Source organism: Acomys russatus, chromosome 22, assembly GCF_903995435.1.
Source record: "Acomys russatus chromosome 22, mAcoRus1.1, whole genome shotgun sequence".
Classification (NCBI taxonomy): Eukaryota; Metazoa; Chordata; class Mammalia; order Rodentia; family Muridae; genus Acomys; species Acomys russatus.
Window position 1 is genome coordinate 42771 of NC_067158.1, and position 72089 is coordinate 114859.

At 43.7% G+C, this 72089-nt stretch overlaps 2 protein-coding genes and 2 pseudogenes across 2 annotated transcripts; 3 read left to right on the forward strand and 1 right to left on the reverse strand.

The window, feature by feature from the left end:
- Positions 1–9819: 9819 nt before the first annotated feature.
- Positions 9820–11171, forward strand: LOC127205871 (uncharacterized protein C16orf46 homolog; annotated as a pseudogene).
- Positions 11172–37113: 25942 nt separating this feature from the next.
- LOC127205975 (DET1- and DDB1-associated protein 1-like) lies at positions 37114–37374 on the forward strand. The gene has a single exon (XM_051165317.1). The coding sequence runs from the start codon at positions 37114–37116 to the stop codon at positions 37372–37374; it is 261 nt and encodes an 86-aa protein (XP_051021274.1).
- A 22698-nt stretch (positions 37375–60072) lies between these two features.
- LOC127205488 (sperm motility kinase X-like) lies at positions 60073–60978 on the reverse strand. The gene is given in 1 exon segment (XM_051164691.1): positions 60073–60978. A coding segment is annotated over 1 exon segment (906 nt).
- An 8032-nt stretch (positions 60979–69010) lies between these two features.
- Positions 69011–72089, forward strand: part of LOC127205489 (zinc finger and BTB domain-containing protein 12-like) — a 7331-nt pseudogene continuing 4252 nt past the window's right edge.

Consider the following 72089-nt stretch of genomic DNA (forward strand, 5'->3'; position numbering starts at 1 on the left):
AAATTATATATTACTTTAATATTCTGTAATACTAATAAGGTCTGACCAGAGCAAAACACGACTTGCTATAGAATTTTCCTGAGAGATTAAAATAGAAACACAGAATTTTAAATGTGTTTTAAGGAGACCTAAGAATGGTTTGTTTCTAAGGGATCGTCTTTTCTGATGTGCCCTCCAGCTCAGGCCTTTATCTGGAATCCTGTTGGATAACAGCTGGTCTTAGTCTGTTAGTCTTCTGTAATGAGAAGATATGCAATCTGAAATAAATGTTGCAGTACAGCTCTATGGCAAAAATTAAAAAGAATTACGGGGATGAGAATTTTCCAGGTGATACTACTTAAACCAAAGAAATTCTCTTGGTGGCAATTAGGAAGGCCTACGCCAATGCTTGCCTAGTGTTCAGTGGAATACAGGCTCAGGAAACACAATGAAGTTTGAAAGTAGTCCAACTTCAGTCCTTGTGCATGTGTGTGTGAGAAATTGTAAAATTATAAAATGTAAGACGCTTACTTGCCCTGCCTACCCAGAGGCTTCTCCCAGTTCTCACTACTGCTAGCCTCAGGAGTTCCACCCTAGTTCCCAGAATAGCTACATGCGAGCTCCCAACTATCAAAGGTCCCATACGGTTTCCAGTAACTGCCCTAGGGACCGACACCCAAGTCCCCACAAAAGGTCTCCCAACGCCAATGCCCATATGGTCTAGCTTGATAAGCAACCCCACCTGCTTTGCGGTTTTAGCCTTTAAAAACTAGCCTGTAACAGTCACTGGGGGTCCTTAGCCTCTCGAGTGCTGTAGGACCCTGGCGAGTCAGCAATAAACCTTTGCTTTTGCATCAGTGCATTGTGCCTCTGTTGGACCCTAGAGTCCAATTCAGGAAAGGGGTCGCCGCGAGAGACCACTCAAGTCACACAGGCTGGATATATAGGTAATATTTATTACTGACACATCAGAAGTCCCAATTGTTGATATGTCAGGGTCCCTCAGCACTCGTGAGGTGAAGGACCTTGAGTAGCTGTTACAGGCTAGTTTTTAAAGGCTAAAACCACAAAGCAGGTGGGGTTGCTTATCAAGTTAGACCATATGGACATTGGCGTTGGGAGACCTTTTGTGGGGACTTGGGTGTGAGTCCCTAGGGCGGTTACTAGAAAGCGTATGAGATCTTTGATAGTGGGGAGCTCGCATGTAGCTATTCTGGGAACTAGGGTGGAACTCCTGAGGCTAGCAGTAACAAGAACTGGGAGAAGCCTCAGGTCTTACATTTTATAATTTTACAATTTTACAGTTTCTCACCTCGTGTGGTCTCTCACGGCGACCCCCTTCCCAAGTTGGGCGTGAGGCTCCAACATGTGCATGGGGGGGGGGGTGTTTCTCTGTGTAACAACCTTGGCTGTTTCGGAACTCCATATGCAGAACAGGATGACTTAAAACTCACAGAGATCAGCCTGTCTCTGCATCCCGAGTGCTGGGATCAGAGGCATGTGCCACCACACCCAGCCAGTCAACAGCTCTGGGGAAGCATCACTCATGTGTCATGATGTTGAACCTGTTTATTCTCACCATTTGGACGAGTAAGAAATGATGCTACTCTTGTCTTACCAGTGGTTCTGCCCAGTACTTCTATTCCTACATCTATGATCCAAATTATTCATCTGCCCCAATGTGGCCTTCCTACTTTTTTTTTTTTTTTTTTTTTTTGGTCTGTTGTCATTTAGAAATTGGTGTTGAAATTAGAAACTTTATGAATAACTAGGTAAGTTGTAAGAGTTAAAACATGTACATGAATGATGACAGTTTACATTTCACAATTATCAAGATATTTTATAATTTAAAAAATAGGAATAGCATGTGTTAGCATGCTGTGCCCAGTCTGCCTAGCAACCTATGATGTCATTACCTGCCTGCCAATAGATATACCCCTGCTCAGGATTATATAAAAGTACAAACCTCTTACCTCCCTCTTTTGTTCCTGTCTCCTCTCTTGCTGTCTCTATTTCTCTATCTCTCTTCCTGGCTCACTCTTTCTCTCTGGGGTACCTTTCCCCTATGATAAGCTTCTCCATGTCATATCTGTTGTGCAGCTTATAGTCCATATTTAAAACACTGAAGAAACATAACAGTTCTGAACTCTGATCTCTTCAGGGACTAATGTTGAGTGCACAATCAGGAAATCTGTGTGCTCACTGTTTTCTAAAGTCTCACTGCTTTTCTGACATACACCAGGTCAAAGGAAATCATGGGTTGGAAAAAAGGGGATCTTTTTTTCTGAGTCATTTTCTCCTCATGTGCAGCTGCCTGGAGGGATTTTCCCTCAATTCTGAGATGCCTGCAAAACAGCAAAGGGAAGAGGCTGCATAAGACAATGTGTTCTTCTGGAGTGTTCAGGTTGAAGAACAGTCCCTCAAACCCTCAAGGAGCACATAAAAGGCTTCAGAAGCCTTTGTCTGTTGTCTTTTGTCTTTGGAGAAAGCAAATACACACCTGCTGCAGACCTTGCCTCTGTCAACACTGCGTTTATTGTAAGCCAAAGTCCCTTTGTTTTGTTTAAGTAGAGGCAGCCTATTGCTCCAGCTCTTCAACAAAGGCAAAACAAAGCAGGATGGAGAAGCAAAGCCCCTGTGAAAACCTTGACCTGAGGTGAGGCCTTCACTCCCAGGACAGGAATGCTAACTGAAAAGTGTAGCTGGATAAAGGAGTAGAGGCCAGCAGGTGAGAAAGCCTGGAGGCGAGGCTCAATTACCACCTGCTGTGTTTGTATCATGTAATTCCTAGGCACCCAGCAGGTGTTGGAAGAGATGCTTTGACCTTCTCTGGTTCAAGATCTCAGGCTAATTTAGTGCTCAATGCCTGTATCTGGGGTATCTAGGCTAGAAAATCTTTAACCCTAGCTAGAAGGAGGACAGAGTCTCTCCCTTTAAATTGTTTAGTGTTTAGAGTAGAAGCGCCTTCCCATTGAAAAACTGTAAAATTGTAAAATACAAGATGCTTGTTCGCTTGTCCAGCCTTGCTCGCCTCTCCCAGTTCTCGTTAATGATAACTTCAAAAGTTCCACCCTACCTAGTTCCCAAAATAGTTACATGTAAGTTTCCATATATCAGATGTCCCCATACGGCTTTTAGTAACCGCTCTAGAGACCCACATCCAAGCCCCCACAAAGAGCTTCCCAATGCTAGATGTCCTAATATCCATATGGTCTAACTTGATAAGCAACCCCACCTGCTTTGCGGTTTTAGCCTTTAAAACTAGCCTGTAACAGGCAGATCTGGATCCTGGGGTCCTCCTCAAACTAAGGCACCAGCCAAGGAGAATATAAGCAGTAAGCTTTGAACCTGAAAGACCCCCAAAGGGAGACCTTCACTCAAGCCTCAGGACGGCAGGCACCCAAAGACACACAAACGACCATCTTGCTGTAAACGCAAGAGGTAGTTTATTGGCGGAGCTCCGGGTCAACACATATCTCACGCAGGAGACAGAGGGGTAGACCCCGAAGCCCAGGGATTTGGGGTTTATATGGTCAAAGGTCAGGGAGAGTGGGAAGTTTTGGTGCAGCCACACATGATTGGTTGTTTCAAACATTTGAACATCAGCAAATTGTGTAGTCATATCTGGGGTAAGGTTGGACTTAGTCACATGGGAGCAATCCTGAGTTCCTGTTTCCTCGGAACCCGAGGGTAGATGTTTATCTGAGCTAACAACACATCTGGTTAAACTCAAACATGGAACATTGTGTGCGGGCCTCAAAAGGGATTAAGCAAACACCATAAGATTGGATGAGGGGTCTTGGCCCATTACTCACTCGATCATGTCCGGTACCTGTTTCTCTCAGGAATTTGTCCTTGTGTACCCTCCCTATCTTTTATGGCCAGCAGGTCCCTGGAACACTCAATAGGTCTTTGTTTTCTAGCTCTGCATTCTTTGTGACTTATCATCTGGGGCCTTGGGCTAGCAAACCTGCTGACCTGCGTCTCAACTATTTGGGCTTATGAGTTAGAGAGTTAATTAAAAACTCTCTCTCTCAAACCCCTACCAAGACCTAGCCGACGAACAGGATATACTCCACCGTTGAGTGGAGAGTGAGATCTGACTCTCACACGAACTCTGGTGCCCCTTTTCTGACCACATCCCCTGGATGGGGAGACCTGGTGGCACTTAGAGGAAGGATAGCAAGTTACCAAGAAGAGACTTGATATTCTAAGAGCATATATAGGGGGAGGAGGTCTCCCTCAATCACAGACATAGGGGAGGGAATAAGGGGAGAAGTGTGAGGGAGGGAAGAATGGGAGGAAACAGGGGATGGGCTAACAATCGGGATGTAATATGAATAAATTAATTTTTAAAAAGTCAATTAAAAAAACTAGCCTGCAATAGCTATTTGGGTTCCTTCACCTCCCGAGTGCTGAGGGACTCTGACACATCAACAATTGAGACTTCTGAGGTGTCAGTGATAAATTTTACATATACTTCCAGCCTGTGTGACTGGAGTGGTCTCTTGCAGCGACCCCCTTCCTGAATTGGACTCCAGGGTCCAACACCATGATCCCCATGTCTTCAGGGATTGGCCATGCTGGTCTGTTATCAATTAGAAAGGTCAGTGAAAAGCCTGGTGTAGAGGACAAGTAAAACAAAGAGGAGAAAACGTAGTAAAACAAGCCAAAGAAACCAAAAACATGTATGTTGGTAGCGATAAGTGAAGCAGTGTACTTGTTGTGATAAGAAATGATGTAAGTTGTCCACCTGAGCATAACAATAAGCATAATGCAAAATGAGTGACATAACCCAATATCTCATTGGCTAAAAGAGGGCAGAATTCCTGTGAGGCCATCGACCAGGCTACAGCTATACTCAGCAGACCAGGAGAGGTATTGGGATGTCTGCGTGAAGTGTGATGAGTGAGTGACTAATAAAGCATCTGGAAAATCTCGATACTCATCTCCGTGACGTTCCTCCTTCCCTCAACTCACAACATCTCATTAAATAAGTCTAGCAACAGGCTTCAGTTTCTATTAGTTCAGAGCAGGCTTGGGGCTCCATTTTCTGGGGCAGCCAACCAGAGATGACGTAGCCTGGGCTCTCTAGCCTAATGATTACCTAACACCACCCCTCAGGAACTCCCCTAAAAGCCTTTAAAAACAGCCTACAAGTTCACCCAGGGGGTGCCATCCTGTATGAATGGTGACCCCAGCCTGTTGGATCCTACAGAATAAATGTTCTTTGTTGCTTGCATACTATTTTAGTCTGGGGTCTTTTCTTCAGCATGTTCAGACCCTGACATTTGGTTCCCTGACCAGGATGTGCTTAAGCCCCTTTCTCAACTAGTGGAATTGTTCAACTGAGATCTTCAGCATCAGGACGCAGTGTGACAGAGGGGCTTCTTCCCTCTACTCAGGAGACTGGAAGGAAGTATATGATTTTAGTACAATGAGAGACATTTTAAGCAAAAGGCAATCAAAGGAAATTTAAATTTTTGAGCTTAGAACTCAAAATGATAGATAGGATCATATAGTGGAATATTTTTTGCCACAGTTAGACTAATAAATTAGAGCTCCATTGATCAGTGTCAACACTCTCAACAGTTGCTAGAATAATAGCATAGCAACAGAAAGAAATAAAGCATCTTTTTAGAAGTATAAACCTTCACAACTTGCATTTACCAACTTAAAACACTTTCTTAGACCTTCTAACTTTTTTAATTTGCATGTATCAACCTTAAAACATCTTCTTGGACCCTCCAATATTCATAAAACACCTTAGGCCCCCTAACATTCATAAAACATCTTTATGGAAGCTTGAAGACATAGGTGAAATTGCTGTAAGTCGTCACTGTCCTTTGGCTAAAAGAATGGTAAAAAGAAGTCTGGTAACAAGGTAGACTGTAACTAGACCTGACAGTTAAAGCTTGGTCTCCTGCATATGAAGAGGGCTGGGAAGGTATCTGAAACATGTTTGTCTTCAAGCTGAGGTCTGTGAGTAAAGCAAATCTGTTTGCCCTTTTAAATAAGAGATCTAGTATCCAGTAGTTTTAACTAGCTAATAAATTGACCAATGAACTAACATGGTAGATTACTTTGGGCTAAGTAGCTAATTCTCTGTTTTTTAGCTATCAAGTTAATATCTTTGCTGTCAATTTGATCAGAGTCCTGAGAACTTTATTGTAATCTAAAGGAATCTGAGTATTAATAAAAATGACAGAGATGTCTAGTTAGTGATAGTCAACAGTAAATACACAGTTGTCCTCTCTGGCAACATAACAGCATGGGTAGAGACAGTCTGGTATCAGGCACAGAGTAGGAGAGGATGTTTCTGTGGAAGATGAACATATAAGAGACTGACCTCACCTTGTTTTCAGTAATATGAGACAATGACTCTCCAGGTATCCAGTTTGTCCACGGTCTAGGCTGAGCTCTAAGAAAGGGTGAGAGATTGGGAGCAGTTTTGCTCAGTGGTCAGTATCCAGGGTTGAAGTCACCTGCCATTGTGCCCAAATCTTCTGGAACTTTGGGGAAGTGCTGGTATAATCTGAGAATCTCTGTTTTTCATAATAAATTTACACATGTTAAATGCCATATTCAGCAGATCTATGACAAGTTTCAGGGTTAACATATTTGAATTAAGTGAGCTTTATATCTAGTTATCTGCTCTAAACTATACTTTGTAAACATAAAATAGAATTTTATGATCTCATTCTATGTTTGACCTTGAAAATAAAATTAATCACATTGGTTCTCAGCATGATTAAAAATGCATTTTGAATATGTTAAAGGACTTCATCATTTATAAGGCCTTAATAATTAAAGACTAGGACTTTAGGTTTTATTCATATTAAGTTGGAGCCTTAAAACATAAACACAGGAGGCTGGAGAGATGACTCAGTGGTTAAGAGGACTATTTGCTCTTCCAAAGGACCTGGGTTCAATTCTCAGCCATGACATGACAGCTCACAACTGTCTGTAATTCCAGTTCCAATGGCTCTGACACCCTCACACCAATGCACTTAAAATAAAATTAAATAAATTATTTTAAAAACTTAAACACGGTCCATAAAAAGAAAGTAGAACAGTTTCCTGTATGATTTATCACATCACATTATAAGGTTAAATATGCTTTTTTTCCTATTTACTTTTTATTCATAATCATAAACTTACCTCTGCAATCCAGCTAAACTTGGAGAGAAATGAAGACAATATGGAACCTAAAGAACTTCAGTGAGAGCAGAGATTATAGGGTACTGCAAGCAGATGAGATGGGGGCCTCTCCTGAGCTACAGAAGGAATGGTCCAGTGTTTGCCATGGACAAGATGCCAGGACCTGTGTGCTTCAGGATGAAGTTCTCATCCTCAAATTTCTTCCCATAGATGGACCTGCCACCAGAGCCATTATGGTGTGTGAAGTAACCACCCTGGCACATGAATCTTGGAATAAATCTGTGAAAGGAAGAACCTTTATGTCCACATTCTTTCTCTCCAGTGCTCAGAGCATGAAAGTTTTCTGCTGTTCTTGGAACTTTGTTTGCAAAAAGCTCAAAGGAGATGCAACCCAAGGGGTCGCCATCAACCTCGATATTGAAGAACACAGTGGGATTGACCACGGCTACAGCAAGCAGCGACAGGGGACAGTGGTGTCTGGAAAGCCAGCTAAACAAGTTTTAAGGTTTTGAGTATGAAGGTAGAGCATAACAATCAAGTTTTAGCATTGTAAACAAATGAATTTTATTTATTTATTTATTTAATGTTTTTTTCCAGACAGGATTTCTCTGTGTGGTCTTGGCTGTCCTGGACTCACTTTGTAGACCAGGCTGGCCTCGAACTCAGAGATCCACATGCCTCTGCCTCTTGAGTGCTGGGATTAAAGGCGTGCACCACCACGCCCAGCCAAACAAATGAATTTTAACACAACAGAACATTATAGAATAATTTAAAAACTGTAACAAACCCATTTGCCAGGAAGTTGAATCCTGGGTAGTGGTGATAGGAGGAACAACATTTATTTATTTGTTAACAATAGACTGTCTGTTCTGGTGATTTAATGGTGGGGCTTTCCGACCACAACCAGTGGCAGCCCACTGGTCCACACCGGGGTGCCAAGGAGAGCTAAGTGGTGTGTGGCCAACAGCCACACAGCAGAGCAAATCATCTGCGTGCCACGCTGGGTCACTGGAGAAAGCGGAGCAGGGCAGTGATGGGTTCAGACAGGAATGAATGGAGTTGTAGAGTGAAGTTTGGAACAGAAGGAAATTGTTGTGGGAAGTGTGTTACAGTGAGTTTGGTAGAAAGGATTCCACACTTAAGACAATTCTGGAAGAGTTCTCCCAGCATGAGCCAACAATTTTATGTTTAAAAATAAGAAAATAAGATAAGAAGAAATAAGACACCAGGCAAAAGATATCAGATAAGGAATTTATTAAATGAACATGGAGAGAGAAGGACTGGGGGGGGGGAGGGTACCCAGAGAGAGAGAGAGAGAGGGAGAGGGAGAGCGCTAAGAGAGAGAGGGTTGAGATGGATCTTTCCTTTTATATACTGGGCAGGACCACGCCCCCTTGGCAGCTAGACAATGACATCACAGGTAAGCAGACTGAGGTGGACTCCTAACATACACCACACCTAAGTGGGACTTAACAGTGAATAACAGATGATTAATAGAAGACAACAGATGGTTTAATTAAATGTTTTGCATATTCTGGATCAAAACTGGGTAGTATCAGCAAGCAAATCATTGCTGAGAGAGTTGCAAACAATTTAGGGCTCATGCTAGTCTGAGACACAGGGAATTATAACACCAAGAAAGTAAAACTGAAAAAGGCAGGAAGACCCATTTATATTTTTTGTGTCATTTACAGTCAACGCAGATTACTAGTGACTTAAAGGAAACTTCTGTAAATTATAAATTATACATGTCATATCACTGACAAATTCTATTTTAATAAATAACCTTTTTTAGAAACTGGGCCATACTGGAAAAATATTGTGTTCTATAATGATATGCAATGTGAGGTTCAGGAAAGTTCCCAGCACCTATATTTACAGATCTTGATGCTGAAAGAGCTTCAATTTAAAGGTTGGCATTTTATTATGGACTGTTAAAAATAATTGAGATGTGCAGATTGTCAGTTGCCTCATGAATGGTTGTTTTGGGGGGGGGTTGGTTTTTTTCGTTTTGTTTTTTTAGTTTTTCGAGACAGGGTTTCTCTGTGTAGCCTTGACTGTCCTGGACTCACTTTGTAGACCAGGCTGGCCTTAAACTTACAGTGATCTGCCTGCCTCTGCCTCCCGCGAGTGCTGTGATTAAAGATATGTGCCACCACGCCTGGCTTTTGAATGGTTGTATTCTTTTTTTTTTTTTTTTTTTTTTGAATGGTTGTATTTTTAAATGCCCTTGACTGTGCTTATGATCATGACTGATTGCCACATGGGCTTTATTTGGCCTCCTATGTTTGTTTCAAAATTAAATGAAAGATGAGAAGCAGAGTAAATAGAAAATAAAGAGGTTAGGGAAATGGCATATTTGAGATATAATGTTGGATTAAATTTATTTCAGTTCAATATCCAAGGTTACATAATTTACTATAGTTCATGAAATATGTTTGTCTGATGTGTATGTAATATTGGTACAATAGAGTATCTAGTCTATTATTATTGTGTTTTTAAGATTGATGCTATATTTTTAATTTTTAAAAATTAAACTATAGGGATGAGCCACTCCTTACCTTCTTTCCCTCAGGGCTCCATAGGACAAATTCGCCCCAGGGAAGACTTCCTAGGACACTTCGCGAGCAAAAGCGCCGCGGAAAAAGATGCTAAAAACTATAAGCAATCATCCCATTAATGGATCTCTGTCAGGAAAGTGAGACTGTTTTAGGAAATAATGAAAATAAGAAAACTGAAGACACAGAAGAAACTGCACTGACTTTAAGTTGTCCAGATGAGAAAACAGAAGGGATTATGTTTGCTGTCTTCTCAGCACCAGCGACCTCACATGGGAAGAGGACGAGCAGGCCTGCGAGTTTACCATCAGCACTGGGTGGGACTACGCTGTCCATGGCTGGGGAAGGACCTCACCAACTGCCTGCATCTGGTCAAGGAAGAAAGTGAAAAGGGGGAGGGTAGAAGAAGGCCCCAGTGGCGGCAGCAACTGCTTGTTCTGCATGAGTCTTTCTCAAGGGAGTCTGGAGGCCCGGGCCCCCTCAGAGGTTGAGAAATCGGAGGCTGGTGCTGTGGCTGAGGTGAAACCTGAGAGAAGAACTTGAGTAGCCTTCCCAGAGGCCCAGCGCTGCTTCCGGAAAGCCTGACAAACTATGCTTTCTGACATACTTGCAAGGAGGAAAAAAAAAAAAGCCTGCAAATCAAGGAGTTCATCTGGTGCATGGAAGAGTGGGCTCTTCCCGGAACAGTTATCAGCAGGGCCTGCAGGGACCTCGGTGGAGGCGCCAGCCGGGGGCTTCCTATCCCCGATCCCGCCATCCCCGACTCCGTCATGTCCAGCGCCCTTGTGGTTCTGTGCCCGCTGGAAAGCTCTCCCCACAACAGCTTGGATGTCCTGAGTAAGAAAAAAAGGGATGTTTTCTGGCAGCCAGAGGGTGCTGAGGGTGGAAAAAAATGAGGATGCGGCTTGTACAGATGGACTGACAACAGACAGGAAAGGTGAAAAGAGACACTTGGAGCTTGCCATCTGCCTGAAGGTCACCGATGCACTGACTTTCCCTCCCTTTATGGCCTGGACCCACCACCTGTCATCTGAGTCCCAAAGGTGCTGCCTGCACTGGTCCCTCCTGTCCCAGGAAAGCTCTACGCACACACCCAACCTCAGCAACCTCCACTATCTAGTTACCCTGCAGGTTTTGCATAAACGGGGAATACAAAGCTGCAGGACCAGGCTCAAAACCAAGGAGCCCAGACCACCTCGGGTTGCTCATAAGCACGTTCTCATAAAGGCCAAGCAGGAAAACAGGCCCCAAGCGTTAGTGAACAAAATGATCCCCAAACCTCTCCTGCCTTCCCTCACAGTAAGCAGGGTTATCATCCCAGTCTCTTCTCACAGAGTCCTCTGATTTACCACAATATAATTTCCTGGGAATAAGTGCTGCCTGAAACTCATTTGCCCCCACTTCCTATCTCCCCGCTGTCCTTTTCTTTCCATCCTTCAGCCATTCTTTCCTTTCTCCTCTCTTCCCTATTCTCTCTGCTCCTCACCACTCCCCTCCTCTTTGGATTCATTCTCAAAAACACCATATTGAGCTGGGCGTGGCTCATATACCTATAATCCTAGTGTTTGGGAGACTAAGGCAGGAGGATGCCAAGTTCAAGGCCAGCCTGGGCTATACAACAAGACCCTGTTTTGTTCTGTTTTCTTAAACTGAAAAAAAAAAAAAAAAAAAAAAAACCTCACTGTATTCATGTTACCTATTTCTGCTGCTAAGCCATTTACAAACTGTAAGTAGGGCCAACCTATATTGGCCTTCTTGCCCAGTGGCTCCCATAGTGAGAGATAGAGCATCAGAAAGGCACTGTTCTCTCTCATTCTGGCCCTAGAGTCTCCTGATGGAGCTTCTGCCCACAGCAGTGTCTAAGCTTAGTGCATGGTCAGCTTAGAGAGGCACCAGCTTGTCTTTTTAATTAGGCAGCTTTTCTCTTTCTCTCAACAAAGATCTTGATGGATGTAAAATCCCAGTTGTATCCAGATAGATCTACAAATGTCCTCGGTGCTGTATCTGTGTAGTACAACTAGAGACATATATTGTCCAGTACCTCCTGTGCCTTCGAGGATACACCCTCATATGGCAGCCTCAAGCATCTATGTCTGTGAGGCTTAGCCACAGATTAATATAATCTAGCCTGAGGAGCAGGTTAGGAATAATTGGTTGGTTTGGGAGAAGCACTCACTAATTACTGTGACCTAACCTGATCTCCCTTGTTCAGCCTTGCCTTGCCTCTAATATTTGGGAACCCTCAGCCTTTAGACACTTAGGAAGCAAAGTGAGGCTGTTACTTTCCCCCTTCTGTCTTTCTTCTGCCTTTATCTCATTTTTGCCAGTGCGTAGCTCCGTACATTGTACATTACATGTAAATGAATCATATTTTAATGCCAAATGGTATTGTCATGTGGAGAGATACTCTAACTATTTTGGGATATCTGATCATTAAAATGCTTTGTAATGACAAAAAAAAAATTTAAACTATAACTACATTGTTTTTTCATTACCTTTTCCTCCCTACAACTTCTACTTTGCCCACCTCCAAGGACCTCATTATCTTTAGATGTTTTTCCTTCGGCATCTGTATCTTGGCATTTTCTGTACCAAATATGAAGTGTGTGCAGTTTAATCAAAGACAATAGCTGTGAGAACTAGGCTACACAATGACAGTGGCCTATAATGTGTATAATTTCATTCCTAGCCTTATAGATTTAAGAAAATGATGGATAGTACACATTTACAGCCCAGTTGCAGAGGTCACATGTGGCTCTGGAGAGTCTCTAGGAAGAGAAGGACATGGACATCTCCAGCATGAGAGATAAATTATGTATCCTTAACATGACATTTTGTTCCTTCCTCAAGCAACAGGAATGTCCCTGCTTCTGAGCGGGACAGTGACTTTGCTCATTGCAAGAAGAGCTTAGCATTAGAGCTGAAAGAAAGCTCCACCTGAATATGAGGCAGGTGTCTGAAGAGCAGTTTTAGCTTAGAGGTCAGCAATGTGAAGAGCAGTAAAGAAAGGAGGCAGAAGGTTGCAAGGTGACTGAGTAGTGTCCTTACTTAAGCAGATTAATACATCTCCTTGGTACATTGTATGCAGTTACTGATCTAGCAATTGTCTCTTCCTCAGTACCTGTCCATGAGCACCACCAGAAGCTTTTAGTTGGCCAGAAGTATACATTTACAGTTTTACCTCAAGGATATATTATCTCTCCAACCCCGTGTCATAACTTAGAAGGAATCTTGATCATCTGTGTCTTCCATGAAATGTCATATTAGTGCATTGTATTGATGATATTATGCCAAATGGGCCAAATGAGCAGGAGGTAATGACCATTTTAGACTTATTGGCCACACATGGAATGGGCATCAGAGGATGGGAAATAAATCCAATCAAAATTCAAGGGCCTTCTAACTCATTGAAATTCTTAGGAGTCCAGTGGTGTGGGCTTCAGAGACATTACTTTCCAAAGGAAGGAAAAGTCAGTGCACTTGGCCCATCCAACCACCAAGAAAGAAGCACACTGTTCAGTGGGCCTATTTGGATTCTGGAGACAGCATTTTCCTCATCGGGTATGTTACTCTGGCCAATATGTCAGATGACTCAGAAAGCTCCTATTTTGTGGGCAAGTGATGTCTTCCAATAGGAGAAGACTGCTGTTCAAGCTGTTCTACCAGTTGGATCATATGATCCAGCAGATCTGATGGCACTAGAGGTGTCAGTGCCAGACAGGAATGCTGTTTGGAGCTTTGGCAGGCCCTTGTGGGGAACCACAGAAGGAACTTTTGGGATTTTTGAGCAAGGCTCTACCACCATCTTTGTCCAACTATTTTCCCTTTTAAAAATAGCTCTTGGTCTGGCTACTCTACCTCAGAGGAAACTCAACTTTTGACAGCGGGACAGCAAGTTACCATGTGGCCTGAGCTGCCCATCATGAGTTGAGTGCTATCTAACCCACCCAGTCATAAAGTAGGACACACACAGCAGCAACCTATTATCAAATGAAAGTGCTATAGATAAGATAGAGTCTGAGTATGTCCTGAGAGCACAAGAAAGTTACATGAAAAAGGTGACCAAAAGCCTATGGTTTCTACTCTAATGCCGAGTATGCACTTAGAGCCTCATGGAGTGTACCCTATCATCAGATGACAAAGGAAGAGAAGACTATGACATGGTTTACTGAAGGTTCTGGATGTTGTGCAGGCACCATCCATAAGTGCACAATTGCAGCATTACAATCCTTTCTGGGACAAGACTGAAAGACACCATCAAAGGGAAATCTTCACAGTGGGCAGAAGTTCATGTAATACACATGATCATATATTTTGTTTGGAAGAAGAAATGTCCAGATGTGTGATTATTCACTGATTCTCAAGCTGAAACCAATGCATTGGCTTGACTGTCAGAGGCCCGGAAAGAGAATGATTGGAAAATTGTTGAGAAAGACATACAGGGAAGAAATACATAGATACATTTTTCCAAATGCTTAAAGGGTGTAAAGATATTTATGTCTCATGTAAATGCTCATAAAAAGGTGACTTCAGCTGAGGAAGAATTGAATAATGAAATAGATAGAATGATTCATTCTGTGAGCAGTCAGCCTCTTTCCCCAGACATTCCTGTCATTTTCCAATGGCCCCATGAACAAAGCGGCCATAGTGGCAGATGTTTACATAGTACCTTTCATGTACATAATTGCTTCTGCCAAAACCACTATCCATGGACGTGCAGAGTGCCTTATGCACTGCAATATTATTCCACGCAGTATTGCTTCTGACCAAGGAACTCACTTCAAAACAGAGAAATGAGACAGTGGGACCGCTATCATGGAATCTACTGGTATTGCTATGTTCCTGGTCATCCTGAAGCAGCTGACCTGATAGAAAGATGGAATGTTCTTTTGAAGATATCATTGCAGAGCAAATTAGGTGACAGGCAGCTGGAGAGCTGGAGCAGGGTCCTCCAAAAGGCTGTATATCCTTTGAGTCAGCATCCAATATATGGTATGATTTATCTCATAACCAGGATCCATGGGTCCAGGATTCAAGGGGTGGAAAAGGGAATTGTTCTAATCACTATACCACTGGTGACCCCTTAAGGAATGCTTTGTTTTCTCTTCCTGTGATCTTAAGTTCTGCTGGCCAGGAAGTTATAGTTCCAGAGAGGTGAGTGCTCCAACCTGAAACTAAAACAAGCCTTCCATTGAACAAGAACCTCAGACTTTCCCCTGGCCAATTTGGACATCTAATGGCCTTAAACCAGTAGGATAAGAAAAGAATAATAGGACTAGAAAGAGTAATGGGTTCAGATTACCACAGGGAAATTCTATTGCATCTCCAAATGGAGGTAAGAAAGCTTATGTATGTCTGGATTACAGGAGATGTTTGTTGCAGTGCTTTTCAACCTTCCTAATGCTGGGACCCTTTAATCCATTTCCTTACTTTATGGTGATCCTCAAGCATAAAATTATTTCCACTGCTACTTCATAAGTTCAATATTGCTACTGTTATGAATTGTCATGTAAACATCTGAAATGCAGATGGTCTTAGGCAATTCCTGTGACAAGGTCCTTAGATCCCCAAAGGGTTTGAAACCCCTAAGTTGAGAACCAGTGATTTAGTGCATTACTTGCTACTAGAATGCCTTGTGATTAAAGGCTGTGGGAACCTACAACAGCTTAATCTACATGGGATGACAAAGGGCACAGACCTCTCAGGAATGAACATATGACTCACTCCTCTAGTAAAAGCACCAACATCTGCTGAGGTTATGACCAAGGGTGGAGGGAATACAGAAAGGATATTAGGGGAAGGTAGTTATAGATACCAGCTAAAGCTATATGACCAGTTGCAGAAAGGAGTTTTATAAGTGATATGAGCATTCCTGTCATATTTTGTTAACAGTGTGTTTGAATAGATATTTGTGTCTTCTTTCCTTAATTTCTTCTTCATGCGATGTAAATCAAGAAAGAGAATATTAATGGTTATCATATTTAAACTTGAGATACTAAAAGAATGTCCCTCAAGGACATTGCAACCTATTCCAACATTATAATGGGTTTACTGTTGTACCAAGGATACTTATATCACATTAGGCATAATTAGCGTCTGGTCTAGTATATAATGTGTGTGCCTTGGACTTGGAATAGTTAGTTACATCATAGTTAGGCATTATTATGACCTGGTTATTGTTTTCATTTGGGAAATTAATCATGGCATAAAAAGATAGACTGTGTGTCAAGTTGACCTGGAGTGGAATTGTGATGGTGTGATGGCTCTTTTTGGTTGTCAATCTTATTACATCTGGAATTAACTATAACTCAAAAATGGAGGGACACACCTGAGAGGGCTTTTTTCCCCTTTATTTAGAAGTGTGAAGATATACATGTAATCCAGTCTTTGAGGTAGGAAGAAATGCCTTTAATCTGGATCTTGATGGGGAGGGGGCAGACACACCTTTAATCCAGTTGTTTTGAATTCTAAACCCAAGGCTACACCTTGTGCCGGAAAGCCTATATAAGACATAGAAGAAGGAAGTTTTACTCTTTCTTTGCTTGCTCTCACTTTTCTAGCAAGTCCATTCCTTCACTGGCATTAGTGCTTACTTCTTTGGGATTCCAGTCTATACGACAGTTGTGCTGAGATATCGAGGCTCCTTCACTGAGCAACTACTGGATTCTTGGACTTTGCTATCATGGATGGTCATTGTTCAACTAACTGGACCACAGACTCTAAATCATTCTAAAAATGCCCTTTCTATAAATAGAGAAATTGATTCTATCAATTCTGTGATTGTATAGAACCTTAATAATATATTGGGTATACATAGAATACCTTTTAGAGCACTTTGGGTCTCATAATAATCTCAGCTCAGCTATAAATTGGATCTCAGGATCTCTGTAGGAGTTGTCGATGCCTGGCATGTCGTGGGATTTAAGTCTTCCCAGCACACTGGTTCCTTGAGTTTTCAGCCTTATCTATGGGAGCTGTAGTAACTGTGGGATGTCAGGGTTTCCTGTTTAATGTTGTTGACTTAGCAAGTCTTAATGGGAGGTCTCTGAGGAGAAGCAGTCTCAGGTTGTAAACATCTAGGAGGAGGAAGCTGTAGTCCATGTTCTCTGTCAACACTTGCACCTTGGCAAGAAGGCTTACCTTTCCCCATGAGTCTGAGGCACTGGGGTCCTTGCCAATTCATTTAGGATTTCACCTGCTCCCCATAAGCATCAGTGCTCTCAGCTTCTAAACCAGTGGTTCTCAACCTTCCTAATGCTGTGACCCTTTAACACCTTTCTTCATGTTGTGGTGGTGACACCCAACCAAAAAGTTATTTTCATTTATACTTCATAACTAAGCTTGCTACTGTTATGAATCACAATGCATTTTCTGATGGTCTTAGGTGAATCTTGTGAATGGGTCATTTGATATTCCAAAAGGTCGTGACCCATAGGTTGAGAACAGCTACTCCAAGCAATTTCTCTAACTTCTACCTCCTCCAACGTCTCCCTGTATAGCCCAAGCTCCTAAGAACTCACTGTGTAGTGAAGGGTGGCCTTGAACTCACTATCCTCCTTCTTAGAAACTGCCTGAAAAACATAATAAAATCAAAACAGAGCACTGCTACAGTTATTTTTATATAACTAGGTTTGTTTCTCAGTTTCTTTCTCTCTCAACTCAGTTATCACATAAATAATTGAGATTCTTTTATGTTTGTTCAATAATAAGCTTTACAGCACAAGACCTGAGCAGTTCCTACTCTATTCTTAACCGTCTAAGCTAACTTGGTTTCCTCCCTGGAGATGCTGGCACTTTGTAGCTTTCCTGATCCAGCTCCTTTTTCTGATCTGTCCTGGATGATTCTCATTGCTGAATTCCCTGGTCAAATCCTTTAATTCCTTCTCTCCTGTCTGTCAGGAATTCCAGTCTTATTCTCTCCTTTGCTCAGCAATTGGCAGTAAACTGCTTTATTGGCATGTCAGGGAGCAATTGGGAAGTAGTTTATACAACATTGAGACAAGATTCTCAAAACAAAGCTTACAGCCAGATAGGAGTGGTACAGAAATCCACATATGAATTGCACAGTAACCTTATGCCTACAGAACACTTTAACAGCTGCATCACAACAAAGTCAACTAATAACATCTCCTTAACTGTAAACACTGTACACACTCAACCAGAGGTCAACACTGTTATCTGTTTTCCAATTCAGGGAAATTATACACAAGTTGTGTAAGACTGATACCTCTAGAGAGATCTCTAGTCTATTCTCGGAGTCCCCACTAAGAGATGGAGTCCGTTGTTGGTGCAAATGCATAGGAATAGGAATTTATTGAGCCATCGTGATGGGGTCTGTTCAGCTCTTTCAAGCTGCAGACCCTGAGAAGCAGAGGTATGGGCCTTTTATAGGTTTTAGACAAAGAAATGAGTTTCACAGTATGTGATTGGTTGGCATTTGGGCAGAAAAGCTACAAGCAGGGAGTTACAAGCCATGGTGTTTCCTGGTTGGATAATGGGTGGAGGGACAAGTTGACCTATGGAAGAGATTGGTTGAAGCACTCACAGGGAGCGTTTAGGAACTTTTTTAGTTGGGGAGGGGTAGTGGAAAATTTTAAACATAGCTGGTTGTCCTTGAGTCCAGCTGGACTCTGAGCACAGAGTCAAGTGGGACTCTTCAAGGTTTTTCCTGTCCCTGCCACACATACACAGTGATCTGCTATCTGTCTGTCCTTGGTTAAAGCGGGACCCTCTAGAAATTTACATGCTTTGGCCTTAATGGGGGTCCTTAAGGAGCGGGGGCTGGTTCCTATAATTGAGAAACCTGTCTGGTGTTGAACTCCCAGGAAAAAGTGCTTTCTCTGTACATTAAAAATGGAAGTAGGCACTAAATGAATGAAGTGTGAACTGGTAAACACGTTATGTGTCTGTGCTTCCCCAGATCTCCTTCCAGGAGACACTCATTTGCAAGTCTAGCCTCCAGTCCCATGCTTCAGAAGCCACAGAAGCAACTGTGCTTCAAGCACACACACCTCCTCTCAGGCTGCTGAGGTTCCAGGGCCTTTAAACTTAGCTTTGCTCAGTCATCACAGACAAGATGGGCATGTGACACTTGGGTAATAAGTTGTCTAGACAATAACACGTTATGGCAAAGCTCAACGTTCTCCAAACCTGTAGTGAAGTGGATGACAGGGACACATTTCTTGCTTGGAGACAGAGTATAGAGTGATTTCTTATTTCCAGTGCCACAAAAATGTAGCAGAAAGAATCTATTTTGCATTCACAAATCTGCGTTTCATGAGAAACGAGAAGGCAGGAACTTCAGTTTTCTGTGGATTCTCAGAGGAAGTAGGGACCACTAAACTCACCACTGTCAATTCCCAGTGGCAGTCTCCTCTTGTGTAGGACAGAATTCTTGCCTGCCTCAGTATTTTTTAGTTTTATAAATGCAGACTAGAAGACAATAGGCATTTCAAGTGTGTACTGGGGAAAGTACATTATGACTTTTGGTTCTTTTGTTTTCCAGAATGCTGAGGAAGATTACCAACTGTGGTTCTCTTCCAAGCAGGAAGAAGGGCCATGTCCACTCCTGTGTAAGCATCAGAGAAATCTACGGAAGCACTGATTGAGTTTTTAAAAATGTAACCAGCCTGGCCTGGTGGTGCATGCCTTTAATCCCAGGACTCGGGAGACAGAGGCAGGTGGATCGCTGTGAGTTCGAGGCCAACCTGGTCTACAAAATGAGTCCAGGACAGCCAGGGCTGCACAGAGAAATCCTGCCTCAAAACAAACAAACAAACATCCATCCAAGTAACCTGTTTTGTTGTTTTCCTTAAGGTAAAATACTCAAAAAAAGTAAACATTATGCACAATGTTTTCTCATACACTTAAACAATTTTTACAGCACGTAGTGAGTCTTCCCCCTAGTCCAAATATACTGTAAAATCATTTCAAATTTACCTCCATTGGACACTTTGTAGCTTGAGTATTCACATCATTGTCACCCCTCCTTCTGGCCCCTTCATCTCTAACTACATCCTTGTCACTCTCCAATTTCTTGACCTTTTGAAATTAATCTTCTGTGTGTGTGAGAGAGAGGGGGAGAGAGACTGACTGAGACCATGTCATGTCATTAGCATGTGTGTGTGTTTAGGAATGAACAATTTTGACAGGATAAACAAGTAGTTGCTTCCTCCCTCAAGAAGACTTCTGCTCCTCCTGAGCAGCCAGTGACTGTCTTTAGCTCTTCATTTAAGTACAGGGTCTTCTGAGATTTACCCATCCACATTGGCAGTTGAAGTGGTGGTGCAATTTTTAAAATCTCATTTAGGCAATTACATTGTTGATATTTCCTGTGTGCAGCTTTCCTCTAATACACTGAAGGCAGGATCTCCTAGAAAAGGCCCTGAGTCCCTGCCTCTTACAAGCTTTCTTCCTAGTCTTCCTACTCTTCCTAACCTTAGCTATAGAAGTTGCAGTGTAGATGTACTAATTGGAGTTGAGGACACTACAAACATGTATTCTCTGACTCACTGTGGATTGCTGCAAACCATAAAAACTTTACATACAACAATATCTGTCAGTCTTAAAATACAAGAAGTACCTGCTGTGCGGTAGGGGCACACACCTTTAATCCCAGCACTCAGGAAGCAGAGGCAGGTAGATTGCTGTGAGTTCGAGGCCAACCTGGTCTACAAAGCAAGTCCAGGACAGCCAAGGCTACACAGAGAAACCTTGTCTCGAAAAACCAAAACAACAACAACAAAACAAAAGAAAAGAAAAAACTCAGAAAGTACCCAAGATATACACAGGGAGAGAACAGAAACTGGAACTACATTTATTTTAATGTGTATTCATTTTATATAATGTTATCTTGACATCAAGACTTGGAACAGCTTTGTGCCACATGTCTGACTTGAGGTATCCTCATAACTTGTCAATCATGTGGCTCTGTTTTAGTTATGGCCTCTATTGCTATGAGAAAATACCATGGCCAAAATCTACTTGGAGGAGAAAGTATTTCTTTCATTTTCCTCTAAAGTCTACTGCTGAGAAAGTCAGAGCAAGGACTCAAAAAGCTGGAGACCAGGAGGCAGGAGCTGATGCAGAGGCCGTGTGGGGCGGCTGATTACCGGCTTGGTCTGCCTTGTTTTGCTCAGTCTTCTTTCTTATAGCATCAAGCACATTCTCATAATATCAAGCCCCAGGTGGCAGCAATCACACTGGCTGAGTCCTCCCACACCAATCACTATATGGAGCAGAGGAATCCCTGAATGAGGGAAGCCCTGAATGACTGTTCATTTTTTAAAAAATAGTTTTTTAAATTTATATGTGCTGGTGTCAAATCTCGGAGTTACAGACAGTTGTGAGCTGCCATGTGGGTGCTGAGAATTGAACCTGGGTCCTTTGGAAGAGCAGGCAGTGCTCTTAACCACCGAACCATCTCTCCAGCCTCCTGAGTGTTCATTTTAACAAAGCTATGACCATGCTAGGGATTCCAAGATCTTGGACACATGGGATAGTTAACAAAGCTGTCTCCTTATATGGACCAGGCTCAAGAGAAATGACACGACTTTCCTTAGGAGTCTGAGTGTTTATAAAAGATAGCTTCCTCCTACAGGGTGTGTACAGCTTGGAAACGGCCACCCACAGAGACCTCCCAGGGTGGCTAGCTAATGGTACTCCTGATGCCTAATACACATGCTGAAGTTCTGAGTTGTGGAGAGTTAGAAAATTCCCTAGCTTTACTGTATACATGTCTCTGTGTCAGTCTTTCCTGCCCCGGCCTGCGGGGGTTTGACTAAAACTCGGGAGGAAGTTCACCTGTTGAAAATGCAAGGCACAAAGAAGGAGAGCAAGTCTGATTGATCAAACTCTCAAACTTTATTAGTCAGGCAGCAGCTTTTATAAGTCAGAAGGCAGGGAAGCGTACTGCTATAGCAACCCAGCTGCAGGCTTTTCTCAAAACACAGGGAATTCCAGACAGGGTCATAATGTCCTGCCACACAGGGTATCTGGCTTCATCTTTGTCTAGTCTAACTGCTAAATCATAACAGGGTTGCTCCATCTCTATCTGTCTTTAGTCTAACTGCTGACCCACAACAGAGTCAGCTAGTTTCTGGTGAAAGGCAAGCTCTGGGAAAAACAGAGACTTAAAGGTGCAGGCTCTGACAAGATGGCTGAACATTGGTCTATGGCCTATTGTCCCCAACACTTTCCTTTATTTCCTCATAGCTCCCAGTGAGGGTTTCAGGACCCAAACCACGCAAACTACAGTAAAACACCGTTAAGAAATCGAACCACAGATTTGCCTTCAGAGCAGTTTTGTGAAGACATTTTGTCAGTTGAGAATCCTTTTTCCCAAATGATTGTAGGTTGTTTCAAGATGACATAATATTAACCAACACAGGCTCCCTTTGAATGCTTGCAAATTCAGCTCTCATCTTTTTATTATCTGGTATCCTGACACCCTTGTAGATGTTACTGTGTCTTTCCTACAGAAGCTTCTTATACTCAATCATTTCTGCTGAAAAACCCTACATTGCTTCTGAAGTTTTGCTCCAAAGTCCTGCATTGAATCTGTGCTAGAAGAAAAGGAGATGCAAGAGTTTCTAAGTTTCATCAGTGATTGAGAAATGAGGAAAAGACATGTCCTATCCTGTAAAAAAGGAAAGCCGTTTTGACAGTACAGGATCTTCGAAAACTCTTTGTAGAAGAAGAATTTAAAAGCATCAGTCAACCGAGCAATATAAACAGTGACAAGACAGTGTGTGGTCTTCTGCCTTGTAAATGAGGCTTTGCATGGGCTTCTGTGTTCCTAGTATCCCGTGATTTTACTCTTGTAGTTGTCTGGTGGAAAATAGTGGAAGAAAAGCCTAACAATACCCACTCTCCTCCGCTAGTGAAGCCCGTCTGTAGAACCGACAAAAGGAAATTATCTGTTTCTATAAATCTGTCAGGCATCAACTTGGAGAAAATACTGATCAGAGCTATTGTAACATGTGTCGTTAAATTATTGAAAAGATATTAACCAACAACAAATCAGTATATTTAGTCCTTTCATGGTAACTGCGACATATGGAGGACACGTGACTAAAATGACGAGTGCTAAAAGTCCCTAGCAAGTCTCCAGTGCACAGGGCTCTAATGATGTGCAGTAAGGCAGCATGTATGCGTGTGTAAAGTGCATGCTTGAGTACCTGCTTCATAGAGTGCCCTCCCTGAGGACTCCAGGAGTCAGAGCAGACCTTCAGCTCATTTCCATGGTCCTCGTGCTCACCAAAAGGCCTCTTCCATCATTTATCACTGTCAGCATTCACCTACATTTAGTAGTTCCTCTACCTAGGGCATGAGAACACATATGCCATTAGAATGAGTGACCTTCATAATCCTGCCTTCCTGGCAGCGGGCCAAGTGACCACACTGGTTTATCTTGGCATCAGCAAGGTGATCCAGGAGCTGCAGTCCCCACATGTCCCTGGACTGTTCATCCTGAAGCCCAAGGTTTCTCAAATCCTCTTTTCCCATTTCCCACCAATAATTTCAACTTAACCTCAGCTGATGTTTCTGTGTCTAATGAAAACATGTTATCAGTTGGGGAAGTGCTTACAAAATAAAAGAAATTGTTAAACATGTTTTGGTTGTGATTGTTACTATGTGCACATCCAGCCTCTTTTTTTTTTTTTTTTTAACTTGGTAAATGAATGAAGAAAGAAATGCAAAGGAAAGGCAAGGACATGACTGACTGTTCCAACTTATGGTGGAGGAGGAAGTTATTATAGATATGTGGGAGAGCTGAGGCAGAGGCACAACCATCTGGGAAAGTTCAGAATGGTCTTGATCCTGAAGGGTAGGTAACCAAAATGTTTGGATTACACATGGAAGAACCTCTGGAGGAAGGGAAGCCCAGTCCCTGGGCTGGAGAGTTCAGGGTAGAAGGTAGAGTATGCCAGGCTTACCCTATAACAGGCAGAGACTGAAGGATGCTGGGAGAACCTGGAGCCCAAGTCAGTCACCTTAGTCACTCATCCTGAGTTTGAAACTTAACAATCAACACCACAGTTTATTGGTAAACATGGTATTTGTGTTAATAATCAAGTTGACAACACTTTATACAAATCCATTGTGTTTTAAATGTGGATACTAAAATAAATGTAAATGGTAGAGAAAACAAAAGACCTAATAAATCACTTCACTCAGACTAATGCAAAAGCATTTGATAAAGTGATAAATACGAAAGACTCTAAGGGAATCAGTGTATCCTATTTTTTTTTTTTTTTTTTTTTTTTTTTTTTTTTTTTTTTTTGAGACAAGGTTTCTCTGTGTAGCCTTGGCTGTCTGGATTCGCTCTGTAGACCAGGCTGGCCTCGAATACACAGTGATCCACCTACTTCTGCCTCCTGAGTGCTAGAATTATAGGCCTGTGCCACCACTCACTTTCTTAAAAGTTAATTTATTTATTCACTTTACATCTCAATTGTAGGCCCCTCACTCCCTCTTCCCCCATCATCCCACCTCTATTTCTCAGAAACAAGGAGCTCCCCCAGCCACCTACCCCAGCCCATCAAGTCACATCAGGACTGAGCTTTTCCCCTGTGCTTGGTGAGGCAGTCCTGACCAGGGGAAGTAATCAAAAAATATCACCCATGGTGAGCTGAGGTACTGGACATCAATCATTAGTCAAGAAGATAGACCACAGTCTTTTCCAGAGGCCAATCTGATAGTGGCATTTTCTCAATAGAAGATCCCTCTTCCCAAATGATACTTGGTTATATCATGTTGACACAAACATAGCTAGGACAAAGTCTTCATCTTACAGTGTCCCCACTGAAGTTAAGGAATAAACAGAATATATTTGGATAGTATTTGAAATAGTAAAATCCATTTAAGAGTATCAGGTTGCATACAAACTTGAAATGTCTATCTCCATCTTTAGTTATCAAACATATGTACCTATTGACTTATAGAAAGATCCTCCTGGATGTAAAGAAATGTGTGCTTTTTCCTTTCTCTCCCTTTTAAGATGATAATTGCAGTAATAATATGACTGCATGGCTTCAGGGGATTATATCTGTTAGCAGCTGTCCATCCAAGTGGGGTACAGCTAAGGAGGTTGTTTTGTTTAGAATGACAAAAATCACCTAAGTAAAGCCTAATGGCTTATGGATATTTCTTTTGCCAGTGCCGTGAGCTGTGCAGTGTATAATGCCACTCCTGGGTCAGTAGTCTCATCCATAATAAATCTTATTAAACATAAGATCAGGCAGATTTTATTAAGTCTTTTGCAATTTCATATAATGCATTTCAATCATGTTTAATTCCAGACCCCAACTTTCCCGAGATCCATGCCTTTTCCTAGACCCATTATTTTGTGCCCTCTTTATTTTTCCATAAAACAATTTTAACTCTTCAGTTTTGTATTGGCCATACACTCATGGGTGACCACATCATTAAAGCAAACTGAACATTACTCTCAGGCAGATAGGAATTACCAGAAGCTCCTCACACGTGGGTGAGCTTTTCTACCCAACTCCACTTCTCATGCCGGGATTATGTGTAGAATTTTGAGCTTTTATAAGTGATGAGCTTTACTGATTTTAAGTCATATCAATAATAAACAAACTAGTACTATCAAGCAATATCTATATGCTAGATCCAGTATTCATGGTGGATATGTATTTGTTACACACACACACACACACACACACACACATTCCTCTTGGGTCAGGAGTTTGTCAGATTATATAATGTAATATTCATGTTTTGTATTAGCTTAGGTTGTAAAAGTTGATTACATGGGAAGTTCAAGACAAAAAAGGTTGGTTGTTACAATGATCTTTTCAAGACAGATTAAACAGGTTGACCATACAGTAGACAATGGTCCTAAATCTTAAGTGACCCAAATGTACTTTTGAACTTGCATGTGAAGTCCAGCAAAAGTTCTATTCTGTTAGTGCATGGGAGATATTTTTATAATGTATCCTCACAAGGAAGAAAGTAGGTGTGGAGGCATCAAGTACAACTCAAAATCTCGACCTTTACTCCAGCTCTAACTGCACTCTATTTTGTGTAATGATATAATGAGAACTGTGGTTCTCAAGAAGGCTCACACTGGTGTTCTGCAAGTGCAGATCTGCAATGACAGGTGCTTATCTTTTCCCCACATAGGGTTTGCTCTCTGTTATCAGTGATAAAGGCCAACATCCAAAATGGATATTCTGAAAGTCAGCCAATGCAACGTCATGCCAGGCCCTAAAAGAGAAGCTTGACTTGGGAGAAGAACTAAACATGTGCAGTGTTGTGCCATATATCTTAAGGATAGGAAAATAATAGTATCACAAGTCATTTCCTTTACTATGAGTCCTTAGATGTCTTTTGGGGGTCTAATAAAATACCATCATCAAGACAACTTTAAAGACAGTTTATTGTGGTTCACAGTTCCATGGGATAATAGTCCCTCAGAGTAAGGACAAATGGATGAGAAGACGATTAAGATGCTGGGGGAATTGGATCTTCAACTGTAGAAACAAAGCAGAGCGAGGCACTGGAAGTCAAGCATGCCTATGAAATCTCTGAGCATACCTTCAGTGCCATCCTTCCTTCAGCAAGGCTGAACCACCTCAGCTGGAGACCAAGTATATAGAGATGAAACATCTGAACATCTGAAGGATTGATCACAAAGCATCAATTTATATACTATTTTGAGCTTAAATGCTATATGCATTAGGTCTTATTTGTTGCAATCTCAACCTACCCTCTTAATATCATTCTTGAAAAATCAAGGCATAATAATATCAAAATTATTAATAAAATACTCTTTAAAATACAAATGTGTCCTGCAGAATGCTTGCCAAACCAAGAATCCTGTACTTGAGTTAAATACTGTCTTTCTCATTCAGGCATAATTCAAAACTTTAAATTTAGAAAATAATTATAGAAAGTTGACATGATAAACAATTTGGTTTATAATCACTCAAAATCTACTAGTGAGGATGCTAAGATTTCAGTTTTCTTCATGATTGTTCCTATGACCATCTTCCAACCACTTTACTTTTAAAGTTGACATACCTGTACCTCCTGGGTTCCCCCACCCCTCTCTCCATTACTATCTTTGGAGTCCTTTGTCACACTGAACACACAGAAAATAGTCATGTTACATAGCAAGTAGATTTGGCCTCTGAAGCACTTCTTATATGTCTAACTTCTGGCCTGTGCCAAGTAGCTAAACTGCCTTTGGGAGTCTCAGTAAGCAAAAAAAAGAAAAAATAAAAAATTGGAAAAGCTGTGTGTTTTTAAAATATAAAGCAAAAGCGCAGATTTTCTGTGTAGTTATAGAAGGGAAAATAGTAGAACAGAGGAAGAACTAAGCCATATTGATGGATGGTAATTGCTCTAAAATATGTGACAATGTAGTGATGATTACAAAGACGTCTCTGAAATTAAGAATCTCTGTGATACACTGGTCACGTTACATACAGCAAAAGTTCAAGAAGGGCCATGGGACCCTATGTTATGTGTTAAAAGAACTTAGGTGTTATTTTCTGTGAGGAGACCTTAAGTGATTACATAGCAAAGCCTCAGCTGCCCATCATCATGTTTCTGGACAAGGACTTTGTAAGACCATGTTGAACACTAAAAAAGGAGCCTGACCCACAACTGCACTTGCTCTCAACAGCAAGTGTGGTTGCCATGGAGCAATTTACTAAATATCTCACAAGCAATTTCCCTTGGTGTACTTTTCATGGTTCAAGTACTCAGCTGATTTCCTGCCTCACTGATGAAGTATTGAGCCCGTGACACACAAATCCACATTGGAGACCTATGCTCTGGTAGGATTTAATCTCAGTTATGGGTGAAAGTTACAACAGAAGCAGTAGCTATATTTTTCTCTGTCTCTAAACACTGAAAGACTCCATGGGGAAAAAATAGAACAACCCCAGATTCCAAGAATGGTATTGTATCCTCAAGGTATGTTAAGCAGAAAAGAGGAATGTGATTATTCATTTTTCCATTAAAAACTGTGGTTAGTATCAAAATTATTAGGAAGAGTGAACATTACTGAGTTATAATTATAATAATTAACTATAATAATTTTTACACTAATTAGTATTAATCAGTTTGAGGAACTTTGCAGTGACTGGTAGAAACAGGGTAACGTTTGGAAGCTTTAAATAAGAGGGCCAATTTCTTGAGGCAATAAATCAAGCTTTAGATTAACAACTTTCTGTCATTTTCTTTTTCTGTGTGGCCCTGGCTGGCTTCTAACCTGAGCTGTTCCTATATCTGCCTTCCATGCTTACTTTTGGGTGTACAGATATATGCTACAGTGCTTGCCTACGCTTCACAAATTGCACTAGGTCCAGTGTGGTGAATTTAAGATTTGATCATCAATTTTACATTCCCTAGCTACCATTTAAGAAGCCAGCATTTTGGAGTTCTATACCTGACATTCACAAGTCTAATTTTTACATAGGCCTATTTTTTGTTGTATGGTGTGTGTTGAGCTGAGAAACGTATGTTTACTTGCTGGTTTTTGGCTCTAATCTAACAGTCTATGTCTTAAACATTTAAGGAGCTGAACATTACACAAAGGAGTGAAGCATGGCATTCCTATGAGCATTTTCTCATGAAGAACACAGACAGAGCAGGAGAGTCCAGTCCTCACTCAATGTATGCTGAAGGGAGCATGGCTCCATGCATTTAAATGACTTGACTTAGGACCATTCTTGCTAAGAATTAAAGTTGTAACCAAAAAGATAAGAAGAATAAACGTCTGTACTTCTTTTTAAAGTAAAAGTAAGTCAGAGGACATGTCATCCGGCTCAGTTTGTCCTGTTTTGCTCCAATATTCTCTAGAGTATGTTTATCCCAGAAAGAAATTCATCTTTGTTCCCGACACTCCCTAGAGTCTGCTCTTAGCTTCCTAGTCCTAGTGCAGTAAATCCAAACTTCCCTTCTCTCTGTGCCAGTCAGTAGAGTTCAGACAGACACATGGGGGAGAGCTGTGAAGGATTAGGGCCTAAGGTGAAATCTTCAGTTCAATATTTCTCTGATTCTGCAATCTATATTTTCTGTGCATATAATACTTTTCAATTAAAATTTGTGTAAGTAATTCCTTTGTAATACCCAAGGAAGTGTACTCTCATCAAACCTCTGTGAGAAATGTTCATAATTCACTGTCTAGAATGGAGATGAGATGCAGGATATAAAGTCATAGATCTTTATTCCTTTTATTTTCAGATTCCTGACATTTTTTTTACTTGATATTGTCTGATTGCTTGTGAAAATCTTTAGATCTATGCCAATAAAAATTGAGATGAGTCTAGTGTCTGAGAGGATATTGGATATTTGTACTAAAATAACATTTTTCATTCAACAGTGAATATGGAACAACTTCTTGACTCAAGACCATTAATTGCCACAGTGGTCTGAGGAAGGGACAACTGCAACAGGTGTCTGGGTCCCATCTGGATCAGCCTGCTTAACTAGCTGCCCCATAGTTCTGTTTGCTCATTACAGACATGGATCCCTGTAAACATATATTACTTTTTTCTTCATTTACTGTTATAATATTTTTTTGACAACACTTTTTATAATGCTGGGAGGATTTGTTAGAATTTGGTTTAAATCCTGACTGTACAGAAACAAGTTAATTCCTCAAGAAAAGACTCAAAACACCAAACCCGAACTAAGAAAAGCATCTGAGTTGATGCTTCAAGTTTTTCGTAATTAATTGATGAAATTCTATTTGCAAAATGTCTCCACTGTTTTCTATTTTATAGTATTTGAATTCTATTCGATATATTTTATAGATTAAAGGTATTTGCTAATGTTGTATTGTACATATTCTTTATTGTAATGATAAATATTTCATAATTTGATGCCTAGATATTCATGTTTTGTTCATGATTCTCATTAGTTCTTTGCACATTGCAATATGCAAGAAATATATTATAGCACTTAAATGACTGTTTAAAGAAGCTCATTTTGTTTCCACATTGTTGTCTAAATTCACTTTGGTCTTCTCCTTAAACAATGGACATAATCGGTCACTTCTCCCTAAGACAGGGCTGTTTATGTAACATCATATCCCAGAGGAAAGGAGTCAACCTTTCCTAAGCATATTTTATCAGAGTTTCATCTATGTATCTCATGATCATATAAAATTATGAGATTTTAATCAAATTTCTTAAAGTACCTATCAAGTAGCTTTCACATATAATCTGTAAGAATTAGAACAGAATAAATTTTAAGTGACTATAACTGATCTGATGGCACTAAGAAATTCTATTATTCTTTTATATTTGTGCATTTGAGTATTAAACATCATGAACAAATTCAAATCACATAAAAATCTCTGTAGCTTCATATTTGTCTTTATATGTTCCTACTCATCAAAAACAACATGTATATTACAAGCTTTATTTTGCATTAGAGTTCCAGTCCAGCATAAAGGGAAGTTTAGGCACCAACACAAAGGTATATGAAAACCTCTCTCTCTCTCTCTTCTCTCTCTCTTTCTCTCTCTCTCTCTCTCTCTTCTCTCTCTCTCTCTCTCTCTCTCTCTCTCTCTCTCACACACACACACACACACACAACACACACACACAAAAGGAAGATATAAGACATGTGGAACACCATCAAAAATACAATGGCATAGATGAGGGAGACACATACAACGTCAATAACATGGATAGTATCTTCACCATAACCGTTGAAAAGACTCCCCCACTAAGGAAAGGCACAGTTATACAAAAACAAAAATGCACACAGAGCATCAAATAGACAAGACCAGAAAAGAAAACCCTCAGGGCATATTAAAACACCAAGTACACACATCAAAGAAACTTAATGAAAGGTGTAAGAAAAAATGCAAGCCACATATGAACGAAAATCTATAAGAATAGCAGCTTATTTTTTTCAGTGAAAATTTAAATCCAGCACAGCCTGGAGCAATGCACACAAGTCTTAAAGACTATAACAAACCTAAAATAATAGACGCAGCAAAACTATGGTGATCGAAGGAGAATAAAAAACATTCTATGACATAAACAACCTAAACAAATTATAATCAGCAAACTAAACTCTATAAAGAGAAAAAGGGAGCATTTCTCCCTGAAAAGAGTATTGAGCATTGCAGAGAAAGACTGTAGAAAGAAATACAAAGTCTTAATTATTAAAACACAAAATACACTGAGAAGAAGAAAAACACCAAAAGTCAACAGGATTGCTTACTACTAACACACACACAATAACTTTAAATATCAATGGCCTCAATTCTAAAATCAAAGGACACAGACAGAATGAGAGGCTCAAGAAGCAAAGAACCGGGGAAGGAGGGTGGTGGCACTTGTTTATTAATCTCAGCCTACAGCAATGGCTCAAAAGAGAGAAACCAGCCTGGGTGTCAGGAGATGAGAGAGGGTGACAGATGGCTGGAGGCTGCAGAGCAGAGAAAGGCCACTGTTAACCTGGCCATGTAGGAAGCAAACAAGGGGCCAAATTCCTGTGCCTCACAATTCCTGTGTCACCTTCTGGGCTGCCTAAAGTTCTCCTGACTCCTTGAGGCAGAACTGGTTTCCTCGACAGCCACTATGAGGTCAGTTGAATGTGAACAAAGATGACTTTCTGAGGAAGACATTTCAGAGAAAAATGGGCAAGTGCTTGTAGTATGAAGAGACAGATGAACAACGGAAAGCTTTAAACTTTACTCCATGAATGCCCCTTAGAATTCAGACTCAGATCCTCTTGAGAGCCACAAAGAAACCAATTCGGGTACCTGGAGAAGGGATGGAATTGTGGGACCTGGACAAGGACTGGCTTCCCTGAGCAGAAGCCTGCACCCCTCCCCCACCCCCACCCTTTGCTTAATCAGCTTAAAGTCAATTTCCCTGCGGGGGGCTCACTTCCCTAAAATCCAAACAAAAGCTCTCCTTATCAGATTAGGGCCAGCTTGCCCTTCATCCCCTTACCCAATTGTGTGGGAGACCAGCAGCATAACAGCTACAGCAGATAAAAATTTTAAGAGTCCCTCTGAAGACTTGCTTCCTCTATACCTCTTACCCAATTACATAGTGCCAAGGCTGGGAAAGTCCCACTTGTGGTTTTTGCCTTTATTAAACCTTGTATTCTAAGGAGTCAAGGCCGCCCACCTTCCTCAGCCTCTGGGGAACGGATTGTCCTTGCACCAGAGAATGATAAATAAAAGACCCTGTGAACATTGCATCTGACTGGTTGCTGGTAGTCTGTGGAGATTTCGTGACTTGGGGATTTCAGAATATTGTAAAGTAAATGGCATGCATATTAATTTTTTTTTCATGAATGCATCTCCCCTAGAAGGGGAAATAAAATTCACCCTGGAGGGGATGGAGAGAGAGAAGCTGGTGGAAGAGAGGATAGGAAGAAGGATCATGGTGGGGACCAGGTGGAGGGAACCAGGTTTGGGAAGTGAGAGGGCTGGAGAGAAGGAAAACCAATGGGAGGGGTGTCACTGGGACAAGATGGCATTTGGTCTGGTGCCACGTTTTCTAATGCTAATACATTTAGCGCTAAGATCTGGTCCCTGCTGTGATAGGCACATTCTCAAGTGCACCTGTCCTTGTTGTGTGAACTCTGCTGCACCTAATTTAAAGCTGGTTGGGATTTGGCAGAAAGAGAAGGGGTGGAGTTTTGAGGTTGAGAAGCCAGAAGTCAGAGAGGAAGAAGAAGGTGCAGGAGAGGAGGGGATGGACAATTCCAGAGAAGAACATGGAGGAGAGGATAAAATGATGGCGGGATAATAGAGTCGCTATTATGTTCCCCTTTGTGCTTAATTTTGAATGGATCATAGTCTCAGTGTGTGGTTATTTGGGGGAAATTAATGACTAATGAATAAAATAAGGTTTTGCTAAATGTATGACAATATTAATTTTTAATATTCATCAACAAATGGCGCCCAATGAATTTAATGTTATCCACACCCTTAATATTCAGATCTAAACATTAAAAAGTTCCGAATGAAAACTTGTAACACTCTCCAGGACCAAAGTCAATATAGGAAAGGGAGGAGAGGGAGGCTCAACTACAGCCAAGGTCTAATCTAATTCTCTGGGGCTTGAAAGGACAGCTGCGGTCCAGAACCCTTAGCTCTGAAAAACTTGCCACAAGGCAAAGTGTACTAGATGCCATAACAGTTGTAGGGAGGACAGAATTAATGTGCAGAGTCCATAGGGATTAGACAGAGGTACAGGGAGACATAAGAAAGAGTGACTTGACAGTTTTGTGTTCCTCTGGGTAGATGTTTATAGCAGGTTTTGAGTGTTGGGGAGTATTGGAGTGTTAGTTAGTAAGGTAAAACGTCTGCTCAGAAACACACTGAGTACCCAGCGGGAGCATCCTGGGCAAGGCAAAAGGGTCAGTGCAGTGTTTTGTTTGTTTGTTTGTTTGTCTGTTTGTTTTATTGAACCTGACTTAAACTGGGGTCATTTGGAAAGAGGGAACCTTAATTTAGAAATTGCCTTCATTGGAATGCTTGTAGGGCAGCTCCCCCCCCCCCCCAAACCCCCACCCCCCTTGCTTTTTGAGACAGGGTTTCTCTGTGTAGTCTTGGCTTTTCTGGATTCACTTTGTAGACCAGGCTGGCCTAGAACTCACAGAGATCCACCTGCCTCTGGCTCCTGGAGTGCTGGGATTCCAGGCATGGGCCAACATGCCCTGCTTTATTTTCTTAATTAATGATTGATGTGGTCTCACAACCCCCTGCAACTCCAGCTGTAGGGGCTCCGACAGTCTCTTCCAGCCTCTGCAGACACCTCCACACATGGAACACATATACATACACACACTTACACATACAAAGGCACACACACACACACACACACAAGCACACCTACACATACAAATAAAATACATCTTAAAAATGAAGGAATTTATAAAAGGCAAGTTAATTGCTTGAAGTTTCCAGGTGTGTCTGAGATTGTTGCCTGTTGGAACAGTGAAAACTTTAAAGTGAAATACAAGTTCTCTCAGGTTACCTTTTATTTCACCACACTAATAAATGTCAGAGCTGGAGAGTGGGAAGAAGTGCTGTGAAATGCTGTCTTCGGGACATGACAGGGTCATGGAATTGAACTCACTGAAGCTGTACTAACCTACACACGATCAAGCCAACAGTATATAGAGGTCGACATTGCAATAGGCAGCATGAAGTGGGCACTGTAGGTTATACACAAAAGGAAAAAGGACAGGATGGGAAAGGTGGAAGGGGACATGCTGGAAATGCCTAGGGGGCAATGAGGTAGTTGGGAGTGCATGTTATCAAGACACATGGTTTATATGTATGAACTTGTCAGAGAATAAACAAATGCTAGTCTATTTAAGAAAACAATATAGTGGTACATATTTGGCAGAAGCAGGGAGTTCATTATGAATTTGTGTCAGCTTGGGCTATAGAGTCAGATACTTATTTTATAATTTCTAAAAATATTTTAAAACATCATTTTGTATGTATCTATGACTGTACCTATCACCTAGTTATTTAGCCACATGGAGCTCAGGCTGGCCTTTGACTTCATACAGAGTAGAGGGTGTCTTTGAATTCCTAATCCTCCTCCTCTACCTCTTGAATCCTGGGCTTAAGGCTTGTGGCAGCATCCACAGTGTGGTGGTGTGAAGGAGAATGGGCCCCAGAGCCTCATCTATTTGAATGCTTGGTCCGCACTGGGATGGCCTTGGAGTCTTCAAAAAGCCCATTCTAAGCCCAGAGTCTTTCTTTTTTCCAGCATGTAGAACTCAGCTACTTCTTCAGGAACATGACTGCATGCATACAGCCATGCTCCCCACCCTATCGATGGGCTACACCTCTTAAACTATAAGCAAGCACCAATTAAATGCTTTCTTTTTATAGCAGTTGCTGTGATCATGGGATCTCCACAGCAGTAGAACATTAACAAGACACCCAGTTTATGTATTGATGGGCACTGATTCCAGCTGTTTATACATGCTGAGTAGGTAAGTCTCCACCAAATTAAGTATACTCTAGCCCTGTCTTTATTTTATTTATTTATTTGTTTTTTTAGCCCTGTCTTTTTTTTTTTTAAACATTTTAAGTGAATCCTTCCACCCCACCCCTCTTCTTTCTTTCTTTTTTTCTCTCTCACTTGTACTACTAAAGATTGAAAAAAAATACAAATCGAACTCAGGGCTTCATGCTTATTAGGCAGTGTCCTAGGATATATCCTAGTAAAAATTAATTTGCTTAAGTTTGGCATGGTAGCACAGGCCTTTTTAATCCCAGCACTCTGAGAGCAGAAGCACATGGATCTCTGTGAGTTCATTGTCAGCCTGGTCTACATAGGGAATTTTGTGACATTGAAGTCTACAGAGTAAAACCATGTCTCAAAAAGAAAAAGAAAGAAAAAAAGAGAGACTAAGAAGGAGGAGAAGCAGGAGGAAAAGGAGGAGGATGAGGAGGAGGAAGAGGAGAAGGAAGAGGAGGAGGAATAGGAGAAGGAGGTAGTAGTGCTGGTGCTGGTGGTGGAGGTGGTGGCAGTGGTGGTTTAGGAGTGCTGAAGATAGAAGCTAGACTTTAGCTATGCAGAGCCTCACATATGCTATATAAGGACTACCTCACTAAGCCATACTCTCAATTTTATAGAAAGTAAAGCACTAAATAAAGGCCCCTCATTTGGATCTTCTATATATAGGTACCTGCTCCCTGCTAATACTGAAAATTACTCACAGGGACTCTGTCCTCCAGGTCAGTGCTTTTCTAGTAACTTCATCTGTATCTGACATTCTTTCTATTTAGAAGGTATTAACTAGTACATAGAAACTTTACATGTAGTGCATCTCTGTTTTTGAGAGAGGCTCGCCTCATATTCCATATGCATAAACAAGTGACCTTAAATTCCATGTTTTAACAAATTAAATCACTTTAATCTATTTTTCCATCTATCTTTCTATCTGTCTATCTATCTATCTATCTATCTATCTATCTATCTATCTATCTATCTATCTCCTTGCAATTTATCATCTATAGATAGGATCTCAAGTAGCCCAGGCTGGTCTTAACTCTATCAGTAGTGGAGGATGACCTTAAACTCCTGGTCTTCCTGCCCCTACCTTTATCTAAGTGACTGTCCAGTGCTCAGCCCTAAGTGGGACATCTCTGTCAATCCTCACCTTCCCAAGGCTCAGGGAAGATGATGGCAGAAGGAGTGGAAAGCACTTAAGAGCCTGGGGATTGCCTGGAGGGCTGTGAAATGCAGCTTCTGGCCGCTGTACTCATGAACTCACTGAAGGTAGTCTGTGCAGATCTTTCTGTCTTAGTGTCTTAAGGTCACACACCCCTGCTAATCAGACTCTGAGTCTTTGATGACCTTGCTACCTCAAACAACAATAAAACAAAGAAACAAACAAAAATCTCAACAGACACAAAACTGTTGAGGTAGCAAAACCGGGTTTTACCACTGCTGTACACATCTGGCTTTCAGAGCAGTTTGCTTTCTGGAGGAAAAGTTTTTTTTGCTGAGTAAAATGCTAAATTAGGGACTAGAAGGGGATCTGTGTCATGCATTTTAAAAGATCTTTAGAATTAGGAAAGGCCCCAAGTCCTCTGTAATCTCTGCCCCTGTGTGAGGCATTTGAAGCAGGCGTGATGGACTAAAATGAGGACAGCCAGGAAGTTTGTGGACTCTGACAGGTTTAGTAACTTGTTTTTTCCTGCAAAGCTGACCTTGGATCGTTTTCTGCTGGATGTTGTCTGTTCAGTGTTAAAATGTATTTCTTGTTAATGACCATTTTCTGGAGGAAGCCATGAATGCATAAGAGAAACCAAGATGCTTTACTCTTGCCCTAGACTCTGTCTTTCTAGTCCTGACTGCTCTTCTGTTCACTTTTTAGGGGGGTATTTTACTGGAACTATATTACCTCTATCATATTTTGTGTGTATATAATCAAATCTATCAATTTTGTTTGCTGTTTTACAGCAGGCTGTCATATAGCACAGGCAGACCTCTAACCTGCTCCTACCTTCCAAGAGCTGAGATTCCAGGCATGTGCTACCATGCCCAGATGTACATGAATATTCTTAGGAAAGGAGGAAAGGGTTGAGAAATGGCTTAGCAGTTAAGAGACCTTGACATTCTGGCAGAGGACATGGGATTTGTTCCTAGCACCCACATAGCAGCTCAGAACCATCTGTAAGTGCAGTTTCAGGGAATACAGTGTCTTCTTCTGTTCTCCAAGGGTACCAGGCACACCCACGGTATACAGACATGCACTCCAGATAAATGTTTATACTCATAAAATAAATCTAGGCGCACGGTGCTGTCGCCATAGGCATGAGCTGCATGGCTGCTGGAAGTGGATGTGTGGCCCCAACTGGGAAGGAGGCTGCAGCAGGGGCAGCGGCGGCAGCAGGCGGCAGTGGCAGCCCAGAGGGCGGAGGATGCTGAGGATGGCAGACTTACTGAAAGGCTTGCCCATCTACAAGAGCAACTTCAGCAGGTTCCATGCAGACTCGTGCAAGGCCTCCAACCGCTGTCCCTCCGTGTACCTGCAGATCATTGTGACAGAAAAGGCAAACATCCTCTTGGGGTACCTGCACCAGCAATGGAACAAAAAGAATGAAGCCAAGAAGAGAGACCAAGAACAGGTGGAGGCAGAGGGTGAGAGCTCAGAGCAAGGTGGCCTGAACCGACAGCCGGGACATGCCTGAGGACACCTAGGCCCTGCGCAGCGCCCTGCATCTGTCAGCTCTGTCCACTCCTGACCCCGTGTGTAAGCACAGCCTGCCTCCTACACCCAGCCCGTGGCCTCCAACCTCATGGGACCCATGTATTTATTTTCCTTGAGTTTATAGTTATGCTGTAACTCATGTCAAGCATTGGTTAAAGGGACTTCAGGTCCTGGCGCGAGGTATCAGCAGACGCTTTGAAAAGCACTGTGGTGTGCCCCACTCGGCCACCCACCAGCCAGACCACGCCAGGGTCCAGAGCCCAGGGCAGCCTGGTCCCCAACACACCGAAGGGCTCGGCTGGGTCACGGGATTCCTGGGGCCCCGTGATCGGGCCTCACTCTGAGCCCATGCCAAGGCAGGAGAGAGCCGGCCCTCTGGATCTTTCTCTTGAGTCATTTATCATGGACTAGCCCATGCTCTGCGTCCACCCTAATAAAAGGATCTTTCCTACTAAAAATAAATAAATAAATAGATAAATAAATAAAATAAATCTAAAGAACAAAAATGAGTGGGGTCTGGGATGGTGGTACCTGCTTATAATTCCAGCAGAGTTCAATAGATCTCTGTGAGTTTGAGGTCAGCCTGGTCTACATAGTTCAAAACACTAAATAAAAATATCCAAAGGTGTGGATTGTCTATCCTTTCATGCCTTGCTTTTTCCCCTTGAACTATGATTTGGAGATACATTTATATGTATCAAGTATCTTTTCTTCTTCTTAGAAACATTCATTTAAAAATTCATACATATGAATAATTTGCCTGCATGGATGTACACGCACCTCTTGTGTGTCTGATGCCTACAGCATTGAAACCTTTGGAACAGGAGTTACAAATGATTGGGAGCCACTATATGGATGCTGCAAATCTAACCTGGGTCCTCAGCAAGAACAGAAAGTGCCTTAAAATGCTGAGCCATTTCCCCAACCTTAAGTGACTTCCTTTTGAAATGAACAGTTAGTACAGTCCTGTTAATACAGGCCTAAGTCATTTACTCTCAGTTTTCCTTTTGCTTCTTCTGACATGCTTCTTTGATTGACAGCAACCCTGTTGTCTATTGATGTTCCATGCCATCCTTTATACACACACACACACACACACACACACACACACACACACACACACACGTTAAAAAACCAAACTGTGCTAAGATAAAAAGTTCAAGGGAAACCACATGCAAACTAGTACAGCCACTTTGGAAATTTATCTGGCGCTACCTCAGAAAACTGCGAATAAGGCTTCCTCAAGACCCAGCTATTTCACTCCTTGAAATATACCCAGAAAATGCTCCACCACACAGCAAGGACATATGCTCAACCATGTTCATAGCAGCCTTATTCATAATAGCCAGAACATGGAAAGAGCCTAAGTGTCCCTCAGTAGAAGAATGGATAAAGAAACTGTGGTACATTTACACTATGGAATACTGCTGAGTTATTAAAAACAAGGAATTCATGAAATTTGTGAAGAAATGGATTGAACTAGAAATGATCATAATGAGTGAGTTAACCCAGAAGCAGAAAGAGTCAAATGGTATATACTCACTTGTATCTGGAAACTAGCCCAAGGGGCATGTTGCATGAAAGTCTTCACTTACCAGGAAAGTGGGACAGAGGGGAAGACATCCTATTGGGACTCTAGGTGAGAGAAGCATGGGAGAAAGGGGAAATAGAAGGATCCAGAGGGTCCTAGGAACCTACAAGACGAACATTATGATGGGCAGATCTGGGCCCAGGGGTCCTGCTCAAACTATGGCACCAGCCAAGGACAATACATGCAGTAAACTTTGAATCCCTACTCAGATTTAACCAATGGACAGGACATTCTCCACAATTGAGTGAAGAGTAGGGTCTGATTTTGGCACGAACTCTGGTGCTCCATATTTGACCACGTGCCCTGGAGGGGGAGGCCTGGTGGCAGTCAGAGGAGGATAGCAGGTTACCAAGAAGAGATTGATACCCTATGAGCATATAAAGGGGGAAGAGGTCCCCCTCAGTGACAGTCATAGGGAAGGGGAGTAAGGGGAAAATGGGAGGGAGGGAGGAATGGGAGCATACAAGGGATGGAATAACAATTGAGATATAATATGAATAAATTAATAAAAATATTTTAAAAACACCAAACCGTGTTCTCGGATGTTTATGAAACGCAAGTGACTGAATCAGAGTTCTCAGAAGCAAAATCTTCCGTCTGTGTTTAAAAGGCAAAGCACTTTTGTGTTTCTAGGTGCTTTGGATACCTGGTCTGTTAGATTAGTGGAACTTTGGAAGAAAGCACATATGTTTCATGCTGGCACCATTTCTCTTTCAGGTATATTGTTAGCCTCATTTACTTCTTTCTTTCCTTCCATGCCTTCGTCCCTCCCACCTTCCTTCTTTCATTCCTTCCTTCCTTCGTTCTTTCCATCCTTCCTTCCTTTTTTCCCTACCTCCCTTCTTTCTTTTCTTTTTATTCTTCAGTAGAGTCTCACTCTATATCCCAGGCTGGCATGCAACTCACCATGTACCCCAGTGAGGCTTCAAACTCACAGTGATCCTCCTGTCTTACTCCCGCACTGGTATTGAGATCCACCTGCCTCTGCCTCCAGTGTGCTTGAATTACTGACATGCTACCACACCTGGCCACCTAGGGCCATCATCTTATTTATTTACTCCAAATTACACATTACAAATGTATGTGCATACATAAGAATATATAATTTAAATTAGGTTAAGCTACTTGTGTCAGCAATCAGGCACCTCCATGGCCAGCCCTAGGGACTTAACAACATCAAGAGACATTAGCACTAGCTGCTGAGATGTGACATCCTCCCCCTGTGGTCATGAGTTGCATGTCCTCCCCCCTCCTACAGTGTTCGGAGCCAGCCCGGGGTCATTCAAGGCTAAAAGAGTCTATTGGCTATAGGAAAATACTGAAGCCCCATTCCAAAGCTAACTTCCTCCTTTCAGCTCCTGCAGATATTTAGCAGGTTAGATAACTTACTTCTTTCAGCCTCTGCATAACTTGCTCCTTTCGCCTCCTGCAGATGTTATTTAGCAGATTAGCTCAGATTTCCCGAGAGATAGTTAGCTAAGATAGAAATTGCTCCGAGAAAAACCACAGGATGTTCCCCTGATGGTATTATCTGGAGACATTCTCGACCCCCTCCCCCTCCACTGCTTAGTTCCTGCCTACACCCTATAAGCTTTTGCTTTTGATTCAATAAACGGACCTTGATAGGAACGCACTTGGTCTTGCCTCTTTCTTTCCCGTCTCATCCCTCAGGTATGGCTCCCCTCCCGACCCCGTAATTACTGGTCCTGCTGGACGGGACAAGTGGCGCCCAGCGTGGCCACGAGGTACGAGCCCTCTACCGTGACAGAGACCCTTCACGGTCAATAGTTCGAAAACCGCCGCGGTCAAGTTTCTCGCCGAGGTCAAACTGAAAGTACCTCCGATTGTCTCCCGTGCGGGCCTGCCACTCACAAGACCTCTCCGCGCTTAGGGAAGGTGAGGCTGAAGTGTGGGGGCAATACAGGGAGGGGGCCAATAAGGAGGTGGGCAGGAAAGGGGCTGCCAGTCTCGGTTACAGTACTTGGCAGCCTCTTCCTCTAAGGTAGCTTCCTCAGAGGGGCTTAAATCATCCGAGGTGGGGACTGTCTTAACAACAGGATAAGCCTGGGTTGCAGGGTCCTGGCCAGTGGGGGCATCATCTGCTAAAGAGAGCTTGGACAGATAAGGATATAAAGGCTTATTGGAGGCGGGAGAGTCAGCCCCCATGTCTACGACAACAGAGGGGCAGGGGGATTTTAGGGTTGTAACGACTTGGAGCCGTGCGACTCCAGGGAGGCCAAGGAGGCGGAACAAGATAAGGGCCGAAGGAAGGCCTCAGCTGAAGCAACCGCAGAAGAAATGTCAGGGGCATCAGAAGAGATAAGATCTTTAATTAAAGTCCAGTAATTAAAAGTTTGAAGAGGAACAGTCTCAGGACCATGTTGGGAAGAATAGGAATCTAATTCTCGATGAACACGATCCCAACGGTCAGGATTAATATTAGGACCACCAATGACAAACCAAGGACAGGCTTGGGAAACAAATAAGAAAAAACATGCAAGGTCTTTTTTCTTACCTCTAACTCCTCTTTCCCTGAGACAAGTTTTAAGGTGGCGAATAAATTGCACCTCCTTCGAGAGACTTTACCCATCCTATTGACAGAGATGAACACTTAGCTCCAGCGTGGACAATATTTACTCTAGAAGGCTGATTTCATGGACCGCTGTCAAGAAACAGCAAAAAATAACCAAAAAAAGTCCACTCTTCTTCCTGGACTTTTGATAAATTAACGGGGCAGGGCAGCTATTCTTCAGAAACAAAGCAAGCAGCATTACCTCCCGGGCTTCTTGCCCAAGTTAAAAATGCAGCCTTGGGGGCATGGCGCGCTCTACCAGGGAAGGGCTCTCTCACCACCCCGTTAACCAAAGTAGTTCAGGGCCCTCATGAACCTTAAAGTGATTTCATTGCACGTCTATTTGAGACCACAGAGAGAGTCTTGGGGCCAGACGAATCTGAAAATAAGCTTTTAAAACAGCTTGCTTATGAAAATGCTAATGGTGCCTGTAAAACTGCCTTGTACGGCCATACGAGGGGTAAGGATATTAATGATTATATCAGACTCTGTGCTGATGTTGACCCCTTTGCCCATAAGGTATCCCAAAGTGTACATCTGGCAATAGAAGCCGCCCTGCAGGCGGCCCATTCTGGCCCCAGGACCTGTTTCCACTGTAAGCAGCCCGGTCACTCTGCTAGGCAATGCCCTGTCTCGGCTGCCACCACTGGTCTCCCCCACAAGGCGCCTTCGCTACTTCGAGCGTTGCGCCAGCAACTGTTTGCCAGCGCAGTAAACGCGGAAAACATTGGGCAAACCTTTGCTATTCCAAAACCGATATTCAAGGTAATCCTTTCCTCTACCGCAGGGAAACGGATGGAGGGGCCAGCCCCAGGCCCCGAGACCCATACCTTTTTGCCCAGCCTCGGGGACACAGACAGGCTCGACGCAATCAGTCCCCCTACAATCAACCCCACCTCCTAGCTCTGCCGAGCCACTGCAGGGAGCGCAGGACTGGACCTGTGTACCTCCACCGACACAATATTGACCCCTGTAGACGGTGTCCAGGCCCTCCCTACTGGGATATGTGGGCCTCCGCCCCAAGATACGTTCTTTCTTATTCTTGGCAGAGCCTCAACTACGCTCAAGGGTTTGACTGTTCACCCCTCCATCGTAAACAGTGATTATACTGGGGAAATAAACATATTCGTCAGTGCTCCCTCTGGCCCTGTGACCATTGCTAAGGGACAGAGATTGGCCCAAGCCTTGCCATTGCCTATGTCTCGCCAATTCCCTCATATGTCACCTCTTCGAGGTGCATCCTCCCCTGGGTCCTCAGATGTCTATTGGGTACAGGCCATTTCCCAGAGCTGCCCCACCTTCCGGCTACATCTGGATGGGAAACCTGTTGAGGGTATTACCGATACTGGGGCTGATGCTTCGGTCATCTCCGAGGCCCATTGGCCATCTACATGGCCTCTCCAGCCCTCTCTTACCCATCTACAAGGGATAGGCCACTCCAACAATACTCTCCAGAGTTCCAAAATTTTAACTTGGACTGATTCAGAGGCTAACACGGGAACAGTGCAGCCCTATGTTATCAAACACCTCCCCGTTAGTCTTTGGGGCAGAGACATCCTCTCTCAATGAAACTTCTGATGTGTAGCCCTAATGAAGTTATAGCCCAACAGATGCTTGCCAATGGGTTCCTGCCAGGTCAAGGCCTGGAAAAAAATAATCAAGGCATTGTCCAACCCTTCCCCATGTCATCAAAATCCGATAGAAAAGGGCTGGGATATGAGGGTTTTTCCTAGGGGTCACTGTATCCCCTGCACCCCAGGCAGATAAGATCTGTTGAAAATTGTGATGCCCCTGTCTGGGTAGACCAGTGGCCCCTGACACCCCCTAAATTACAGGCTGCCACAACACTTGAGCAGGAGCAGTTGTCTGCCGGCCACATTGAACCCTCCATTTCCCCTTGGAATACATCCATTTTTGTCATCCAAAAAAAGGCAGGTAAATGGAGGCTCCTGCAAGATTTAAGAAAAATAAATGAAACTATGATGCCCATGGGAGCCCTCCAACCCGGCCTTCCATCACCTATAGCAATTCCTAAAGGATATCATAAAATTGTTATCGATCTCAAAGACTATTTTTTCTCCATACCTCTCCATCCAGATGACTGTAAACGTTTTGCGTTCAGCCTCCCATTTCCTAATTTTGCCGGCCCCATGCGATGATACCAATGGAGAGTTCTCCCCCAAGGCATGGCAAATAGCCCTACTCTTTGCCAAAAGTTCATTGCACACGCTGTTGATCCTCTTCGGGGCTCTTGGCCTTCCATTTGTTTTATACATTATATGGACGACATACTACTAGTTGGCCCTGATATTCGCTCTCTATATAATGCCTTACAATAGCTTACCTGTCACCTTCAGGCACTGGGCCTTCAAATATCCCCTGAGAAAATTCAATTAAAACCTCCTCATTTATTTTTAGGATTTGAACTCTTTCCTCATAAAGTCCTATCCTAAAAAAATGCAAATTAGAAAAGACCCCCTTCATACCTTACATGATTTCCAATGTCTTTTAGGCGATATTAATTGGCTACGACCCTATCTAAAACTTACTACAGGGGATCTAAAACCGCTTTTTGACATTTTACGTGGAGAATCTAACCCCACCTCTCAACGAGCTCTTACCCCAGAGGCTGAGGCTGCCCTAGCTCGAGTTGAATCTGCCATTAACAACCAAAATATCTCCTTTTTTGATCCTACTAAACCCTTGCAATTCATTGTCCTTCCCACTCCTTTTTTGCCCACAGGGGTGTTTTGGCAGGGTGCTCCCTTTATTGGATACACCTCCCTTCAGAATCGTCTAAGGTTCTTGCCACCTACCCATCTCTGGTGGCCCAGCTCATAAAGGATGGCTGCCTACAATCAAGAAAGACCTTTGGAAAAGACTCCGAAATTTTGATCTTCCCCTATATCCCAGCTCAGATTAATTGGCTATTTATCAATTCCAATATCTGGTCCATTAATTGCATAGATTTTCAAGGCAAAGTTGATAACCATTATCCCCCTGATAGGCTGCTTCAATTCCTTTACAAAATGCCTATTATTTTTCTTAAAAGGACAAAATCGTCCTCTATCTCCCAGGCTCATTTAGTTTTTACAGATGGTTCTTCTAATGGTATAGCAGCTTATTCCATTGATGGAGTAACCACCCGTGTGTCTTCCCCTTTTCTTTCGGCACAGCTAGTTGAGTTATATGCTATAATACAGGCATTTACAGCCCTCCCAGACCATTCCTTTAACCTATATACCGACAGCGCCTACACTGCCTGTTCAGTCCCTTTGCTAGAAACAGTGCCTCACATAAAACCCACCACCAACGCTGCCCCATTATTTGCGGCATTACAAAGCCTTACCCATCGGCGCACCACCCCTTTTTTTGTTGGACATATTAGGGCACATTCTGGACTCCCCGGGCCTCTTGCCCAGGGAAACCAGTTAGTCGATGCCGCCACCCAAATGGTCGGGTCAATTCAGGTTCAAAATGATCCCTCTGATCTAATTTCCCGAGCTCAACAGGCCCATGAGCTCCATCATCTTAATGCCCACACCCTTAGGTTGCGGTTCAAAATCACCAGAGAACAGGCTAGACAGATAGTTCGTAATTGCAAGAGTTGTCTGACTTTTCTTCTCGAAGCCCATTTCGGGGTCAACCCTCGAGGGCTGGTCCCAGGTGAACTGTGGCAAATGGACGTTACCCATGTCGCCTCCTTTGGAAAACAAAAATATGTCCATGTTACCGTTGATACGTATAGTGGTTTTCTTTATGCCTCCTTTCAAACGGGAGAGGCCACTAAAAATGGCATGAACCATCCAATTGGATATGATCCTGGCCTCACTTTTAAAATTAAACTACTCAAGACCATTCCCCATTCAAAACCAGTGGCCATTGGCCCAAATCAGGTCTTACAGAACCAGCGGTCTGTTATGGGTGCACGCCACCCAACAGCCACTGTTACACCCCATACCACCCTGTTTCAACCCACCATACCTCCCGGTCCCTCATCTTCTGTTAATATTATCCTGACCATGGTTAATGAATCCTGGTCTGCCCTGCATGCTATTTGTCCCAACCTTGCAGATGATTGTTGGTTATGTTACCATGTCCCCCCCCCCCCTTTTTATGAGGGCATTGCTATCCTTGGCGATCTTACCATTACTAATGACTCCTCCCTGGTTCGCTGGAACCCGGAAGCAAGGGAAGGCACAACCCTGGCCCAAGTCTCAGGCATGGGGCTCTGCATCAGGGGACCCAGGATGCATTTACCCTCCATTATTTCCCCTTTTTGTAATCAGACCCTTGAGTCAGTGGTGGCTCCACCTACCTGGTAGCCCCAAGTGATACCTATTTGGCATGTTTCACTGGCCTAACTCGTTTATTTGGTACAGCCCTTCCTACAACAATATGATTACTGTGTGCTTGTTCAGCTACTTCCTCGATTAACAGTTTATTCTACAGATGAATTTCTCAACTTCTGGACTCCTCCGGGTACACCGTTCAGGGTCAAATGCGAGCCTATTATGGCTGCAACCATCACAGTTCTACTGGGGCTTGGGGCTGTCAGAGCCAGGACAGGCATTTCCTCTTTAGTGATCTCCAATCAAAACTATCACCACCTTAGTGCAGCCATAGATAAGGATATTGCTGAAATACAGGTTGCTATGGAAGCTTTAAGGGATTCGCTTTCCTCCCTTGCAGAAGTGGTACTGCAAAATAGGAGAGGGCTAGATTTGCTGTTTTACAACAAGGGGGATTATGTGCAGCACTCAAAGAAGAATGCTGTTTCTATACCAATAAAACTGGGATCGTAGAAGATGGCATGAGAAAGGTCAGAGAAAGTTTAGAAAATCGTAAGCGGGAGCGAGATAGAGCTGAATTCTGGTATAAAATTTGGTTTTCTGCTTCCCCTCTTCTGACTACCCTCCTCCCTTCGCTGCTGGGACCTCTTATAAGGTTCTTGCTACTAATATCTTCTGGACCGTGGGCTTTCAGAAAGATTACTGACTTTGTCAAACGCCAGGTAGACTCTGCCATAAAGGGACCCATCCATGTGGAAGTTCATTACCACAGGTTCAAACGACTCGACCCCGAGGCGGATTACCATGCCGCCCCTGATAATGCAGCTAAAAGTGGCCTCAACTTCAACAAGCTGAGACCTAAGGGCTTGAGTCGATTGTTCACTTGAGAGTTTGCGAGGCTAAGCACTGCAGGGAACCATGCCAGACACCTCGGTAGGTTCCTGAGGAGCACGCCTGACTGCGTACAGGCTGACGCGCATAAAGGATGTTACTATCCTTTTCCTGTCCCCCGCAAATGTGTCTGGGAGGTTGGGGACATGTGTGACCTGAAAAAAATGGCCACGCATTGACCTCTTAACGCAACGCCACAGGTATGGCTCCCCTCGCAACCCCGTAATTACTGGTCCTGCTGGATGGGACACTACAGGCTGACTCCCCTTACAAAGGAATCTGGTGCCTTGCCCATCTCTTTCTCTCTTGCCACCCTCAACCCAGAGGCTTCCTCTGTATTCCCTCTCTTCATGAACCACCCATGAGAGATCTGTCGTGTGATGTGGCTTGATGGATTCTGCCATATAGATATTAATAACTTGTGCTCATGATGCTCCACACAAGAGTCGTAGACGACAATGGAAAACAACAGCACCAGCAACAACAACAACGAAGTAGCAGATATGAGGAACCACCTTTTGAGTTGTTGGTCAGGGTTGTCCCAAGAGACTCCTGAACAATACAGATCATTCCTGTTGCTCTCACTTGGCAGACATCGAGGCTAACTCTCTGCTGCTGAAGACATTATGCACTTTAGACACAGACCTCAGAGCTGGATCTGCTTGGAAGGCTCCTCCCTGAAGACTAACTTCCATAGAACTGGGAGGGACTATGAAAAGTACTAATGAAGGAAGCAAGCACCAGTTCTAAGAACTATAGCATCCGTCATTATCCCCAAAGATCCTTAAAGGTGGCACTCACACTTTGGTGGTAACCAGAAGATATTTAATTGGGTTAATGCCCACTGGGCAGGTGGAGAATCATGCCTGGGATTGGAAGCCTAGTCAACTAGCTGAGGTTAGTGAGGTTATGGATCTTAGAAGAGAACCTACTACTGCTCCTTTATGAAACCAGCATATTTTCTAATCCTATCTAAATAACCTTATCAGCACAGCTAAGTGTAGCTCCCAACCTCAACCAAAAAAGCTTCTCTTTGCAACAGACAGTGACCATTATAGAAAACCACAAGTGTTCAAAATACATAGAACAACTTACCTTGGGGTGGACAGCCCCAGTGGATACATCTACAGTAAGATCCCCATCCCTGCACCTATGGTTCAGGGAACCTTTCTGAAGAGAAGGTCAGAAAGATTTTAAAAGCCAGAGGACTAGGAAATCTGCAGTGAGATTGTCCCTACTAGAAACCACAGGGAGAGTCACCTAGGATAATGCAACTCTATGGCTGTCTAAACAAAAGCTAGCCAAGGAAAACAGCAATAGACAAGCTAAGGTGGAAGGAGAAAAACTCAGTGTTCCACTCCTAGGAAAAGAACTACAGAGCAGCCTGGTCTCCATGAAGAGTTCCAGGCAAGTCAGGACTGCCTAATGAAATTCTGTCCCAAAAATCATGTGTCTCTGGGATGAGACTCTGTCAGAAACTACATTCAACAATTAACTGGAATGTGAAGGCAGAACTCATCAAACAGTACACCTGTACACACCAAACTTAGTCACATTTTATCCCTGTGGCCATGCTACCAGATTGACTGTTTTCTGGCTAGGTGAAAAATCTCATTCCTATAATGCTTGTACTCTGGAAGTTACAGCAGAAAGAGACGTCTTGACCGCCCTGCTCAACACAGTGAGCTCCAGGTTGGTCTCAACTATCATTGAGATTCTGTCTCAAACAAATGACTGCTCCTCATCCCATCCAGGCAGCACATTTTGGGTAGGATCACAGAAAGCTAAAACATAATTTTATAAGATACACGAATATAAATTCCTATTTTTTTTTACCTCAATGTGTATGTGTATCTGTGTGTAGACTTGTGTATGCGAGTGTTTGTCCCCACAGATATGTAAGATCCTCCTGAAAGTGGAGGTATGAGGCAGTTGCGAGCTGCCTGGTATGGGTGCTGAGAACTGATTCTGATCTCTGCAAAAACAGGATGTACTCTTAACCACTGAATCAGACACTCTATGCATTTATAGTGAAAAATCATATCCTTCCGATTATAAAACAATGCACACAGAGAGTTCAGTGGTTAAGACACATGTTGCCAACCTAGCCCACTTGAGTTTGAGTCCCAGGATCCACCTAATGGAGGGAAAGATCCAACTTTCACAAACTTTCCTCTTACCTTCACAAGTATGGCCCCTTAATATAAATTATATGTTTTAAAACTTCAAAATGGGGCTGGGCAATGGGGGCATACACCTATAATTCTTTCATTCAGGAGGCAGAGGCGAGATAGGTAGATCTCTAAGTTTGAGGCTAACCTGGTCTACAGAGTGGGTTTCAGGACAGCCAGGGCTACATAGAGAAATCTTGTCTCAAAAAAGGAGTCAGGGTAGTCTTGAACTTGAGGCATACTCCTGCCTCAGTTTCTTAAGTTATCTAGATAAGTTTCCAATTGTTAGAAACTGGGTATAAAACTTTGGAGATGGCTATTCTGAATTCCAAGATGTTTGCAAAATGATACTTTCATCAGTTTCTGGATCCTCCACATCTTCTATTTCAGTGTCATTCAGTTACAACTTTAATTTTTTCCTCAGATCATTAACAACTGTTTGCCAAAATACACGTTTTCCTGTAGCTCCAAACCCTCCTGATCTTTCTACTGCAGTAACATTGCTTTTGATACAGGGAAACAGTAATAGCTGAGCAATCCTTTCACCTAGCTTAAATTGCATTATCTCTTTTCGCATAATTTTTCCCTTGAAACCTTCCTCTCTAATTCCTGGATGAACAATGGAATCCTTGGATAGTCAAACTGCTTCTTCCCAAGACCATTCCTTGTGGAGGAATGCCTTGTGTGGATTCAGCAGCTGTCCATAAAGAGCTGATTGGCCAATCAGCTGGGAGGAAGGACAGGCAGTGGAAGGCAGGACTTCCTGGTAGTCAGAAAGGAACTCTGGGAAGGGAAAAGAGAAAAGCCTTTTCACTAGGAGGCACTCAAGGGAAGCCAGATGTGTTTGTGGATGCTGGGAAGATAGCTGGCCACATGACTGAGAGAGAAGATGGGGCTATAGGAACAGACTGATGGAACAGAAGCAGCCCCAGAAGTCCTCAAATTGGCAAGTGATTGGTGTTAACTTTGGTTTTTTAAAGGAACTAGGGCTGAAATAGCTCAGAATTATGTTTAGTTTTTGTCTTGAAGACCTGTCCTTCAGTTAGGCGTGTCCACCATTAGAGTGTGGGGAATTGATGCACGCTTTAGGCTTTAATAATGTTTCTTTTTAAAATATGGGTGCCACTGTATTTGGGGCATAGATGTTCAGAATTGAGATGCCATCTTGGTGGATTTTCCCCTTGATGAGTATAAAGTGTCCTTCCCAGTCTCTTTTAATTAATTTAGTTGAAAGTCTACTTTATGAGATGTTGGAATGTGTACCCCAGCTTTCTTCTTGAGTGTGTTTGTTTGGAAAGCCTTTTTCCAGGCTTTTACTCTAAGGGGATGTCTATATTTTTTGCTGAAGTGTGTTTCTTGTATGCAGCACAATGGCAGGTCCTGTTTACATATCCATTGTTTTAGCCTGTACTTTTTAGTGGGGAATTAAATCTGTTGATATTAATGACCAGTGGTTGCTAGCTCCTCTTATTTTGATATTGGTTGCTGTAGTGTGTTTGTCTGTTTTTCTTGTTTGAATTTTATTGCAGTGGCATTATTTATTACCTGTATTTTGGGGGCTGTAGTTTAGTTCCTTCGGTTGTAGTTTTCCATATAGTATCTTTTGTAAAGTTGGGTGTCTGCATAGATATTGTTTCAATTTGATTTTTTGTGGAATATGTTTTCTTCTTCATCTATGGTGATTGGAAAATTTTCTGGGTACAGTAGACTGTGTTGACATCTCTGGGGTCTTAGGGTCTACAAGATGTCTGACCGTACTTTTCCGGATTTTAGAGTTGAGAAGACAGGTTTGCCTTTATATGTTACTTGGCCTTTTTCTCTTGCAGCTTTTACTATTTTTCTTTCCCCTGTACATTTAGTGTTTGCTTATGTGGTGGGAGGATTTTCATTTCTAGTCTGATCTATTTGGTGTTCTGTACTCATCTTCTATGTTTAGGCATCTCTTTCTTTAGGTTGGGAAATTAGTTTTCTATGATTTTGTTGACAGAAGTTTTTGGTCTTGGAGCTGGGAATCTTCTCTTCTATGCGTATTATTCTTAGGTCCCATCTCTTCATAGTATCCTTGACTTTTTTGGATGTTTTGTGCCGGGGGTATTTTAGATTTAACATTGTCTTGGACAGATGTATCAATCTCTTTGACTATACTGTCTCCACCCTTTCTTCCATTTTTTTTGTATTCTCTTGGCAACTTGCCTGAGTAGTTTCTATTTTCTTCCTTAAGTTTTCCCTATCCAGAATGTCCTGTTTGTGTTTTTTATTATTGTTTCTACTTCCACTTTCAGTTCTTGAACCACTTTATTCATTTCCTTCACTTGTTTGTATTTTCCTGTCTTTACTAAGGGTCTGTTTGATAACATTTTCCTGTATTTTTTTAAGGTGTTTATTCATTTCCTCTTTAAATGCCTCTATCATCTCCAAAAGCATTGATTTAAGGAGGTTTTCTTCATGTCAGTGGTCAGGGTACCGAGGGCTACTGTATTCTGGAGGTACCATATTGCCCTCGTTTTTGTTGATGGTGATCTTTTGCTGGCATTGGCTGCTTGATCCTGGTGCCCTGGAAAGGAGGCTGGGTGTTCCTTTGGCAGCCGTCCTGGGGATGGTGGGTATGGCTGTGGACAGGAGGCTGGATCCCAGTAAGACTCACAGGCAGAGGACTGGAGTGGGAATGTCTAGCCCATGTGCTTTTGAGGACAATAAAGTCTGCTCTGGTACCCAGCTGCCCTGTTCTCACTGGAGGATCAACCAGCACCAGCCCCTGTGCCACTCACTCCTTTGCTCCTTGGTCTCTGAGCTTAAGCTGCACAGATACCCTGCTGGCTGGGCTCTGCCATTTTGGAAGGAGATCCTGTATGCTCCTGAGGTATGGCGGGTCTCTTCAGGGGAGGCTGGTAGAGCCATGCACCTGAGACTGCAACTGTTTCCCTTGCTCCCAGGAGTTGGGTGGCCAGAGGCTTAAAGCCAGCATCCCAGAACCCAGGAGCTTTCCCCTGTGCAGCAGGAATTGCCTAGTGGCCAGAGCTAGACCTGCTTGCTTTCCATCAGTCTGAAGTCATTTCAGTCCTGGGATCAGAAGCCAACCTCCCTAGGTGCTGCCATCTTGCATCTCCCCAGTAGTATTTTGTCATCCCATGCCACCCCTCCTCTAGTGACACACTTTGCTCAAGATTAAACTTTTCTCTCAAAATGGGCTGCTTTCTTTAACCCTATCACCATGCATAGCCTCCCTCCTCTTAGCCACACACCTTGCTCCCCCATCCTACCTAGGAGATTGAAATCACAAGTGTGTGGTGCTTTGTGGATCTGAGATCTGCCTTCTAGACAGGTTTAAGTATTTCATTCTGCTGGAAGCTCCTGCTCTCTTGCCCAGTCCATGGGTATGAGCTTTTTATTTCTTCCTTTTCTGGTCTTACTCATTTTCCAAGCAATTCCTCTACCCGTAACCTCTCTGTAGGCACAACCAATCTACAACCCTTTGAGAAATGAGAAAATAGGATCTCTCTTTTGGCTTTCTCATTTCATTCATTCATTTTTTCTTCAACACCTCTTCATATCCACTGACAATTTTTCAAGCTGCTCAACCATCATCCAAAACTTTTAAAACAGAACATTAGAAAAGGAGGGAGAGAAAATAGAAAATTCCCTCTGGTAAAAAATCAGGAAGAACACAGTGTCAGGAGCCACAATAAACTGTTTTTCTGATGTCTTGAAACAGAATATTCATTGCTCCTTATCTTGTTGCTTCCCCAGCGGCGATATAAACCAAGTTTTCCATTTAGCCTAGCTGCACTGTGTAACTGGGCTTCTGGGCTACTTTTTTGGGTTCTTATACCCACTATCTTTCTCTACCACAATTCCTTCCAAACTCCCTGACACTAGGCAATCAAGAAAGGTCAGAGATGGGGGCACGGCATAGATCTCTGTAGACTACTTCCTGCTGATTACGGGCACTGAGTTCCTTGGGAGAAGTCCAACCCTCATCATTAGACTATCTCCAACCAGCAATCTAGCAACCCAGCAGTCCATCAAACAGCAATAACAGAAACCAGCAGCAGCAGGGGGAGCAGCAGCCACCAGTCCTCCTCCTTTTACCCTCCCAAGAGTACCCAGAATTCTAAATGCAAACTATCTACAGATGGCAAAAATTATGCCCTTCCTGTAGAATGAGAGAAATCCTAGTTAGCAGTTGTGGAGAATCTGAGGCAGCCCCATTTCCAATACTAGGCATTAAACCAAAAACAGAGTCACATAATTGGGTTTTAAAAGAAACCTAAATTCTCACTAAAATAGCGCATATATGATCCCAGGCACTGAGGAAGCTGAGGCAGACGACCTCTAACTGAAGGCCGACACAGACTACACAGTAGCAGGCCAGCCAAAGCAGAGATGCACATAAAAGACCCAGTCTCCAAACAACAGAAATCCAATTTACCAATGTTATTTTATTTCCAACATAAAAGACATACTGCAATGATTTGGGCTGTGAGGCACGGGGTTACTGGTTACTGTCAGGAGAACTCATCCACTTGACCTTTTCTCCCAGGTGAAGGACCATCTGCCTTGGCTTCCGACAGGCGACGGGTCCCATGCTGCAGAGAGTTGAGACATCCAGGTGACTCAGTGCTAACAATCTGGGATCACCTTGACAGAACACAAATTCAATCTACTGAGGATTAGTAAGGTTGCCCAAAGCTTGGCATGGCTGGCTCTGTCAACCACATGGCATCCTTAGCAGAGCACCCTAGTGTCCTTGGCAACTTCACTCTGACTCATTTTCCTATGTATTGACCAAAATGATGCAGAAAGGAGGCCAGTCCTTCCAATGGCTCCTTGGGGCTTCAACTGACTTATGGCTTCTTATCACTATTTGTGTTTAGTGTGCATGCGGATGCACATACTTATGTGTTTAATTGTGTGCTTGTGCACGTGTGACTTTGTATACAGGCACATATGTGTTCAAATATGTGTGTGTAGTACATGTGTTCAGTCTCAATTGTTACTTCATGAGCCCTCTACACCTTCTGTTTTGGACAGAGACATTCTCAAGACCATGGAGATTGAGACGCACCTATCTTGGTAGGCAGTGGAAACATGCGTCCTTAAACTGGAGGCAGAAGAGTGGGATCTGGGTGAGTTGTAGGACAGGCTGGTCTCCAGAGTGAGTTCTAGGATAGTCAGGGCTAACTAGAGAAAGCCTGTCTGTGAAACTCTTACAGAGAATAATATAAAGAAATGCACTATGTCCATCTCCAGTGCTGGGGTGACAGGTGTCACTCAGCCAGCATACCAGCTCTTTTCCTTGCAATCTGGGGAATTAACTCAGCTAGGACACAGCTTCTGACACTGTCCAGACTGGTAGAGTCATCCTCCCATCCCATTTGTGTTTCTGAATCTTACCACAAATTCATGGTGTGGATTTCACACTATGACTTGCAGCCCAGCCATCTCTCATTATGGACAGAGGGGGCAGGAACAGGAGAGAGTGTGGATGCAACTTGCTCCAGGGACACGCCAGTGGCAGCCGAGGTATGAAAGCAACTTTATGGCTTTATTTTGGTCTGGATGAGAAACAGGAAGGTAGGAAGGCCAACAAAGTCCTGTTAGATGGGGAAACAGAACAAGCTCCTCCCTCAGCCCCTCTTGTTGTCATGTGTTGGAGCAGGGACTCCAGCAAAGCAGGTGCACTGACACAATGCAGCTCTAGAAAGACCACAGAGGGAAGGACCACCTCAGGGTTTGTGAGAGGGTGCTGGGCCAGCAGCTTTCCTGCCTTCCTTATTGGGACAGTGGGGATCTCCATGCTCTGCAAACCATCCTCCTCACTTCCTCCCGCAGGACCAACAGCGAGCACTGTCTGCACAGCTCCCCATTGCTCCCACAAGGCCAGCAGGAAGCACTGTCTGCACAGCTCCCCATTGCTCCCACAAGGCCAGCAGGAAGCACTGTCTGCACAGCTCCACACTGCCTCCCACAGGGCAGCAGGGGGTACTTACTGAACATCTCCCACCTGCTGTGCACAGGCGAAGAACTCAATGCTCAGCCCCATTCCACAGACTACTACCTGGAACAGCTCTTGTCCAGCTTGCAGGAAGGCCTGGCTTGGTTCCCTAGGACCAAGAAGCCAGGCTTGGTAGGGGTAAATCCTGAAACCTTTACATTTGGTGTTTTGAGACAGAAGAGGTAAAAGGTGAAGGTAGTCCACAACTACATAGGTGATTTTAAACACACACACACACACACACACACACACACACACATACACAAAGGCTAGATGCACAATTGTATCTACTAAGATCATTGGGCTCAGGGCAGGAGGATTAGCAGGCCTTGGTAGCCTGAACTGTCTACAGAAACCTAGAGTGAAAACAAGAGGAGAGGAAGAAAAGGGCATCTCGCTAGAAGAACTGATACTTCACCATGGGAACTTAGTTATGTGCTTTGACAAAAGAGCCATAAAGGACATGAGGATAAAGTGTAGACAATAGTGAGAAGGAAAGGAGAAGGCCAGGTTCAGAAATCTTTGCAGGAAATGTGTGTATTTTGCATGCTACATGTATGACCACAGTGGTGTGTGTGTGTGTGTGTGTGTGTGTGTGTGTGTGTGTGTGTGTGTGTGTGTGTGTGTGTGTGTGTGTTTGTGTGTGTTCTCACCCACTGAGCACACATGTAGACCAGGAATATTCATCTAATGCTTTCTCACCTGTGGGCCTTTGTCTGCAGGCCAGAGGATGCTCCCTCCTGGCAAGCTACTGCTGGAACATAGGTGGGCTGACCCCCTGCTGACATCAGGCCACTAGACCAAAATGTGTTAAAAGATAGTTTCTTGGAGACCCTAACCCACACAAATGGTGTCCAAAGCTGGGTCTTTGAAGAAAAACATATAAAGGTACCTTGGAGACAAGGCCTGGGAAGTGTCCTGGGAGTGTCTCCTCCTAGTCAAGTCCCCTTGGTTTCAAAACCCAGAGGCAGGAAAGTTGAGCAGTGTACCACCCCCATCCCTTCCCCATAGCTCTCTGGCCTTGCCCTTTTGAAACTTAGTGAATGAAAATCTTATTGTTTGACTCTTTTGTCTTTATTTGAATAAAGTGTAGTCTGGCCTTTCCCAAGCCAGAGGCCCCCTTTCCTCTCCCTCTGGAAGGGAGAGAAATTTCTCTTGTCTCAACCAGGCTGAGCACAGCTGCCTGGTGCTCCCTCCCTTCCCTCACTGGCCTCCTTTGTGACCAGTTCTCAGGACAGAGCATTCTTCAGCTAGCCTTCAGAAGGCGGAAGACAACTTTGTGGCCAGATTCTCAGCCCAGCCTCCTGGAGAAAGGAACCCACACTCACCATATTTTTTGAGACAGTGTATCTCAGTCACCTGAGGCCAATAAACTTCCACATCTACCTCTCTTCACTAGCAGGCCTAAGAAGATAAGAATGCTGGCATGCCTGCTTTTCACAGGGTCCTTTCCTGACACCATTACACTTTATCTACACTTTCCTTATCTCCTTAACCCCAGGGTCCAGATCTGATCCTTCCCAATATTAAGAATTTGTATATGTTTTCTACATTCCACTCATCTTTGACTTCTTCTTGCCTACACTGTCCTTGATGTTTTGATGTTTGACAGGACAGAGTGGTTGAAATCTGGAATTTTTGCCCATGGAAATTAGAGACAGGAAGATGAGGCTCCTGCTCAAAAGCATCTTTGGCTACAAGGTGGATGGAGTGCCTGAGTTATCTGAGACCCTGAGTGAAACCCAAATGCTGACAGTGTTACAGTGTTCCTACGGGGAAACTGAGGGAGCAGAGTCCTCAGGAAGGAAAAGCCAGCCAGGTCTACATTGATTCCATTTCACCCCAAGTTATAGGCTGAGACTGTGTGAAACCTAAAACCTGCAAACAAAAACAATTCCCAGTAATTCTATTCCTCCTAATCAAAGGAGAAAGAACCAATGTAAGAAGGGAAAAGGGAAATGTGCACATGACACCTTAATAACCCTGTCAAAGAATAGAAGTTCACTTGGATCTCTTGTTGTAGGTGGAAATTGTTCTCGTTGCTTGCTTCTGTGAGTCTGTTATTCAGAGTGAGTCATTCAGTGCCTTTTGTTTTTCTTTTGTATGTCTATTTCTATCAATGGTTTTTTTTATTTTATGTTTGTGTTCTGGGTTTGTGACATATACTCATGTTCACTTTTAGATGATTCCCTGTGGGTGCAGTTGAAGAAAGAGTAACTTGCTGGGCAGTGGTGGTGCATACCTTTCATACTAGCACTCAGGAAACAGAGGCAGCAGATCTGTGAGTTCAAGGCCAGTCTGATCTACAGAGTGATTTCCAGGAAGGACAATGCTACACAGAGAAACAATGTCTCAAAAAACCAAAATAAATAAATAAAGATATAAGACAGAAGGAAGGAAAGAAGGAGACAGAGAGAGTGAGAGAGGAGAGAGAGATTCTAGAGCAGCTGAGAGATGCCTGGAAGTTGCTTATGTTCAGGAAGAGAGAGAAACAGAGACAGACTCACCAGAGTACGCCATATACTGTGTGTGGAGGGCAGGAACAATCCAGTAGTTTTTGGGGATCACACTGCCAGGCCTGATCTCCTTCTTGGCTGGCAGAAAACATCTTCCTGGCTTTTGGGTAAGAAGGTCAGTCTGGTCCAGTGTCTGATGCCAGCAAAGCATGCTGTGGAAAGGACTTCCCATAGGTATGCATGGTGAGGTGGGGAGCATGGGCCCCTGGGGTGCTGTCCCTGCCTCAAAATGGAATAAGGTACCCCTCTCTTCTCCGAATAGGCAAGTAAAATGTCTATCCTATGAGCTTCACATCGCTCAGAGGACAAAGCAGTTTAGAAACATGGTTGTGTTAGAACACTATCTGGACATGTTGTTGACTATAGCAATCTCCGTAGGACAACGATGCCAGGATCCTCGTTGTCCTGTGTGCAAATAAGAAAAGACATCTTGACAGATGGACCATCCATGTCAGTTGCACAGACTTCTTTGTCACTCATACTGTGACTGACGCCAGCACATTCTAGGGAGAAAGACACAGAGGATAAAATCTGACCAAATGACAGTGGGAAAGACAGGGAAGGCTTCCCAGAGCTCTCTCAAAGGCTGTGCAAGGTTGCTTCCCTGTGCAATCCTATGCAACCTGCCAAGACTCAGAGAATTTGACACAGCCTTTAAGATTTGTCCAGCTGATTGTAGGCTGGAGGTAGGACCCTGAAGCTGGCGTGAGGGAGGGCTCACAGAAGGTTCCTGCTCTGTCATGAGGGTCTCTAGTTTGACCCTGGTCATGACACCTACCATGGCTTGATGGTGTGGCCCATGTTGGGAAGTATGCAATGCAGTTTCCATTGTGACTGGTGGTCCTGAAGAAGCAAGCACAGAGAGGCAGGATGTGAGGAGCAAGAGGGCAGACATGGTGGCAAAAGAGGGCACAACTGCCTTTGATGTCATTCCATAGCTGTGAATTTCCCAAGCTTCCTTCTAAGTAGGATCTGAGGACTCAATGTAACCTGTAATGGCTTTGGAGTGTGTGGGGGTCCCTGGGTAAAGGACAGCATAAGGCTGCCCTCTAAAGGAGTCCCCTACGGGCACTTTTAAGCCTCATTCTCAACCTGGAAACCCATCTTGGGGCAGGTGGGACAGGCTGACGAGGAACTGTCTCTATGGGGAGAGAAGTCACACCTGGTGGAAAAGATCATGTTCCTGCCAAGAAGCCATGTTCCACTGGCTCCTGGACTTCAGGCCTGGCTTCCCCACAGGGCACTCCGAATCTTAGCCAGGCTGATCCCCAACCCATGGCTCACAAGCCATGGAGCTGGGGCTTATCCTCTTCAGGACTTGAAAGGAGAAAGACATGGGTAGGAGACTCTTAGTGACTTTGAAATACACAGGACTTACTGCACTAGCCCTGCAGCACCCCACTGGTTCTCCAAGCAACCTTTGCTTCCTCTGGCCATGTCCCCGCCTCCTCCTCTCCCTGCTTAGGTCAGCATCTGTGCTGTCTACTTTTTGCTCAACAAGACTAAGGTCACACTTGACGCGTTTCTATGGGATTGGTCTTTCTGAATAACCAATGATTAAATTCACAAGTAGGCACAGTCTTCATGTGTCACAAAGGACAGGAGGGGAAGTATGGAGAACATAAAATGAATGAATGCACCCACCTGGTCCTGTGGGTGACTCCACGATCTTTTTTCTTTGGAATCCTATTCTTACAAGAGGCATGACTTCTCTTTGTAGGGTGCAAACAGCAGCACAGCCGTCTGAGGCCATTCACGATTGTCTTCTTCACCCTCTTCCAGCGGGGATGCTGGTGGCTAGAGCAAGCTGCATCGCTATCCTGAGGCTGGCCATATGTGAGGCCTCAGTGATGGCCTCTTCATGGGTGATGATCTCATCTTCCACGGTAGGAATTTCCTGGCAAATAGCCTGTTCATGTGTGATCACCTCTTTCAGAGTGATGGCGTCTTCATGGGGCATGATCCCTTCTTCCACGGTAGTAATTTCCTGGTGTATGGCCTCTTCATGGGGCATGATGTCTTCTTCTGTGGGAGTCATTTCCTGGTCTATGACCTCTTCATGGGGCATGATCTCCTCTTCTTTGGTAGACATTTCTTGGTCTATGGCCTCTTCATGGGGCAGGATTCCTTCTGTGGTAGCTGTTTCCTGGCATATGGTCTCTTCATGGGGAATGACCTCTTCATAAGGCATGATCTCGTCCTTTCTCATAGTCTCTTCCTGAATGATGATAATTTCCAGGGTATAAGCCTCTTCCTGCTTGGTGGCCTCTTCCTGGGCAGTGGCTGGTTCCAGCTCATCTTCTTCTATGAAGTCCCAGTGTTCTGCCAATATGTCCCCAGAGAAGGAGGATTTGAGGCTTGAAGTGTCATCATCTTGTAGCAAGTCACAGATTTTCTTCCAGGTATCCCTATAGAAAGAGGATTTGAGGGTTGAACTGTCATGTTCTAGTAAGTCTGAGAGTGGTTCTTTGAGAGTGTTGGAAGGCATACAGCTCTCTGTGTCCCCTGTAGTCTCATTCTTCTTTGGTCTACAAGAGTTGTTGGGTAGATACAGACAGCTGGACACTTGGATTCAGGCTGCCACAGAAGTCAATCTTGGACTGTGAAAAATTCTCATTCAGTTTGAGGCTGATGCCCTTGAGGGAATTAGTCATGTGCACTGCAGGCAGGATTCATGGCAATGGGAGGTTGTCTTTGGCTGGCAGCACGGGGTGGCAGGCATGCTAGGGCTTGTGGTGCCTAGGAGACCATGTGCCTCTTTGCCCCTGAGCATGGGGCATGCCATGATTTGGTCGATGGTAGGTCTTCCTGCGGGATTGATCATGAGCAGTTCAAGAACGACATTGAAACTGTTGGTGGAAACATGCTGAGGAACGAGGAAGAAGGCAGAGCTGATCTGCATCTTCAAGAGCTCAAAAGAGCTGGCTTGGAAGGGAAAGTGGCCAGCCACCATGAGGAAAAAGAGAACCCCTATACTCCACGTATCTGTGGGGAAGGCATCATATGCCTCCCCTCTAAAGAGTTCTGGGGCACAGTAGAGCAGAGTGCCACAGCAACCCATCGGCTTCTGACCAGGAGTGATGTGAGAGGCCAGGCCGAAATCGCTCAGCTTGGCATTCCCCTTGCCGTCGAAGAGAACGTTCTTGGCCGTTATGTCTCTGTGACAAATGTAATTGTCGTGGCAGTACTGCACTGCGTGTAGGAATTGGGAAAACAGTCTCAGAGCCTTGCTCTCCTCTAAATAGCCCAGTTGGAGGATGCGCTGCATCAGCTCTCCCTGTGGGGCATGCCCCATCACAAGGTAGGTGGTCTCTCTGGTCTGAAGCATGTCAAACAGCTTTATTATATAAGGGTTATAAAGGGATTGCATAATGCTGATTTCATTGTTGATGAGGGAGGCTCTCTTCTTGCTATTTCTAAGAATTTTTACCACCACATAGGTCATGGTGGGCTCATGGAAGGCAAGTTTGACCTAGGCAAAGTGCCCTTAGCCCAGGGTCCTCATGATCTTATACTCTGTTGTAAAGGTCTTCTCAATAGAGTCGCAGGCCCCCATTCCCTGCTTCGTGGTCAGGCCCTCTTTGATATGGCTAGAACCAAACATGCAATGAGAAAGTTGAAATAAACAGTCAAAAATCAGGCCCAAGGAGATGTTTATAACTATGATTTCTAGATCCAAAAGGCCAAAATGGAAACAAAACAGAAGTTGGGAAAGAGGGAAAAATGTCGCAAACATTTCAGATGACCTAAGAAGGCTCTCTGAATGCCTAGGAGGACAGGGACAGAGCATGTTCAAAGCAGCAGACAGCAAAGCACACCATAGATCGGGTTGACAGGGATCAATTGCAAACTGCAAAGGATAAAACAAAGGATGCTAGAAACTGAGAGCTGCTTAGTGGAAAGGACTAACAGACTTCATCCCTGAGCTCAACATCCCCTGGGAGAAAAGGTACTGTTAAAGTCAGATTCAAGAGGAATTGATAAGAAACAGACACCCAAAAACCCAACAAGTCCAACCTAGGGAATTTGTTCAGGAGCCCAGCAGGTATTCTGCTCTTGCAGAGGCCCTGGATTTGGTTTTCAGGACCAATGTCAGGTGCCTCTAACTGCCCTAATTCCAACTCTAAGGCATCCTCTATCTCTGGCCTCCTAGGAGACTCATACATGTGTGCATACACACACATCCAAGTGCACTCACAGGTACTACATATCACTTAACATAGTGATACAATTCTTTATAACTTTATTTATATAAACATGATTGTAACTACACGTGGTTATGATCTGGTATGGGAGTGCTGGGTGTAGAACTAGGTTCCCTCCAAGAAGATTACATGCTCCTAAGTGCTGGACCATCTCTCCAGACCACACAACTCCTAAATAAATATAATTTTTAAAACCCAGAGCATCGCTTTCATGAATTAGATAATGCAGATGAAATGGAGAAATTACTAGATATAATTTTAACTAAAGAAGACATTAAAATGCAAGGAGAAAGTCCCAAGATTGAACTATTTATGAAAACGAATCTTCATTACATAGCACAGGACCAGGCAAATTTTGTTGGACCATTTGAGTCCCTTGAAGAACAGTGTCAGTGCTCCTAAAATTCCACAAAGGAGAAAGGGACTTAATGGTTCCAAACTCATTGATGTCATAAACAGAGGGGAAAAAAACCAAAAAGCTACAAAAAAAAAATGTCATTTCCACAAGAACATGGATGTGAAACACCTTAGTCATGCTTAATACTTGTCATAAATCAACAACATATAAATATGCCATCCTTTATGGGGAAGATACGCTCACAGCATCCTTTGAAGGATTGCTTTACATTCCCAAACAGACAAACAGAGCATAGAAACAGAATCAGGGCGAGCATCCCACAGCCCTGGGCAGCCATAAAGAAGGACGAAAGTGTGGGATCTATGGACCTAACACAGCAGATTGCTTTACAGGGAAAGCAACTGTTCCTTGTTTTTTCTATGTGGAATTTGGGGGAAGGAAGGGGTCCTGAAGATAGAAGGGGCTACTGTGAATATGGAGGAGGAAGTGGGAGAAGAAAGCGTAACAGCACAGGTTAGTCATGTGATTAGTGTGAACAACGGGCATTGCAGGTGTTCCTGTATTTGTCATAACTCAATTGCTTATATGGTACAGTTATTCCATGCCTAGAACAAGCTTAGAATATGAAAAGAAATATACCCAAAAAAAGTAAATAAAGATAAAGACAGAGGTAAGAATAAAAAACAGTGGCACCAGCCAGTGGTGGCGTATTCCTTTAATCCCACCACTCAGGAGGCAGAGGGAGGCAGATCTCTGAGAGGTCGAGGCCAGCCTGGTCTACAAAGTGAGTCCAGACAGCCAAAGACACAGAGAAACCTTGTCCCAAGAAACCAAAGGGGGAATAGAGGAAGGAAAAAAACAGAAGGGCGATGATTTAGCAGTTCAGACCACTGCCTGCTCTTCCAGAGAATCCAGGTTCGATGCTTAACACACACATGGTGGCTCACAAACACCTGTAATTCCAGGTCCAGGAAATCAGACTCCCTCTTCTGACCTTCACAGAAGACAGCAGGCCAGTGGTGCACAGACATACCTGAAGACAAAATAATCGTACAGATGAAAGAAAAACAGTAAAATAGTCTACCATATAAAACAGAAGAGAGATACTATGCTGATGTGCGACAAATATTGAAAGTCAAGTAATAGCCTTCAGCAGTGCAGAAGTTCAATCTCTCTCCAATTCACCAGCACTTTCTGCTCTGGAAGACAGGAGGCAGCCTCAGCCAGAGCCTCAATGGACAGGTCATTCCTCACAATGGCTCCTTGTGAGGTGAGTGCAAGAAATGGACCAAGGAGGGCTGGGCACATCCCCCAATATCCAGATTCTGGAACTTTCTGGGCCCAAGACAGGAAGACTGGTTTTGGGCAGCAGGGCAGTAGGGACCTGATGAAGCTGGTTTCACTCAAATGGCTGCCCCCAATATGACCTAGGGACCCAATACTTCCGCTAGGCCCACTGACCAAGGTACACAATTTCTCCCAAGTAGTGCCACTTTGGGGAAACAACTGTCCAACACTTGATCCTTTGTGAGACTTTTGACACCCAGACTTTAAAGAGCACCCTTTTCACTGTAACAATAAAATGAGGAATCATAAGAATGGCAACAGGCTCCAGATCATAGGCCGTCTTCAGATATGAGCTCTGATATCTCCTGTTAGTAGATGGTGTTCTTCTTTTCACTTGGACCCCAGCTTTTATGACCACTTTGCAATAATCATCAAGTGAAATTACTCAAGTTTACTTTTTAAAAACTCAGATTGATAGCTGGGCATGGTGGCACATGCCTGTAATCCCAGCACTTGGGAGGCAGAGGCAGGCGGATCGCTGTGACTTCAAGGCCAGCCTGGTCTACAAAGTGACTCCAGGACAGTCAAGGCTAACACAGAGAGACCTTGTGTCAAAAAAACAAAAAACAAACAAAAAAACCAAAACAAACAAACAAACAAAAAAACTCAAATTGATGTATGTGCTAAAGGAAATTGATGGCCTGTGTATCTGGATCTTGGGGAGGTGAGATCCAGGTCCCAGCAGATTGAGTGTGTAACAGGCCTGCTTTCGAGCTCTATCCAGTGCTTTGTATGTCAAGGAGAAGCAGGAACTCAGCCTAGCAAGCCCTTTTCTAAAGGCCACATATGCTGCTGTGTGGCAAGTCTCTCATGCTCACGAGTTCTCATTTCTTAATATTGTGGCATTGGGGTCAAAGTTCCAAGATGGTTTTGGTAGGATACACACACACACACACACACACACACACACACACACACACACACACACCAAATTTTATGCTTAGGCATGTTCTTTGAGCTGTTTGGCCAGGGGAACTCAAGAGCAAAGACTTGATTCTTTGCTTCAAATTCGTTACCCCATCCTCCTGGGCCTGAGAACACACTAGCTATATGCCATGAATGCCCTTCTTAAGATAGAAGTTTTCCCATGAAAAGACAGCTGCAGGAAGGAGGGCAACAGAGGTAGTTGGTGGCACAAGCTATGGTAAGTCTCACTGGGAAAGTCCTGTCCTTTCTCAAAGAACAGGCTCTTTCTAGACTCATATTAATTATGACCTTGAATTCTTTTCCAGCTGCCTTGTTCCATTATTATGCTGAAGAGAATGGGATCTGACTCTTGTCTCCAGCCCTTGCATGGAGTCCTGACTTCTGAACTACCAGGAAGATCCCAAGGCAACCAGCTTGGAGGCTGCTTTCTGCTAAAACAGGGACACATTGGTACCCTTCCTTATGAGACCATCCAGTGTGCTCGTCAGTCCTCTGAACAGGAGTCCACATGACTTGAACTCTACTTGGAAAGTAAAGAGATGAACAGAAAAGGGAATCATTGAGGGACTTGGAAGTGCGGGCAGTAGGCAGTATGATCAAGGGAATGTGTTCAACTTTCTCCTTTACATGTATGGAATTGTCTCTGTGAGATTACACGTGTTATTAATTAATATATTCTAATACATGTTTTTAAATTGTGATAGTGAAACAAAATCAAAGTGAAGTGAGATAGATAAAGAATACAAGAACAAAAATGGGAGATCGTCAACAAAAAATAAAAGTAACCATAATCATACCCGAAACCAAGAAATGAGCAAATAATAGCAAAAGCCAGCAACCAACAGCCTCCAAAGGAAACTCACTCTGCTGAGGTTCAATGGCTCTAGAAGTCCTAGTGGAGCTCCAAAGTATAGCAATTCACCAACTCTCCAACCATCCAGCAGCTAGCACACTTAATGGACAAAACCTAGCTCCAGTGAGTTCTATATGTATCCAGGAAACTATCATTCCTCACAATGGCTCCTTGTGATGTCATGGCAAGAAATGAACCAACCATGTCTCTGCACCAATCACACTGATATCCTCAGTGTCTGCCTTAAAGGACAGACAATGCATTGTAGCACCAAAGTATGGACCTGAGCCAGCTAGTTGTGTCCATTTTTTCCTTGCTGTCTAGGTGCCACTTCCTCCTGTAAGGCCCCACTTCCTAAGGTCCTCACCTTCCCCACACTGTGCCACTGCTGGGGCCCAATGTTCAAACACATGATTGGGTGACATTTACCATCTAAAGCAACAGGCTCCAAGGTGTTGTCCATTAGTGGGATATGGACCCTGACAGTCACCCTTTAGGGGCAGATAGCGTGGTTCCCTTTCTACTTGCTCCCTAACACTCTAATGACTTTCTTCTTCCACAGCTCGTCATATAGACACTCAGGTTAATGGTGGCCTTGGGCTGACCTTAGGATGCTGAGATGGCTACTCTGTTATCAGCGAGTACATTAGGAAGCAATTGAGGGGGTGGTTCTGAACAACCTATGGGGGTGACCCAATCTGAGACTCGTATCAGTGGGGGATATGGAACCTGAGGTAGCCACCTCCTACAACTAGACAGGACTTCCAGTGGAGGGAAAGGGACACCATCCCACTCACAAAACCTTCAACCCCAAATTTGTCCTGCCTGCTAGAATTGCAGGAATTAAGATGGAGTATAGATTGATGGAATGGCCAACCAAGGCCTGGCCCAGCCTGAGACCCACCCAATGGGAGAGAGCCAGCTCCTTTCACTACTGATACTCTGCTATGCTTGCAGACAGCAGCCTAGCCTAGCTGTCTTCTGAGGGCCTTCAACCAGCAGAAGAGGGAAACAGATGCAGATACCCAGAGCCAAACAATAGGCCATGCTCAGGGAGTCTTGTGGATGAATGCAGGGAAGGATGGAGGGAGATGAAGGGTTCAAGGAGACACAAGAAGACCTTCAGAGTCAACTCACCTAGGCCCATAGGGGCTCACAGTGACTGAACCATCCTCCCAAAGCATGCATGGGCTGGACCTCGACAGGAGCTGGAGCTCTGAGAGGAGCTGTGGCTGTAGGACAGGGTAGACACCTAGGAAGATATGAGGGTGACTCTAGCTGAGACTCCTAGTAGCATGGGTCATAGGGACTGAAGTGTCTACCCTCCAACCAGAGAAGACTTCTAGAGGAGGGAGAAGAACACCAACCCACCCACAAAAACTGTGACCCAAAATTCACTCTGCCAATAAAGTGTGCAGGGACAAAGTTCAAGGGGAGATTGAAGGAATGTCCACCCAATTGGACAAACCTGAGACCCACCTCATGGGAGAGAGCCAAGCCCTGCCACTATTAAGAATATTCTGCCATGTCTGCATGTGGCATAGCTGTCTTCTGAAAGGATCAACCTAGCAGCGGATTAAAACAGTTGCAGATCTCATAGCTAAACATTGGGCAGAGCTCAGAAGGCTTTGTGAAAGAGTAGGGGAAGGATAGAGGACCTGAAGGGGACAGGAGCTCCACAAGAAGACAAACAGAGTCAACTAATCTGGGCCGAGGAGGGCATGTGGGGACTGAAGTATTAAGACCATGTGTGGACTGAGTCTAGATCCCCTACACATATGTAGCTTACAGCCAGCTTAGATCTCCTAATAAGGGGAATGGGGACTGTCTCTCACATGGGTTCTGTTGCCTGCTTTTCGACCCTTTTCCCCTGGCAGGGCTATTGTGGATGCACTTAGCCTTGATGTGACTTGACTTGCTTGGGTTGTTGGTGTGGTATGGTGTGGTATGTGTGTGTGTGTGTGTGTGTGTGTCCCCTTTTCTGAGGTATATGACAGGCAGGGACAGGGGAAGAGGGAGTAAGTGTGGGAGTAAGAGGAAGTTGAAAAGAAAGGAATTTAGCCTGGGTGAGTGTAAGGTTTCCCCCTCCTAAGGGCCAATGCCTGTGGCTCAATGCCAACACCAAGCATAAGAAGCCTTTCTAGTCACTTCAGCATGGCCTCTTATTTTCAGAGACCCCAGCCATATACCAACTGAGGGAGTTCTTATTATTGGAGGATCTTCTTAAATCTGAAACTCCAGCTCAGCATGGCAGCTAACTATATCTCTGTAGAAGGAATCAGAGGATGAGCCATAGATAGAACCCCAGAAACTGACACAGGCCATGGACCTCCTAAAACAGGCCTATCCCTGTAAACTAGCCTTGGAAACCCCTGACTCTGCTAGCCCTGACAGTGTATTATTTTATTATTTTTTATCTTTTTAAAAAAGATTTGTTTTTTATTATGTGTATAGCGCTCTGCCTGTATGTACAGCTGAGGTCCAGAAGAGGTTCCTGTGAATTGAATTCAGGACCTCTGAAAGAGCAGTCAGTGCTCTCAACCTCCAAGCTATCTCTCCAGCCCCCAAGTTATTCGTATCTTATGTGTGTGAGTTGTCATGTCAAAGGGAAACTGTATTCCCCTGCATTCCAGAAAGGAGGAATGGCTCCCTGCAGTGCCTATTAGCACAGCAAAGTACATGTTGGCCTTCAGGCTCCTTCAATATCACAAGTACCTGGTACACATTTCAAAGTCCATGCACCCTCTCCCCTAGTCTTTCTCACCTCCTCCCCATCCCTAAAGTCCTTCCAGCTGATGGGCTTCCTTCACCTCCACTAGTGATTCTCCTTATAATCCTGCTAGTTTGGCTACTCTGTGTCTCTGTCTCTCTCTCATCCTTTCTTTGTCTCACCCCTCTTCCTCTCTTTATGTTTGGCTGTCTGTCACTGTCTGTCTATCTTTCGGTCTCTGTCTGTCTGTCTGTCTGTCTGTCTGTCTCTCTCTGTCTCTCTCTCTCTGTCTCTCTCTCTCTCTCTCTGTCTCTCTCTCTCTCTCTCTGTCTCTCTCTCTCTGTCTCTCTCTCTCTCTCTCTCTCTCTCTCTCTCTCTCTCTCTCTCTCTCTCTCTCTTTCTGTCTCTTCTGCTTCTACTTCTATCCCAGACAGGTCAGTCTGTTGGCCATAGTCCGTCTACTACTTCCTCTCTCTGTTCTGGACTCTCTCAGATGTCTCTGGATGTTTTCTCTCTCTATGGGTGAGGAAACACTTTTCCTTTAACTGTAACATGTACTAGTCTGCATTATGTATGCTGCATGCCATGTGCATGCCTGGCGCCTGTGAAGGGTGGAGGAGAGTACTAGACTCCGTGAAGCTGGAGTTACAGATGGTTGTGAGCCATCATGTGTATTTTGTGACTTGCACCTGGGTTCCGTGCAAAAGCAGCAAGTGCACTTAACTGCAGAGCCATCTCTTCAGTTCCATAGCACTGGATGTTTCAATACAAGGTTTGGGGCCTCCCAGCACCCTGTGACTTATTGTTTTTAAATAATAAAGATTCTTTTCAGGCCGGTCATGTTGGCACACACCTTTATTTTGTTTTATTTGTTTTTGCTTTTTGCAATATTACCATTTGTTTTTTTCTTTCTTTTTTGAAATAATTTGCTCAGGTTACATCCCGATTGTTATTCCTCACTTGTATCTTCCCATTTCCCCCTCTCTCTTTTTCCTCTTATTTATGTCCCCTAGACATGTGACAGAAGGAAACCTCCTCCCCCACCATGTGATCTCAGCCTATCAGGTCTCATCAGGATAGCCTGATCCCTCTTCCTCTGCTTGCCACCAGGCCTCCCCACCAAGGGGAAGTAGTCAACTAGGAACACTAGAATATATGTCAGAGGCAGTTTCTGCTCTCCTCACAACCATGGAGAATGAGCTGTTCATCGGGTAGGTAGGAATAGAGAGTCTAGGTTCACTGCATGCATTGTCCTTGGTTGGCACAGCAGTTTGTGCAGGCCCCCATGGGTCTATATCCGTAGCTTTGATGGTCTTCTTGTGGGGTTCCTGGACCCTCTGGATCCTTCTGTCTCCCCATTCTTCCATAGCTATCTCACCTGGAGTCCAATAATCCCAGCACTCAGGAGGCAGAGGCCGGCAGTTGCTGTAAGTTCGAGGCCATCCTTGTCTACAAAGAGAGTTCCAGGATAGCCAAGGCTACTACACAGAGTAACCATGTCATGAAAACAAACAAAAAGAAAGTCTTTTCAAATTTAATAAAAAAAAGAAGCATTAAGACATATTTTTAAAAAAATGTCCAGTAGTCACCCTTGCAGTGAAAGAAGCTGACACGTGAGAGACTGCCAACCTTTAAAGGAAGAAATCTCTGGGCTGGAGAAGTGGCTTAGAGGTTAGGAGCACAAACAACTCTTCCAGTGGTCCTCAGTTCAACTCCTGGCAACCACATGGCGGCTCACAACCATCTATAATGAGATCTGATGTCCTCGTCTGGCGTGTAGGTGTACATTCACATAGATGCGCACGTATATAAAATAAATTAATTAAACAAATAAATAAATAAATAAATTTTCTTTTTAAGGGAGGAATCTCTTAGCTCTGTAGTTTAGTGATGGTTCAAGACATGAGATCAAATTATAAGTAGAGTTGCTATGTCCCTGATTGACAGGCAGCTGATCCAATTGCACTGCCCTGCCTCAGGGTTATCACGCAATAGGAGGCTAGCTGCTTAGTGAAGAGACAACACAGGTTATAAGTAGGTGACTCTGGTTGCCTTGATCCAGGGATGGTGGAAGCTGGGAAGGAGTGTGTCTAACACCTCTGTAGCTGCAGACCCAGCACTTACTGAGGAATTTCCATGTGTTCAGCATCTCGCTGGTCCCATAGTAAACTGTCCTGTTGGGTTTTTATGGAGGTGTTATCACATTGGTGTAATTCACTAAATCATTGTTTGCTAAAGATCAACTTGTCTTTAGCCTTTTTCCTCCTCCCCTGGGATTCTCTGAAAGTCCTGACTCTTGATTTACCTTGAGCAGTTCCATCCTGGAGCTACATGCGGCTGCCAGCCCTCAGGTGAGAAGCACACCAGAAGACACATCTTTACAGATTCTAGGAAATGGAGCAGTAATTAGAGCAGAAAAATATTTGATAACTTCAGAAGCACTTTGAATCTGCAGACGGAAACAGGGACAGCCTTGAGAAGGACAGATGCTGGAAACATTGAAAAGATGTCCTAATTTCTCTTTCTCAACTTTCCTTTTCACAGTGTGGCAAAAATTAGGAGGGAATGCTTTTTTTTTTTTTTTTTTTTTTTTTTTTTTTTTTTTACTTTTTAAAAATCCCCTGTGTTTCCCAGTTTAGATGGATCAGTCAGAGATTCCAGGCAGTTTGTTAGAGGAGCAAAGTGCTGAGTGGTGCTTATAATTGTAGGGGACAGAAGTCAGGCTGAGACAGAGAAAAGTTTCCCCCACATGAGAAGAGATTCTGAGGGAGGAATGAACTCTCCATATTCAAATCCTAGAAATTTTGTCAAGCTACCACAGAACCCAAGACACCAGGGATGATGTCAGTGTGGCTGGAGACTCAGGGACTAGGCATAACAGCGGGTGCCATCACCACCCTGGAGACCCAGTGAAGTCAGACACTAGGGAGGCATTTTCATAGTCCCCAGCCACGGTGGAGCCGCAAACCCAGCAAGAAGTTGCAGAGTTCCCTTCAGGTTCAGTTTGTGTTCTTTCTAGTGCCTCCTGCCTGCACAGGCCCTTCCCAGTGGGTGAGAAGAGCCTGAAGGAAGGGGGTTGATGAAGCAGGAAGTCTAGACCTTGTTGAAAGCCATATGTCCCTGTTTATTTGTCATCTCCTGAAGGAGCACCTCTGCCTAGAGGTTGTATGTGACTAAGTGACTGACTCTGGAGACCTGATTTGGGCCAACTGAGTTTACCAGCAATGCCCACTCCCAAACCCCTCTTACCCCTCCTACTCGCTCACCTCCATCCCCTACCCGCACAGCTAACTTCAGTGTCTAAGGGGTACTGTGCTGTGGTGAAACAGCATGAGGAAAGCAACTTGGGGAAGAAAAGATGCATCTGGCTTCTGCTTCCAGATCATTGTCCATCATAGAAGGAAGCCAGGGTAGGAAACCAAACAAACAAGGCAGGAACCTGGACCAGGGGCTGATGTAGAGGCCATGAAGGAGTGTTGCTTACCAGCTTGCTCCTGACAGCTTGCTCAACCTGCTTTCTTACAGCACCCAGATCAGTAGCCCAGGGGTGGCATGAACCACAGTGGGCTTGGCCATCCTACACCAATCAGAAGAACAGGCCCTACATTTTTGTCTACAGCCCAGTCTTATGGAGGTATATTAAGTTTGCTCCTCTCAGATGACTTTAGCTTGCCTCAGGATGACATAAAAGTAGCCTGCACACCCAGTTTTTGCCATAGGTCCTTTAAAGGCCTCTAGATGACTAAATTGACTTTACCTTATTTCCTGAATCCCCTCTGTGGTGGTTTGAAAAGTTATGGGCTCCATGGAACTCATTCATTTGAATGCTGGGCCCAAAGAGAGTGGCACTATTTGGAGGTGTGGCCTTATTGGAGTAGGTGTGGTCTTGTTGGAGGAAGTGCATCATAGTGGGGGTGCGCTTTGAGGTCTCAGAAGCTCAAATCAGTCTTCTCCTGCTTGTGGATCAAGATGTGGAACTCTCAGCTCCTTCTCCAGCACTGTGTCTGCCTGCAGGCTGGCATGTTTTCTGCCATAACAGTAATGAAAGAACAACCAGAAGCTACAAGCGAGCCCCAATTAAATATTTTCCTTTATAAGAGTTGCTGTGGTCATGGTGTCTCCTCAGAGCAACAGAACACTGACTAGGACATCTTCCTAGTATACTGTAGCTCTGGCTTTGCTTTCTTTCTCCTGCCTTCCTACAGTCTCCCTGTTTAAATGCCAACCTATAAAATTATAACAAACGCTTCTCTAAAATTCTTCCTCC

Excerpts from the sequence above, each read along its gene's own strand:
- LOC127205975 (XM_051165317.1), top strand. The coding sequence starts at position 37,114 with ATGGCAGACTTACTGAAAGGCTTGCCCATCTACAAGAGCAACTTCAGC.